This window comes from Arachis hypogaea, chromosome 19 (assembly GCF_003086295.3).
Source record: "Arachis hypogaea cultivar Tifrunner chromosome 19, arahy.Tifrunner.gnm2.J5K5, whole genome shotgun sequence".
NCBI lineage: Eukaryota > Viridiplantae > Streptophyta > Magnoliopsida > Fabales > Fabaceae > Arachis > Arachis hypogaea.
Window position 1 is genome coordinate 39,034,971 of NC_092054.1, and position 72,089 is coordinate 39,107,059.

General features: G+C 33.2%; 4 protein-coding genes, 1 non-coding gene and 1 pseudogene across 8 annotated transcripts; 3 read left to right on the plus strand and 3 right to left on the minus strand.

Annotated features, from left to right (window-relative positions):
* The first annotated feature begins 9,343 nt into the window (after positions 1-9,343).
* On the plus strand, positions 9,344-9,451 carry LOC112781616 (small nucleolar RNA R71). The gene has a single exon (XR_003192382.1). It is a non-coding gene; the product is annotated as a small nucleolar RNA R71 (small nucleolar RNA).
* Positions 9,452-26,631: 17,180 nt separating this feature from the next.
* Positions 26,632-28,858, plus strand: LOC112779705 (translationally-controlled tumor protein homolog). The gene is made up of 5 exons (XM_025824040.2): positions 26,632-26,957; positions 27,746-27,819; positions 27,930-28,058; positions 28,158-28,315; positions 28,559-28,858. The coding sequence occupies exons 1-5, from the start codon at positions 26,930-26,932 to the stop codon at positions 28,674-28,676; spliced, it is 507 nt and encodes a 168-aa protein (XP_025679825.1). The 5' UTR covers positions 26,632-26,929; the 3' UTR covers positions 28,677-28,858.
* A 386-nt stretch (positions 28,859-29,244) lies between these two features.
* Positions 29,245-34,760, minus strand: LOC112779706 (ATP-dependent DNA helicase Q-like SIM; annotated as a pseudogene).
* On the minus strand, positions 34,218-35,807 carry LOC140173102 (ATP-dependent DNA helicase Q-like SIM). Its single transcript, XM_072227412.1, has 4 exons — positions 35,557-35,807; positions 34,714-35,295; positions 34,452-34,628; positions 34,218-34,328 (listed from the first exon to the last, which is right to left on the minus strand). The coding sequence occupies exon 2, from the start codon at positions 35,285-35,287 to the stop codon at positions 34,838-34,840; it is 450 nt and encodes a 149-aa protein (XP_072083513.1). The 5' UTR covers positions 35,288-35,295; positions 35,557-35,807; the 3' UTR covers positions 34,218-34,328; positions 34,452-34,628; positions 34,714-34,837.
* A 26-nt stretch (positions 35,808-35,833) lies between these two features.
* On the plus strand, positions 35,834-39,295 carry LOC112779704 (translationally-controlled tumor protein homolog). The gene is made up of 5 exons (XM_072227411.1): positions 35,834-37,414; positions 38,029-38,102; positions 38,201-38,329; positions 38,446-38,603; positions 38,998-39,295. The coding sequence occupies exons 1-5, from the start codon at positions 37,387-37,389 to the stop codon at positions 39,113-39,115; spliced, it is 507 nt and encodes a 168-aa protein (XP_072083512.1). The 5' UTR covers positions 35,834-37,386; the 3' UTR covers positions 39,116-39,295.
* A 1,095-nt stretch (positions 39,296-40,390) lies between these two features.
* On the minus strand, positions 40,391-44,785 carry LOC112776163 (26S proteasome regulatory subunit 6A homolog). Of its 4 annotated transcripts, none has more exons than XM_025820194.2 (10): positions 44,423-44,785; positions 43,921-44,037; positions 43,565-43,672; positions 43,243-43,434; positions 42,969-43,160; positions 42,508-42,626; positions 42,290-42,377; positions 41,139-41,258; positions 40,919-41,059; positions 40,391-40,667 (listed from the first exon to the last, which is right to left on the minus strand). In XM_025820194.2, exons 1-10 carry the CDS (start codon positions 44,537-44,539, stop codon positions 40,590-40,592), a joined length of 1,272 nt encoding a protein of 423 aa, XP_025675979.1. In that variant the 5' UTR covers positions 44,540-44,785; the 3' UTR covers positions 40,391-40,589. The 4 variants fall into 4 exon arrangements, with proteins under 4 accessions (XP_025675979.1, XP_072083510.1, XP_072083509.1 ...); XM_072227409.1 differs by having other exon boundaries at positions 43,880-44,037; positions 44,423-44,781; XM_072227408.1 differs by having other exon boundaries at positions 43,921-44,265; positions 44,423-44,701.
* Between the last annotated feature and the right edge of the window lie 27,304 nt (positions 44,786-72,089).

Genomic DNA, 72,089 nt, shown 5'->3' on the forward strand with positions numbered 1-72,089 from the left:
AATAAAAAGTAGAAAAAGCCAATAGCTCTTTAAACCAAAAGGCAAGAGAAAAAAGCCAATAACCCTTTAAACTAAAAGGCAAGGGTAAAAGGATCCAAGGCTTTGAGCACCAATGGTTAGGAGGGCCTAAAAGGAGTAAAATCTTGGCCTAAGCACTTCAATGGAAAAGTGTCCCTAACTATATACTTGTGGTGTGAAGGTGTCAAGTAAAAAGCTTGAGACTGAGCAGTTAAAGTCGTGATCCAAAGCAAAAAGACTGTGCTTAAGAACTTTGGACACCTCTATCTGGGGATTCTAGCAAAGCTAAGTCACAATCCGAAAGGGTTCACCCAATTAAATGTCTGTGGCATTTATGTATCCGGTGGTAATACTGGAAAACAAAGTGCTTAGGGCCACGGCCAAGACTCTAAACTCTGTGTTCAAGAATCAAAAAGAACTAAACTAAGAGAGTCAATAATATCATCTGGATTCTAAGTTCCTAAAGAGACCAACACTTCTGAGTTTCAATGGATAGTGAGATGCCAAAACTATTTAGAAGTAAAAAGCTACTAAGTCCCGCTCATCTAATTGAAACTGAGTTTCATTGAGAACTCTGAGATTTATTGTATCATAATCTTCTTTTTATCCTACTTTATTTTTGGTTACTTGGGGACAAGCAACAGTTTAAGTTTGGTGTTCTGATGAGGAGATATTTTATACGCTTTTTGCCATCATTTTCATATAGTTTTTTGTATGTTTTGTTTAAGTTTTATTGAGTTTTCATAGGTTTTAGTGCAAAATTCAAATTTTTGGATTCTACTTTGAGTTTTTGTGTTTTTATGAAATTTTAGGTATTTTCTGGCTAAAATTGAGGAGCTGGAGTAAAAGTCTGATTCAGAGACAGAGAAAGCACTGCAGATGCTGTTCAAATTTGACATTCTTGCATTCGAAAGAGATTTTCTAGAGCTACAGAAGTCCAAATGGAGCGTTATTAATGGCTACGGAAAGCTAACATCCAGATCTTTTCAGAAATGTATAATAGTCTATATTTTGCTTCAGAATTGAAGACCCAAAACTGGCGTTCAACGCCAGCCTCCTGCCCTATTCTGGCGTCCAACGCCCAAAGGAGAAGAGACCAGCATCCAATGACCATAAAGGACCCCTAACCAGCATTCAATTCCCTAGAGGCCTCCTAGCACGTGGATCTCAATCAAGCTCAGCCCAAACACTCACCAAGTGGGCCCCAAAAGTGGATTTTAGCACTAAAAGACTATTTTACCCTTCTTAATGTAATCCTTAGTCATTAGTTTAGTATTTAAAGACTTTTACACCTCTCATCAAGGGAGGACACACACTTTATGTCATATTTTTTTTATCATTGTATTTTCTATCAGTATGAGTTTCTAAACCTCCTAGGTTGAGGGGAGGAGCTCTGCTGAATTTTATGGATTAATAAAGTACTACTATTCTATTTCAATTCGTGTTTGATCCTCTATTCTAAGATGTATCTTCGTTCTTCATCAATATGAATGCGTTGAACTGGCACAAGGTTATCTCATTCTACTTGGGTTCAGAGTGAGTCTTTCATCGGACAATGATGAACCACTAGCTTGATTATACATCTCTTAGACGGCTAATCCATGACTTCGTTGGGGACTTCTTGAAACACCAATTCAGCCGAAGTATGGGGAGATTAGAGTTTTTGTGGTAGAGGCTAGAACCAAAGGTGTAGCATCCTCTGATCCGGAAGATTTGACCTTGTCTGTGGCGTTTTGAGTAGGATCACCAAGGAGAATGAACTGCAGGAGCTTCACCTTCAATCAGACTGGATCCGCACTAACCCTAGGATTCAGATCTAGAGGAGTATTAGCGATCTCTTAAAAAAGACGTTAATCACATATAGTCTGCCATAGAAGAAATCATCCATAGTTGAAGAAGACAGTAATACCGGATTAATCTAGAAGAACAAAGCATCTCCAAGCCTTAACCATCTTCTTATCATTGCAAACACATCAACCTAGTAATGTTTTATTTATTTTTCTTTTATGCGAATTAAACAAACAAACAACTCTTCTATCCTCCTGACTAAGATCTACAAGATAACCATAACTTGCTTCAAATCATAATCCTCGTGAGATCGACCCTGACTCACTCAGGTATTACTTGGACGACCCAATGCACTTGCTGGTTCAGTTGTACGAAGTGTGAGAATTTGTGCACCAGCTAATAGACTACTGAAAATAATTAAATGTCTATTTGTTTTACAATGTGCTTTTTTTTGTCCAATGTGCCTAGGTTCATACTCACAGTTACAATTTGCTTTTTTCTATAAACATGATAATAAATTCAGACATGCTTCGATTTATTTTCTTTATTTGATCTGTTCTGTTTTGATCTCTTTTATCTTTTCCACTTCTATTGCAATTTGAATGCTTGTATATTGAGAACATACTCTTATTTAACTCATAAGTATTGTATGCTGCCTCATTTCAACTCATGCTTCTTTTATTCTCATGCTTCTTTTATTCTTATTATTATGTTTTGCCAAGATTTCATTTTCAAATAATGTAACACATAGAACAATGTTACCTAACTATGCACACCAGTAACATTTACTCACGAGTTTAGTATCACTTTATACCACTCCATATGTCAAAGATATACCTTATTTGGTTTATAGAAATGGTTGCATTCATTTACCAGTTATTTTTTTAGTTTTAAAACAAGTACACCAACTCTGGTCGTCAGTGCTATTTTTTGTTTTTTTTTTTTTTTGTTTCTGCACGCGAAGTGTTCAATGATATGAATTTCTGTATTGGTATTATTATAATTTATTGTTCATTTGTTGTTTTGAATTTCTGTTAATTGGCATGATATTTGCAGACATGACGACTGATATAGGTATTTCAGATCAGGTTCCTGGTCGTGGTCGTAGCTAAACTATCAATCAATTTGGACATTAATGACTTAAGTTCACCCAAGTTCCCAACCTAAGCCAAGAATGTAAAATCTACTCTATAAGTAAATCAAGCATTTTATCAAACACATAGAATGCATAAATATAAAACTTCATAAATTGCAAGAATTAGTAAAATTTACAACGACACAATTCAAGAAGGTAATAATATCATATCCAATAAACAATAATAAAACATAAAACATCAAATTCATTAAAGAAAATTGAAAATTTAACAAGGTTCATAAACTAAAACGATATAAACAAGAAACTAACAAGAGAATCCTAGTAACTAAGATAATAGAATAAGAAAATATAAATAAAACTAAAGTAAAACAAGATTAAAAACTAAAACAAGAGAGAATTAAAGTAGAAATCCTAAGAATTCTAGAGAGAAATTGGAGCTTCTCTCTAGAATTCACTAAAATATCATAAAAACTAAACCTAAAGACTACATGATGTTCTTCCATGTATTTTCCCTTGAAATACTTCAAAAATCTTATGTTTGGGGGACTTTTTGGGGCCCAAATCACGAGCCCGCGTGCTTATTAACCCAGGTACGTGACAGTACTATCGCCTAGGCCGCCTGGGCGACACTTCGCTTGGGCGACAAATCTTGCTAGGGTGAGATTTTGCCTGGGCGATATTTCTTTGCCTAAGCGAAGCTTCGCTTGAGCGGCCCATTCTCGTTTGGTCTAGGCGAAGCATGCTGAACTTCTTGATTTTGTGATTCTTTCCTCTTTTGGTCATGTTCCTTGCTTCCATTTGAACCTAAATTTATCTAAAACACTAACAAATATATTATGGTACCAAGCAGATGATTAAAGATTTAAACATATTAAATTTATAGCTGGTGCACGAAATTGTGATCTCCAGGCTCGAACAAATCCTGGTAATGGCTTCAAAGCTTGGTGCTCTGATCTTAATTCATGATTGTCACAACTTCGATACAACTAACCAGCAAGTGCACTGGGTCGTCCAAGTAATACCTTACGTGAGTAAGGGTCGAATCCCACGGAGATTGTTGGTATGAAGCAAGCTATGGTCACCTTGTAAATCTCAGTCAGGCAGATATAAAGTGATAATGGTGTTTTCGAATATTAATTAATAAAATAGGGATAGAGACACTTATGTAATTCATTGATAGGAATTTCAGATAAGCGAATGGAGATGCTTTCGTTCCTCTGAACCTCTGCTTTCCTGCTATCTTCATCCAGTCAGTCTTACTCCTTTCCATGGCTGGCTTTATGTGATACATCACCACTGTCAATGGCTACTTTCGGTCATCTCTCGGGAAAATGATCCAATGCCCTGTCACGGCACGGCTAATCGTCTGGAGGCATCACCCTTGTCAATGGCTTCATCTTATCCTCTCAGTGAATAATATGCTCACGCACCCTGTCACGGCACGGCTATTCATCTGTCGGTTCTCGATCATGCTGGAATAGGATTTACTATCCTTTTGCGTCTGTCACTAACGCCCTGCAATCGCGAGTTAGGAGCTCGTCACAGTCATTCAATCATTGAATCCTACTCGGAATACCACAGACAAGGTTTAGACTTTCCGGATTCTCTTGAATGCCGCCATCATTCTAGCTTACGCCACGAAGATTCTGGTTAGGAGATCTAAGAGATATTCATTCTAGCTTATTTCATGTAGAACAGAAGTGTTTGTCAGGCACGCGTTCATAAGGGAGAAGGATGATGAGCGTCACACATAATCATCACCTTCATCACGTTCTTGGGTGCGAATGGATATCTTAGAAGCGAAATAAGATGAATTGAATAGAAAACAGAAGTACTTTGCATTAATCTTTGAGGAACAGCAGAGCTCCACACCTTAATCTATGGAGTGTAGAAACTCTACCGTTGAAAATACATAAGTGAAGGTCCAGGCATGGCCGAGATGGCCAGCCCCCCTAAAGCGTGATCAATAGTCTCCTAAGATGAATAATGAATTAAAACTGAGACCAAAGATGGTCAAAAAGACTAGTAAAAGGTCCTATTTATAATAAACTAGTCACTAGGGTTTACATGAGTAAGTAATTGATGCATAAATCCACTTCCGGAGCCCACTTGGTGTGTGCTTGGGCTGGGCTTTAAGTGTTGCACGTGCAGAGGTCCTCCTTGGAGTTGAACGCCAGCTTTTGTGCCAGTTTGGGCGTTCAACTCTGGTTTTGGCTCCTTTTCTGGCGCTGGACGCCAGATTTGGGCAGAAGGCTGGCGTTGAACGCCAGTTTACGTCATCTATTCTTGGCCAAAGTATGGACTATTATATATTTCTGGAAAGCCCTGGATGTCTACTTTCCAACGCAATTGGAAGCGCGCCATTTCGAGTTCTGTAGCTCCAGAAAATCCACTTTGAGTGCAGGGAGGTCAGAATCCAACAGCATCAGCAGTCCTTTTTCAACCTCTGAATCTGATTTCTGCCCAAGTCCCTCAATTTCAGCCAGAAAATACCTGAAATCATAGAAAAACACACAAACTCATAGTAAAGTCCAGAAATGTGAATTTAACATAAAAACTAATGAAAACATCCCTAAAAGTAACTAGATCCTACTAAAAACATACTAAAAACAATGTCAAAAAGCGTATAAATTATCCGCTCATCACAACACCAAACTTAAATTGTTGCTTGTCCCCAAGCAACTGAAAATCAAAATAGGATAAAAAGAATAGAATATACTATAAATTCCAAACTATCAATGAAACAGAGCTTCAATCATATGAGCGGGACTTATAGCTTTTTGCCTCTTGAATAGTTTTGGCATCTCACTTTATCCATTGAGGTTCAGAATGATTGGCATCTATAGGAACTTCAGATTTCGAATAGTGTTATTGACTCTCTTAGTTCAGTATGATGATCTTTGAACACAGCTTCCTTATGAGTCTTGGCCGTGGCCCTAAGCACTTTGTTTTCCAGTATTACCACCGGATACATAAATGCCACAGACACATAATTGGGTGAACCTTTTGAGATTGTGACTCAGCTTTGCTAAAGTCCCCAATTAGAGGTGTCCAGGGTTCTTAAGCACACTCTTTGTTTTTGCTTTGGACCTTGACTTTAACCGCTCAGTCTCAAGTTTTCACTTGACACCTACACGCCACAAGCACATGGTTAGGGACAGCTTGGTTTAGCCGCTTAGACCAGGATTTTATTCCTTTAGGCCCTCCTATCCACTGATGCTCAAAGCCTTGGGATCCTTTTTATTTCCCTTGCCTTTTGGTTTTAAGGGTTATTGGCTTTTTGCTCTTGCCTCTTGGTTTTAAGAGCTTTGGCTTTTTCTGCTTGCTTTTTTTTTTCGCCTATTTTTTTTTCTGCAAGCTTTGTTCTTTGCTGCTTTTTCTTGCTTCAAGAATCATTTTTATGATTTTTCAGATTATCAAATAACATGTCTCCTAGGCATAATTCTTTCAAGAGCCAACATATTTAACATTCTTAAACAACAACTTCAAAAGACATATGCACTGTTCAAGCATACATTCAGAAAACAAGAAGCATTGTCACCACATCAATATAATTAAGCTAAGTTCAAGGATAAATTCGAAACTCATGTACTTCTTGTTCTTTTGAATTAAAACATTTTTTATTTAAGAGAGGTGATGGATTCATAGGACATTCATATCTTTAAGACAAAGTTACTAACTACTAATGATCATGTAATGAAGGCACAAACATAGATAAGCACATAACATAGAAAACGAAAAACAGAGAAAGAAAGAACAAGGAATGAATCCACCTTAGTGATGGTGGCGTTTCCTTCTTGAGGAACTAATGATGTCCTTGAGCTCTTCTATGTCTCTTCCTTGTCTTTGTTGCTCCTCCTTCATTGCTTTTAGATCTTCTCTGATTTCATGAAGGATGATGGAGTGCTCTTGATGTTCCACCCTTAGTTGCTTCCAATAATTGTGTGGAAGAAAATGTATCCCCTGAGGTATCTCAGGAATCTCTTGATTTGCAGTCAAATGTTCTACCACTGAGCTATAGACCCTTGATGGAAGCTTTTGTCTTCCCTTTCCTCTTTCTAGAGGTTTCTCTGGCCTTAGGTGCCATCAATGGTTATGGAGAAAAACAAAAAAGCTATGCTTTTTACCACACCAAACTTAGAATGTTGCTCGCCCTCGAGCAAAAGAAGAAGGAATAGAAGAAGAAGAAGATATGGAGGAGATGGAGGGATGTGTGTATGGATGTGAGTGGTGGATGAAAAACAGAAGGGATGGTCATGAATGGAGAGATAGAGGGTGAGGTGGGTGGGGATCCTGTGGGATTCACAGATCCTGAGATGATCCTGTGGGTCCACAGATCCTGAGATGATCCTGTGGGGTCCACAGATCTTGAGGTGTCAAGGTATTTACATCCTTGCACCACTTTAGGCATGCAAAATGCCCTTGCACACAACTTTGGGCGTTCAACGCCCCTTTGCTGCCATTTCTGGCGTTGAACGCCAGAACCATGCTTGTTCTGGGCGTTCAGCGACAGGATGCTCCCATTCTGGGCGTTCAGCGCCAGACAGATGCTCCTCCAAGGTGTGATTTTTCTTCTGCTATTTTTGATTCCGTTTTTGATTTTTTTTTTTTTTTTGTTTATTTTGTGACTCCACATGATCATGAACCTAAGAAAACATGAAAAACAATAAAAATAAGAATTAGATAAACATTGGGTTGCCTCCCAACAAGCGCTTCTTTAATGTCAATAGCTTGACAGTGGGCTCTCATGGAGCCTCAAAGATGTGCAGAGCTTTGTTGAGACTCTCCAACACCAAACTTAGAGTTTGGATATGGGAGTTCAACACCAAACTTAGAGTTTGGTTGTGGCCTCCCAACACCAAACTTAGAGTTTGACTGTGGGGGCTCTGGTTGACTCTGCTTTGAGAGAAGCTTTTTCTGCTTCCTCTCCATGGTTGCAGAGGGAGATCCTTGAGTTTTAAACACAAGGGAGTCCTCATTCCATTGGAGGACTACTTCACCTCTGTCAACATCAATCACAGCTCTTGCTGTGGCCAGGAAAGGTCTTCCTAGGATGATGGATTCATCCTCTTCCTTTCCAGTATCCAAGACTATGAAATCAGCAGGGATGTAAAGGCCTTCAACCTTTACTAACACGTCCTCTACTTGTCCATAAGCCTGTTTTCTTGAGCTGTCTGCCATCTCTAATGAGATTTTAGCAGCTTGCACCCCATAGATTCCCAGTTTCTCTATTACAGAGAGGGGCATGAGGTTTATTCCTGAACCAAGGTCACACAGAGCCTTAAAGATCATGGTGCCTATGGTACAGGGTATTATGAACTTTCCAGGATCCTGTCTCTTCTGAGGCAATGTCAGTTGATCCAGATCACTTAGTTCATTGATGAACAAGGGAGGTTCAACTTCCCAAGTATCAATGCCAAATAATTTGGCATTTAGCTTCATGATTGCACCAAGAAACTTGGCAGTTTGCTCTTCAGTAACATCCTCATTCTCTTCAGAAGAGGAATACTCATCAGAGCTCATGAAGGGCATAAGGAGGTTCAATGGGATCTCTATGGTCTCTAGATGGACCCCAGAGTCCTTTGGTTCCTCAGAGGGAAGCTCCTTATTGACCACTGGACGTCCCAGGAGGTCTTCCTCCTTGGGATTTGCGTCCTCTCCTTCCTTTGCAGGTTCGGCCATGGCGCTTATGTCAATGGCCTTGCACTCTCCTTTTGGGTTCTCTTCTGTATTGCTTGGGAGAGTACTAGGAGGGATATCAGTGATCCTTTTACTCAGCTGGCCCACTTGTGCTTCCAGATTTCTAATGGAAGACCTTGTTTCATTCATGAAACTTACAGTGGCCTTAGATAGATCAGAGACTAGATTTGCTAAATTAGAAGCATTTTGTTCAGAGTTCTCTGTCTGTTGCTGAGTTGATGATGGAAAAGGCTTGCTGTTGCTAAACCTGTTTCTTCCACCATTATTAAAGCCTTGTTGGGGCTTTTGATCCTTCCATGAGAAATTTGGATGATTTCTCCATGTTGAGTTATAGGTGTTTCCATAAGGTTCACCTAAGTAATTTACCTCTGCTATTGCAGGGTTCTCAGGATCATAAGCTTCTTCTTTAGGAGAAGCCTCTTGAGTACTGTTGGATGCAGCTTGCATTCCATGCAGACTCTGAGAGATCATATTGACTTGCTGAGTCAATATTTTATTCTGAGCCAATATGGCATTCAGAGTATCAACTTCAAGAACTCCCTTCTTCATAGGCGTCCCATTACTCACAGGATTCCTTTCAGAAGTGTACATGAACTGGTTATTTGCAACCATGTCAATGAGTTCTTGAGCTTCTGCAGGCGTTTTCTTTAGGTGAATGGATCCACCTGCAGAAGTGTCCAGTGACATCTTTGATAGCTCAGATAAACCATCATAGAATATATCCAGGATGGTCCATTCTGAAAGCATGTCAGAAGGACACTTTTTGGTCAACTGTCTGTATCTTTCCCAAGCTTCATAGAGGGATTCACCTTCTTTCTGTCTGAAGGTTTGAACATCAGCTCTAAGCTTGCTCAGCTTTTGAGGAGGAAAGTACTTGGCTAAGAAAGCCATGACCAGCTTATCCCAAGAGTTCAGGCTGTCTTTGGGTTGAGAATCCAACCATAATCTAGCTCTGTCTCTTACAGCAAAAGGGAAAAGCATGAGCCTGTAGACTTCAGGATCTACTCCATTAGTCTTAACAGTATCACATATCTGCAAGAATTCAGTTAAGAACTGAAAAGGATCTTCAGATGGAAGTCCATGAAACTTGCAGTTCTGCTGCATCAGAGAAACTAATTGAGGTTTCAGCTCAAAGTTGTTTGCTCCAATGGCAGGAATGGAGATGCTTCTTCCATGTAAATTGGAATTAGGTGCAGTAAAGTCACCAAGCATTCTCCTTGCATTGTTGTTGGGTTCGGCTGCCATTTCCTTTACTTGTTCAAAATTTTTAATCAAGTTGTCTCTGGATTGTTGTAATTTAGCTTCTCTTAATTTTCTCTTCAAAGTCCTTTCAAGTTCTGGATCAGCTTCAACAAGAATGCCTTTTTCTCTGTCCCTGCTCATAAGAAAGAGAAGAGAACAAGAAAAGAAGAGGAATCCTCTATGTCACAGTAAAGAGGTTCCTTATTGTTAGTAGAAGAAAAGAAGAAGAAATTCGAACACAGATAGAAGAGGGGGTTCGAATTTGGTGATGATGTGAGGAAGAGATGTTAGTTAATGAATGAATAAAATAGAATAAGATGAGAGAGAAGGAGGGAATTTTCGAAAATTAATTTTGAAAAGGAGTTAGTGATTTTTGAAAATAGTTTTTGAAAAATGTTAGTGATTTTCGAAAATTAAGATTTAAAAATTAAAATAATTAATAAATTAAAAAGAAATTTTGAAAAAGGGGGAAGATATTTTCGAAAATTAGAGAGAGAGAGTTAGTTAGGTAGTTTTGAAAAAGTTAAGAAACAAACAAAAAGTTAGTTAGTTAGTTGAAACAATTTTTGAAAATTAATTTTGAAAAGATAAGAAGTTAGGAAGTTAGAAAAGATATTTTGAAAATCAAATTTTTGAAAAAGATAAGATGAGAAGATATTTTTGAAAAGATATGATAGAAATTAGTTTTGAAAAAGATTTGATTTTTAAAATCACAATTAATGACTTGATTCACAAGAAATCACAAGATATGATTCTAGAACTTAAAGTTTGAATCTTTCTTAACAAGTAAGTAACAAACATCAAATTTTTGAATCAAAACATTAATTGATTATGTTATTTTCGAAAATTATGATATAAAACAAGAAAAAGATTTTTGAAAATTAATTTTTTTGAATTTTTCGAAAATAACCAAGAATTTTGAAAAAGATTTGATTTTTGAAAAAGATTTTGAAAAAGATAAGATTTTCAAATTGAAAATTTGATTTGACTCATGAGAAACAATTTGATTTTCAAAAATTTTTGAAAAAGTCAATCCAAATTTTCGAATTTGATGAGAGAAAAGAGGAAAGATATTTTTTGATTTATGAAATTTTTATGAAAAACATGAAAATTATGCAATGCATGAAATTTTTAGATCAAAACAATGAATGCATGCAATAATGCTATGAATGTCAAGATGAACACCAAGAACATTATGAAGATCATGATGAACATCAAGAACACATTTTTGAAAAATTTTTAATGCAAAGAAAACATGCAAGACACCAAACTTAGAATTCTTTAATGCTTAGACACTAAGAATTCAAGAATGCATATGATAAACATGAAAAGACACAAAACAAAAAATCGTCAAGATCAAACAAGAAGACTTACCAAGAACAACTTGAAGATCATGAAGAACACTATGAATGCATGATATTTTCGAAAAATGCAAGATGCATATGCAATTGACACCAAACTTATGATGTGACTCAAGACTCAAACAAGAAACAGAAAAAATATTTTTGATTTTTATGATTTTCTAATTTTTTTGTATTTTCTTTTAATTTTTTCGAAAATATTTGGGAAAAAGGAAGCAATGAATTCATAGTCCTCAATCAAAATCCTGGGAATTAGACATGGCTTAATAGCCAGCCAAGCTAAAACATGTTATATGAGACACTAGAATTCATTCTTAAAAATCCTGAAGAAAAATATATTTTTGAAAACATTTTTTTTTTCGAAAACAGATGAGAAATTTTTAGAATTATTTTTGAAAAATTTTTGAAAATAAAATAAAAAGAAAATTACCTAATCTGAGCAACAAGATGAACCGTCAGTTGTCCAAACTCAAACAATCCCCGGCAACGGCGCCAAAAACTTGGTGCACGAAATTGTGATCTCCAGGCTCGAACAAATCCTGGTAATGGCTTCAAAGCTTGGTGCTCTGATCTTAATTCATGATTGTCACAACTTCGATACAACTAACCAGCAAGTGCACTGGGTCGTCCAAGTAATACCTTACGTGAGTAAGGGTCGAATCCCACGGAGATTGTTGGTATGAAGCAAGCTATGGTCACCTTGTAAATCTCAGTCAGGCAGATATAAAGTGATAATGGTGTTTTCGAATATTAATTAATAAAATAGGGATAGAGACACTTATGTAATTCATTGATAGGAATTTCAGATAAGCGAATGGAGATGCTTTCGTTCCTCTGAACCTCTGCTTTCCTGCTATCTTCATCCAGTCAGTCTTACTCCTTTCCATGGCTGGCTTTATGTGATACATCACCACTGTCAATGGCTACTTTCGGTCATCTCTCGGGAAAATGATCCAATGCCCTGTCACGGCACGGCTAATCGTCTGGAGGCATCACCCTTGTCAATGGCTTCATCTTATCCTCTCAGTGAATAATATGCTCACGCACCCTGTCACGGCACGGCTATTCATCTGTCGGTTCTCGATCATGCTGGAATAGGATTTACTATCCTTTTGCGTCTGTCACTAACGCCCTGCAATCGCGAGTTAGGAGCTCGTCACAGTCATTCAATCATTGAATCCTACTCGGAATACCACAGACAAGGTTTAGACTTTCCGGATTCTCTTGAATGCCGCCATCATTCTAGCTTACGCCACGAAGATTCTGGTTAGGAGATCTAAGAGATATTCATTCTAGCTTATTTCATGTAGAACAGAAGTGTTTGTCAGGCACGCGTTCATAAGGGAGAAGGATGATGAGCGTCACACATAATCATCACCTTCATCACGTTCTTGGGTGCAAATGGATATCTTAGAAGCGAAATAAGATGAATTGAATAGAAAACAGAAGTACTTTGCATTAATCTTTGAGGAACAGCAGAGCTCCACACCTTAATCTATGGAGTGTAGAAACTCTACCGTTGAAAATACATAAGTGAAGGTCCAGGCATGGCCGAGATGGCCAGCCCCCCTAAAGCGTGATCAATAGTCTCCTAAGATGAATAATGAATTAAAACTGAGACCAAAGATGGTCAAAAAGACTAGTAAAAGGTCCTATTTATAATAAACTAGTCACTAGGGTTTACATGAGTAAGTAATTGATGCATAAATCCACTTCCGGAGCCCACTTGGTGTGTGCTTGGGCTGGGCTTTAAGTGTTGCACGTGCAGAGGTCCTCCTTGGAGTTGAACGCCAGCTTTTGTGCCAGTTTGGGCGTTCAACTCTGGTTTTGGCTCCTTTTCTGGCGCTGGACGCCAGATTTGGGCAGAAGGCTGGCGTTGAACGCCAGTTTACGTCATCTATTTTTGGCCAAAGTATGGACTATTATATATTGCTGGAAAGCCCTGGATGTCTACTTTCCAACGCAATTGGAAGCGCGCCATTTCGAGTTCTGTAGCTCCAGAAAATCCACTTTGAGTGCAGGGAGGTCAGAATCCAACAGCATCAGCAGTCCTTTTTCAACCTCTGAATCTGATTTCTGCTCAAGTCCCTCAATTTCAGCCAGAAAATACCTGAAATCATAGAAAAACACACAAAATCATAGTAAAGTCCAGAAATGTGAATTTAACATAAAAACTAATGAAAACATCCCTAAAAGTAACTAGATCATACTAAAAACATACTAAAAACAATGTCAAAAAGCGTATAAATTATCCGCTCATCAATAGCCAATAATCATATAAATTTATCGTAATTAGAATTAAGAATCACAAATCTAGTCCATTAAGCACAAAAGTAGAGAAAAATTACATGAAATCCCTAAAAAAAGAAATTGGACTTCATCATGTTAGTTGTTTGGATTATGAGTCCTTTACAGTTGCTGATGACTTGCCGAAGGTGGCTGAATTGTAACATGTATAAGGAACATATGCTAACAATTTCTCTAAGATAGGGTGTTGAATGTAGTTCTACACCTTGGATGTTAAACTTAGATATTTTTGTGCTTTAGTTTTTTTATTTGTTATGGAAATTGCTTAATATCTTGATTTAGTTGATCCTCTAATTTAGATCTGTCAAGTCTAAGTTGAACCATGTGAGAAGTAATTTATGTTATTTGTACTGTCTTTTGCTCTTTGTTTATGGAAATAGTGATTTATGATATCCTTTATTTGATATATTTATAATCTATCTCTTCTATAGGATTATTGGTTGTCATTCTTCTTTTTACTCTTTTGCATCCAGAAGTAGCATGCCGATGTAAAAGGAATTTATTTATGCAAATTTATTGATGCTCTCTGAACTGCTATATGTAAAGTACTAGTAACATGTTGATCTTAGAACATGTGTTTTAGTTCATTAATGTTTCTTCTTTATTACTGTTGGTTTTTACTTCATATGTATAATAAGTATAATTGGCAGTTTAACCAATTGTATTTTCTTCCTTGCTTTTTTGTGATACTTTGCTAGTTCACCCGAATATTTAAGCATTGAGCAGTTAATCCTTACTGTGAGCCTGTGATTATAAATGATATTGATTGCTAGTTCTAGCCGTAAGTGTTACTGTAAAGACTAAATGATGATGGAAAGATATGCGAAAAAAAGTGGGAGAAGAAGCTGAAAAAAGAGAAGACATGAACAAGAAGAATATGAGAGTGAAAAGAGGTTAGAAAAGAATGCAGAGGAGAGCAAAGAAGATAAAGAAGAAAGTATGACCATTGGTCTATTGAATTCTTTTGCTTTCTTGATTTAATAGTTGTAGTATTATTATTTGCATGTAACTTTTGTTTTTTTGTTTAGTCAAGTGTTAACCACACGTTAAGTGAATATGTAACATTACTCTTCTTTATTAGTTATGTAGATATTATGAATGTTATTTGGTATTTGTATGAAAAATATATCCATCTTTGATTATTTATATATTTTGTTGAATTAGAATTATATCTAAAAATCAAGTTTTAATAGTAATATATACAAAATTTAGTTAAAATTTATATTAAGGAGGCACTGATAACGACTAATTTAGCGACTGATTTTGAGATTTTGAAGTAAAATATTAGCGACTGAAAAATTAGGGACCAATTTAGTGATCGAAGTGCTTAATTGGGGTTTACTATGTGCAAGATTAAATTAGGTTAACAAAGGAGATTAACTTAGATTAAATTATTCCAAAAAATAAGCATGATTAAATTGGTCTACTTAAATTTTGCTTCAAATCATTCAGGATAATGAATATCATAAACCATTATTGATCCAAGCAAGCAAAGAAGATGAATTTCTCTGAAGTTTGAACAATAATTTAAAAAAAAAAAGAGAAAATAACCATTACCGAATGAGCAGTGAGCAGAGTATGAATCTCAATAAACTAAGCAAGAAGACAGAGAAAACAGGGATAAGAAAGAAATTTTAAAAAATCAAGAAAATATAGTATACCTTCGATCTAAGAAGTGAGCAGAGTATGAGGGAGAGGGAGCAAGAACGTTGGCGAATGAGCAGAGGCGTTGGAGAATACAACAGAGGGGATGGTGGAGGACAACCAGACGATGGTGGGACAACGGCGGTGAAAAGAGCGGCGGCGGTGAATGCTAGGATTTGTCTCTTATTTTCATTGTTAGAGAAACGGAAGAGCAATGTCCTTAAGAGAGATGAGGAGATGATGGCTCATCAGCTCATGTGACTCTGTGATAAGGCTTCAATTCCTTTTTTTTAATCAATTTTCAACCCCAAAATGAGTTTAAGGTAGGTGACTGAAAAGCGGCCGAGTCTTGGTTCCATCTGACTAACCAGTTTCCGACTAGTTCAGCGATTCCCAAGCGATTTTATCTAGGTTCTGAAAATCAAACTGGTCATCGAACTGTTCTATTTACTGGTTTATATGTTCAACCAGTCCAACTATAGTTTAACCGAAAAAATTGTTTATAATAAAATAATTAAATTATAAATAAATATCCTAAAAAAAGTATAAATATCAAAATATTAACAATCAATCTTTAATGTCCGAAGAAATAATTAAATCACAATAACAATTACACAACAACGACACCAATAATTAAATTACAATAACACAATAATAAGTACAAGAGCAACAAACTTTTTCAAAGATTAACAGGGATTATCAAAATTTCAAATATTAACAAGGATTATCAAAATTTCAAATATTAACAAGGATTATCAAAATTTCAGGCAGCATCACTAGTTCACTACTTTCTTTGATTGATCATGATTAAGGTTATTGTTGTTCTTGAAGCAACTTGGGTTATCTAAGAGTATGCTTTGAACTTGATCCCTTCACCAGTTTCCACCATTAAATTTCTATTCTGAACTTGATCCCTTCACCAGCTTCACCAGCAGCTCTCAAAGGATCTCAATCAAAAATACCATTACCAACACTACAACAGACTGAACAGTAGCCAGGAATCAAGAACAATCAGCAACAAAAATTAAAAAAGTAGCAGCAATTAATCACCTTAAACCAAAAATCAATAAATATATCAATTAAAATATAAAAAACAGCATACTCACTTCCTCAGAAATTAAAACTTAAAAACCAGCATACTTTACTCGGATGCATGTCAATAAAAAATAAAGAACACATAAAACAACAACACAACAACACACAAAACAGCAACACAGTAGAACCAGAGCTCATTCAATAAAAAAATTACAACACACAAAACAGCAACATAACAGAACGAGAGCTCATCACTAATCAAATAATCATTCAATAAAAAATTAAAACACAAAACATTCAAATAATCAGTAATAAAATAATCATTGAACATGGCATAAATAAAAAAACGTAGAAGAAGTTAGTAGTGAACTGAGAACTGACCTTCGAAGTCTAGGGTTTTTTCTTGCTTGAACTTCTGCTCTCTAAACTCGAAGGAAGAAAATTGAAATGGAGAAGGGTTTTCCTTCTTAGAAGTCTGAGTAGAAGGGTAGAACCGAGATGGAGACAGGGGCCAGGCGACGAATACGACTTAGAAGACGGTGGTGGGTTGGAAGAACCTGCGACTGAGCAAACAAAGAGCAGAAAGATGGTGCGGTTTTTATAACCCACAAACTAACCGACAAGTGTACCGGGTCGTACCAAATAATACCTCAGGTGAGTGAGGGTCGATCCCACGAGGATTGAAGGACTAAGCAACAGTGGTTGATTAATTTACTTAGTTAGGCAAACAGAAAATAGTGTTTGAGAGTGCAAATAAACATTAAATAATAAATTCAGAGTTTGAAGACAGGCAGGTGAATAGGTTGGGAATGAAATATGGAGAAACAATTAAAGTTTCAGAGTTATCTATTTTTCCGGATTAATTTTTCTTACTAACTATTTTAATCATGTAGGATTTAATTTATGGCAAACTATATGTGACTAGACCCTAATTCCTTAGACCTTCCTAGTCTCCTCTAATTTTCATCAACTGCCAATTCCTTGGTCAATTAACTCCAATTAGAGGGTGATGATCAAATTCCAGTTTATATACCACAAAAATTCTAATTACCAAAAAATAAAAGAATTATATGTCACGTATCCCGTTAAATCCAGATAATTAAAATTTAGGAGAATATGTTTTCAAGTTGTTGTTCAAGTAAAGAGCTTTTCCAAGTTATACAAGAACTCAAATAGAAAGAGGGTCATACTTCCGTTCCACCCAAATTCATAAGATAAAGAGCGAAAACAATTCTTAAATTATAAATCCATATATGAATTAAAATAGAAAAAGCAATAAAATCAATCCATACAAATAGACAGAGCTCCTAACCTTAACAATGGAGGTTTAGTTGCTCATGGTTCAGAGAAAAATAAGGATTGTAAATTGGAATGGAATAATGTTGAGTTGGAATCCCCTGTTGGAATCCCTTTTTATATCTAATCCTAATTAATTTAAAAATCTATCTTCTAAAACTAAAATAATATCTTTTCCTATTTTGAATTAAAAATAAAGTTCAAATCAAAATTAATTAAAGCAATCAGCATGTCTTCAATTGATGGATGAGGACCACTTGCTTCGTAGGGTCCACACCTAACTTGAAGTGGGCATAATCATTCTTGTGTGAATCCCCCTTGAGTCTCTGCTATCCCCTGGCTCTAATCTGTGTTTCTGGGCCAAAAACTGGGTCGAAACTCGGCCTGAAATCTCCCCCAGCGTTTTCTGCGTTTTCTGAATGTCGCGCATGTCACGCGTATGCGTCAGGTACGCGCACGCGTCGCTGAGCAACTTTGCTTTTCACGCGTACGCGTCAATCACGCGCACGCACGCGTACGCGTCGCCATGAATAGCTCCAAATCATGCGTACGCGTCAGGCACGCGCACGCGTCGCTCCTCGCTGGTCATCTCCTTGGTTTCTTCTCTTTCTCTGTAGAAACTCCATCAAATCCATCCGAATGCTACCTAAAATAAACAAAAAAAGCACAAGACTCAAAGTAGCATCCATAGTGGCTAAAAGATAATTAATTCTTGATAAAACTTAACAAATTACATGCAAATTCACTAGGAAAAGATAGGAAAGATGCTCACGCATCAAAAGACTCCGAGCTCAAGGAAAAAGTTGCAATTGGCAAGTTGGGGACTTTGAGCACGACGACCAGACGAAGACGATAGTGCCTAAGCGCACGACGGATGGCGGCAAGAGGGCGACAGAGCAGATGAAGACTAGGGACTGACGTGCCGAGCTCGAGGAAAAAGTTGCAATTCTTGAAGGAGGAAGAAGCATGGACAACCGGACGACAATGGTAGCGCCTGAGCGCAACGGACGACGGCAGTATTTGCGGCGGTGGTGGAAAAGCTAGGGTTTCCTGTTTCAACTTTTTTTATTTGGGGAGAAGTTGTTAGGTTAGATGTTTGCAATGAAGACTGAAGGGAAGGGGAAGGAAGGTCATGCGTGTGGGAACCAAAACGACATCATTTCATTCAAACTGGCCGGTTCCGGTCCGACCGACCGATTCCTGGCCAATTTAATAGTTTGGTAGTGGTTTTTTAATTTACGATTTTACATGGTTAACTGGACCATTAATATTATCGGTTCACAATTTGATCGGTTCAACTGGCCGGTCCAATTTTCAGAACAATGAATTTTATATCTAGAGGTTGAGCCGAACTGTAAAGGAGTTCGGTTCACGGTCGAAATGAACCGTTTCAATTTTCAAAACCATGTGTCAGGTAAGTTGATCCAAATTCCTTTGGATGCTTTGTGATGGTTTTGGGTCAATAATTTTGGTTTGAACATGCGATAATTACTGGACCCTCTTTGTGGATCATAGCTTTATTCTTTTGGGCCATAGTATGAACATAGTGTATCCAGAATATATTTATATTTATCTTGTATAACCAATTTGAGTTGGTCTATTAGTTAGTTTACTAGTCCGCTTAAGCATGTGTCAGGGGTTCAAATTCTGTTTTATGCATGCAGTAACCCATTGGTCAACAGTAAACTCTTAAATAAAATTCTGATCCGTAACAAATTAGTCTTTGACCTGTCAGGCCTAAGGATATTGTAAAAAAAAATTATCTTGTATCCAATGCATTCAATATATGCTTCAAAAATTTAAATTGATAAATATTTTAAAAATTACATATATTAATAAATAAAAAAATTATTTTGTTTATATATAAAATAATCCCACTTGTGTTTGCCAGCTTGTCCCTTGGGACTTTAGACAACTTTACTTATAGCTCTACTATTGCTATAATATCTTTGATCAGCTATATTGCTATGATATCATTGAAGTATGGTTCAATTTGTAACTTTTAAGATAATTGATTGGTGAATGGTGGTCACAAGGTCAACATTGTAGTTAGTGGACCTGACCTTTATTCCGTATTTCTCTATTCTTATCCCACTAGCCATCATGTGTCATGTCATTTAAATATAAAAATACAGAAAAGGAATATTTTTCTTACATTAGATGGATATTCCATGCCACTTACTTTTCCAATCCTTTAAGTTACATGGTAATCTTCAAGTGGGTTTAGTTAGTAGTTTAGTACTTTATTTAGTTAGATGATGATGATATTGCTATCTCTGTCTCCAAACTTTTCCAGTTCATTTTCTATGATTTATAGGTTGAAATTCACTTGTCAATTGGAAGCAAAGTTCATAGATTAAGAATTACTATAAATTAAATATGGATAATGCATGATAATTATTTTGGGTTTGAAAAGTAGGATTACCGGACACTACTTATGCAACTAGAAAGACACAGAAAGAAATAGAGTCCCAGATAAATATAATACCTGATACTTGAAATTTTGCAAAATCAAATATGTATACATCTATGTATAATATTAATATACATTAAGAGGAGAAAATAACAACTTTTAAAATTGTCTGCATAAATAATTATTAAAAAAATAAATATAATTGAATAATTATATAAAATATATACTGTGCATTGAAATTATATATATATATATTTTAAAAAGATAATTTATTTTGTTGTTGTTGTTACTGTTATTGGTGTTTTTATTCTATTACTGTCGTTGTTACTTTGTTGATATTATTATAAAAATCTGATTATAATAAAAAAATATTAAAAACATAATATTAAAAAAGTCATTTTAATAAATACAGTAAATTAAAAGAGATATAAATACTAAATTATTGTAAAATATTAATAATTTATTTTAATTATGTAAATAATTTAATACGTATAATATCATTTTAGGTTTTAAAATTAGATATTAGAATATAGTACTCCTAAATTAGTCTCGAATATCAAGTCCTCCCCTCTCAAAAGAGATCAATAGGGAGTTGGAGTTCCTTTGAGCCGATTGCATGGCTACTGGCTTAAGCTTTAATTTGGTATGGCAAGTTGGCAACCTATGGAGGTGTGATTAAGGCTTGCTTTAGTAGAATTTTTTGAAAAAGTGTTTGTGTTTTTTAAAAGTATAAGTATTTTATTTTATGTTTGGTAAATTAAAAAATACATATATTTGTGTTTGCAGTTTTTAAAAATATTACTTAAGAAAAAAATTTTTAAATTTGACTTATATTTATTAAAATTAAAATGTTTAATATAATCTCATATATTAATTAATAAGATTTAGCTAACATGTACTCTTAGTGCATATAATAAGCTTACTATTAGTAAAAAAATTTAAATGTTTTTATTTAATAAATATAAAACAAATGCCTTGAAAACTTAAATCTTTTATATTTTCAATAAAAGCTTTTTACTTTTTTGTAATCTTAATATGTATCATGCTAACTAAACCCTTATGATCCAAATTTAATTACATTAATGCCTATTATAGTATTTTTAAATTTTAAAAGTTAGTTTAGCAAATGTATTTGTTGATGCTTGTGCTTATTAAAAGTCATTTTAATTTAATTTACCAAATATAAATACTACAACTTTTAAAAATTATCTTTTAAAAATTAATTTTTATAAGCTACTTTTCACACTACAAGAAAAACGCTAAGAACCGTCGAACTTAGCGTCGAATTTGATGAGGAATTTGTCATATCAAATTATTACTGGCAGATAGTCGTTTTCGACGGTAAATTCGCCAATAACTTTTGGCAAGAAACCACAACAAATAGATGCCAAACTTTACCATCGAAAAAATCCGACGGTAGACACATTTAATGGTGCGTTTTGGTGATCTACATCTCATTACCATTGGAAATATCCGCCAGTAAATCCGATGGTAACCGTACCCTAAATTGGAACCGCGAACCCACCCCTCCTTCATTTCGAATTCACTCTATCTCTCTCCCCCACCCCCTCTTCCCCTTCATGTCGAGCCAGTCCCCAGCACCACCACCACCTACAATCACCATCGTTATCGGGATCGTTATCGGGCTGCCGTTCACCAGTCGCCATTGTCACCCTTTTTTTTTGTCTTCTCCCTCTGAACCAGAATAGAACTGATGCAGAGTGACGCTCCAACCACTGTGTTCCCCTACTAGCGAGCCCTGTCAGTTGCGACGACCAACTATTCGCCACACTAGCTCCGGCGACATCACAGCGCTTGAGCACCCCTTCATTCTTCTCTGTTTTTCCTGTCTCTGCTTTCAGGTTCTTGATTAAAATTTCTTCTAATTTCTGTTAAGTTAATTTTAATTTTATTAGTTGGTTTGATTTTAGTAGTTAATTAGTTAGCTTAATTTACGATTTAGTGGATTTTAGGTGGTTAGGATATGTTAGTTTAGTTTATTGGATTCTGATTTTAGTTGAAAATGTTTGGAATTCTTGAGTTGTTGATTGAATTGCTAAAAATTGCTGCTGAGATTGGTTGAAACTTGCTTGATGGTGTGAAAATTCACTATTTCACTACCGATTTTGATGAATTGTGATGCTGAAATTATCTGGATGATGTTTAACTCTTACCTGTTTGATTGTTGGAACTCTTTTGATTGTTTGGATAATTGTGAACTCCCTGCGTTAAGATTATTTTTGCTGAAAAGTTGATGCTAGACTTGTCTACATTATGCTTGATTGTTTTAAGAATTGATTGTTGGTGTTGTGATTCACTAGTTCATTGTTGATTTTGCCGAAAGATTGTTGTTGGAATTATGTTGAATATGCTAGGATATTATGCCCGTTTCATTTGAGCTTGGAACAATGAATGTTTGTTAGCTAGTTGATGTGCTGTTGATTTTTTGTCATTCTTGGTAACCTAATGTTGAAAGCATGCTTGTTTTGTTGAAAAACTGTTAAGAATTAGATTGAATAACGTTAATCTAAATTTGGTCATCAATTACTTCTTGCTTGCATTGATTGTGCATGTTTGTGTTTGCGCATCCCATGTGTTGTCCATATGCCTCAAAGAGCTTTTTATTGCAAATTTTGATCCATTTCTTAAAATTAATGCTTGTTTTAACATCTTTATTATTCTTATGCTAAACTAACAAAAACACTTATTCATTCTAATGTAATTATTTTGAAGCTAAAATACTATGTAATTTCCTTTTTTTAAATTTACTAAACTAAAATACTTTTAGAATTATTTGTTATTTCTTGAGTTTCTTCTTATGCTATATTTATTGGTGTTTGTTGTGGTATTAATATGTTACTAATATGTTTGCTGTACAGACATGACGACAGGTAATAAAAGTAGGTCGAGTGGGTCATCACATGGTCGTGGTAAAGGGCGGGATTCTACCGAATCCCCCAAGGCTGCCCAGTCATCGCCTTCTACCCCGGCTACCCCGTCGACCCCTGTGACATCACAGGCGAGTCCATCGAACCAGCAATTCATTATGGTCCAAAACCCGAACTGGGTGCCTCTTATTGCTACGCCCCCTCTGCAAATGCGACGACAACAGAGTCGCGGGGGGTGATTCCTTCAATGTCCCCGAGCAGGATGCCACTCCACCACCAACCATCATCCAGCTAAGGATTTGGCCCGATGGTATGCAGTTGTCAGTTTAATTTTTTAATATTAAGTTTGTTTTTGTCAAGTTTGTTTATCTTAAATTTGTTTATCTTATGTGTTTGTTAATGTGAGATTTTTCTCTAACAAGTTTGCACTAAACCCCAATGCCTGCACATAGAAGATTACTGAGGTCATTAAGTCTATGTACGACCACCCATGGCCGACCTACACGTAGATCGCAGTTAATGTGAGAGAGTGGTGGTTTCAGACGTAGGTGGTAAGAACCCAATTTCGTTTGAATTACTTAACTATATAAGAGCTGTATTTCATTCTGACTAACTAATCTTGGTGAATCTCTTTGTGCAGTTGAAATTCATATGGGATACAGAAGACAATGTCATGATAAGGAAGACCTATGACCACTGCGCCACCAAGCGGTTTCAGTAGATGATGAGCGACGTTCATTAGGGGAAGCACAACTTGACGAGGTGGATCCGTCCAAACATCAAGCGTGACTTGAAGGCTTATTTTAGAGATAACGAGGGGTTCAAGCATCGCTGTCTGACGAACGTCGCTAACAGAGCTTCGCCCAGGTCGTCTAGGTATACGGATGGGTCGGCGACCTTCATGAAGACGAAGACTAGACTGGTAAGAATTTTGGCATTATTTACTATTTTAGTAGTTAGTTGAATTAGTTTTTTACTTTCCTTTTTATTATCAATTTAACTAATTAATTAGTAGAGTAAATGTCAGTTTAATATCATTGTTTTAGTAGATTTAGGTGGTTATGATAGGTTAGAATATGTTAGATTAAGCTCTGAGATTGTTAGAAAATATTGGATGGAACCCTTCAAGGGTGGCTAACTCTGAATTTTAAGGGAGACTCTGCCAAAATTTTCATAATATTTTCAGTGAAATAAAAAAAATTATGTTTTCGAAATTACACTTAAGATTTTGGTCCATTCTTATATTTGTCTGTCATTCATTAATTTGTTCGTTTATTTTGTTGGTTGATTGATATATTAATTTGTAGTCTAAGTCACTGGAGTGTGAGATGACACTAGCGAAGACCTTCAAGTATACCCATACTTTGAAGGCAAACAAGGAGAGATTTGCCGACGAGCAGTCTGCAGCCGATTATGTGAGTTTAAATGAATCCTAAGTTTCCACTTTATTTGGTTTAAAGTCAATTATTTAACTATTATCCTAATACTAACATGTGTGACGCAAGAGAAGTACACACAGAGGTTGGAAGTTGTCGACTTGAGGGAGGAGGTGCAGAAGCTAACACAGGAGCTTCACCAGCAGGCAAAGCAGTCTGAGCAGAGGTATCGAGAGATTCTTGCACGCGTTGTCGTCAGCTCCGACTTGACGGAGAAGCTAGAGTAGCTCGATCGGTTGTGACAATAAATAGAGGAGTACAACCAGCAGATGTGCACTGGAGGCAGCAGTATTGCTACCGGTTCCAGTGGCGACACTGCTGGTGGGATACCGACGGCAGCACCTCCTTCGCCGCCTCAGCAGGGAAACCACGATGCCGCCACCGCCGACGAAGATTACAGGGATCTGTAGGATTTAAGGTTTTACGCATTTTTCTTTGTCTTTACTTCATCGTATTATACATTTATGACATTTTACTTCATTCAAACAAATTATTTTTTAATAAAATTATGTCTTGATTTCTGGCGACGTTAAATTTCTGCTAACAATTGTATTAACGAGAGTCTCCTAATTGTGGCTTACCTGTGCCAAAAAAATTAGGGTTATAAATTTAACATTACCATCGGATTTAACGTTGGCGATATCCGATGGTAACTTTGGCACCTAAACACGTGAAATGGCGCTAACGTTACCGTCGGATGGCTCTGACGGTAACCATCAACACAAATTTGACAAACCATTGAAAAAGACCGACGGTAACTCTCCCCGTAATTAGCATTAGACAAGACAAATTTGTCGGTAAGTTGTTTCCGGTCAACCCAAGAATAACGCTAAATTCGACGGTAATCTTTTTGTCGGCGGATTTATTTGGTGAATCTGACGATACTCAACATTTTTTTATAGTATCAAAAGTAAAATTACCAAACTAAGCCTAGCGAACATAAATATCAAGAATAGCTTTTTCTTTTGATAATTGCAAAATTTGTTAAATCATTTAAACAATTCCCTTTTCTTTAAACTAATTTTTAATTTTGAATTATTTTATCAAATCAAACTTTCGTAGCCTTATTTATTGGTATTTAGTTTTTTTTTAATCAATTTGATAAGTTAAATAATTAATTTTCAAAAAACTTTTTTTTTCAAAAATTTTCAAATATTCCTCTAATCATTTTTTATTAAAATTAACTGATTTATAGAAAATTAATGAATAACTCTATATAGATTTTAAAAACACAAGGGAGTCAAAGTAATTTTGAGTAATATAATCTAAACAATATTTATTTTATTATAATCCATTTTGATATAAAAATTGCTAAACATAAATCACATTAACACAAACTTACTTTTTATCAAAATCAAGTTTGCAAAATCAATTTTATGCAAACTCCCATTTACAAACTGTAATCCAAACACACACTAAGTAGTTGAATTTCAACAAAAAACTTTCAACTTATTTTCATTTTTTTGTCACCTTAGAAAAGATTTAACCGCTATATTTAATTTAAATCAAAATTAAATATCATTCGCGTTTTCTTAAAGAAAATAAATCGATGATCATCCAATCTAATAATAATAAGCAATAACAACGGTAGATGAATTTAAATTTACAATTACCAACGCAAGTTGGTATTGATAGATGAGGGTCTGTGTCCTTTAACTATCTCTTTTGAGTTCGATACTCACCGGAGGATGAAAATAGAACTTACTTACTTAGGAAGGTTGCCCACTTTATATGCCTCTACAATATCCAAAAAATTAGTCATTAGACTTTCGACTTGATAGATATCTTAGTGCAAACAAAAAAAAATTTACAATTTTAATATAAGAATAAATAATAATTTTTAATTATAAAAAATTTAAGTATGGACAAATTTACTCATAAAAAAATAAAATCAATACTATACTTAAAAAAGATATATTTTAATTAACAAAATTAATCAAAACCTAAAAAATAATTTAAAATTTTTAAATTACCCTTTCTAACATTTCACCATCAATCTCACACAATTTTACAACCTCTCTTCTTCTCCTTCCACTGTCATCATAACACCCACTCTTGACACCAACACCAAACATCGGGCCACCACCATTATACCATTTTAATTGAGAATTTTTTATTGTACCAACTATTCTAGAGACAAGGCTTGTTGACATTAAAATTTATCTTTTATTTTTTTTTTATTTTTTTTTTTACCAAAAATAGGAGACTCGAACCCGCAACCTCTTAATTGAGTATGGAGAGACTATGCCATTTGAGCTATTACTCGTTGGCAAATTTATCTTTTATTAGTATAATATTAGTTTTATTTTTTTATGAATATATTTATTAATGTTTAAATCTTTTAATAATTAAAAATAATTATTTATTCTATATTTATAAGAGAAGTTCTTTGGTACCTATAATTTTTGTACCTAAATTAGTTAAAATATAGAGATTAAAAAAAAGATAGAACTTACTCTTTTATTTTTAGATTTTATATCTAAAATTTAGGCACAATAAAAAGTACCATATTATGATCTAATACTTTAGTGAGAATAAAAAGGGAAATATTTTCGGAGCCCTAAATATCAGGAAACCCTAACACTCTATAAAAGCTCACCGTCACTCGTTGTTCTTACTCAAGTCTTTGGAATCTCTCGCGGCTCGGCTCTGCTCTTCTCTTCTCGTTTCTTCGATCTTAGAAGTTAGAACAAAGAACTGCAACCATGCTGGTTTACCAGGATCTTCTTACAGGTGAAAAGCTTTCACCTTTTTCTGTTATATTTATTTTCTATTTTTATTTTTATTCCTTTGCTATGTGTGTGGTTTAAGATCTCAGTTGTTGTATGTTTTTATGAAAGAGGATCGAAACTTGTTAAATGAAGTAAATTTCGTGTTATGTTTGGTAGAATATGTAGTTCTTAGGATCCACTTTCGTTGAATCTGCTATTCCTTTAATAAACTCTGTGATAAAGTTTTCCCGGGTTTATGTTCTTGCCCCAATAAACTCTGCTTATGATAAGTCGTTTTAATTAATAATTATTAAGGTTGTTTGCTATTATTATTTTTTTCTATATGAGATTATAATTTTCTGTCTGTATCTCTGGGTTATCCTTTTCTTGCTGTGATTATCTCAGATTCTAAATCTTTTCTGATTTTCTTTAAGGAAAAGTCTAGGGCGCCAGCAATTTTGTTAAATTCTGGCCAGCATGTAGCCAGCAAAACAAAGTGAGCCATTGGATGAAATCTCACACCAATCTCGCACTATTAAAACCATCATTGATGGCTATTTGATGGCTTCAAATCACAAAAATTGCTGGCCCCTAGCATTCCTCTTTTTTTTAATCAGTCTGGTTGTTGATCAGTTAGATCATCATGCAATTAAGTGGTCCTCACTATCAATGTAATTATGCTTTTGCAAATTGATTGATTAATTAATTAATTAATTAATTAATTGTGAAAGTGAGTTAATACGGTTGATCTGATGGTAATAGTTAAGTGCTTGAACTCGTCTAACTTGGATTTCTTGATGAATGTTTTAGGCGATGAACTTCTCTCTGACTCGTTCCCTTACAAGGAAATTGAGAATGGAATCCTCTGGGAAGTTGAAGGAAAGGTTAGGAAATAGGAACTCTTTATATTCTGGAATCTTTGTTTCCTTTTCAGGGTTTGTTTTTTCGTTTGTTAAGTGTTGATGAGTTAATTGTGTAATGTGGGTTTTGGCAGTGGGTTGTTCAAGGAGCAATTGATGTAGATATTGGTGCTAACCCTTCCGCAGAAGGCGGAGAAGAGGATGAGGGTGTCGATGATCAAGCTGTCAAAGTAGTTGATATTGTTGATACTTTTAGGCTTCAGGTCAGGCATATATATATAAGAAAAAACCATCTTTGGATACTTCGCTATGCAAATATTTTTTTTATCTTAATTTACGTGTATTTTGTTCAATTTTTACAGGAGCAACCAGCTTTTGATAAGAAACAATTTGTTACTTTCATGAAGAGATACATTAAGTTGCTGACAGCCAAATTAGAGCCAGAGAAGCAAGAGCACTTCAAGAAGAACATTGAGGGAGCAACTAAGTTCCTCCTCTCAAAGCTCAGTGATCTTCAATTGTAGGTTCTTCCCCAATCTAATTACATTATCCTACTCCTTCAATTTTATAATAAATTACACTCACCTCTCTTGAGCTTTAAGTCATATAACCGTCTACATTAATCTTGTCTTGAGATTTATGTGATACTGTGGTAATACATTTGATACCATTATGTCTTGTGGAATGTGACACTAATGGGACAAATCATGTGGTAGCTTGGGTAAGCTAACTAATGCTAATTGATTGCGTATCAATGTTGCAGTTTTGTTGGGGAGAGCATGCACGATGATGGAAGCCTGGTGTTTGCATATTACAAGGAAGGTGCAACTGATCCAACTTTTCTCTACTTTGCTCATGGATTGAAGGAAGTCAAGTGTTAAGCACCTGGTTCCGAGACTATGTATCGGTTTGCAGGCGCATTAGTTATATGAAGATCTCTTATATTTGAGCTAGATAAAAAAAATCTTCATAATTTAGTCTGTTGTGTTTTTGGGATTTGGTATTCTTTAGTAATTGACATTGAGTGTTCATTGTTATGTTATAAGGAGAGCTTTGTTTCCAAGATTTTGCTTTCAAACATGTTTTCCTATATTTATTTTTAGAGGAGTGTGTTATCGCAAAATAATTTAATTTAATTCTCAACTCAATAAAGATATAAATAAACAAGGATAAAATTGTCATGTCAAAATCAGTTATTTTTAGTTTCTGAAGTTTTTTCCTACAAAATTGGAAAAAACGAAGGACCGTTTTGGTCGACCGTAAAACTATTATGTATATACTCCCCATTCAAGCCAGGGAAAAACATTAAAATTTATCCAACCACGGTTTTGTATGGTCCCATGAGATTTGACAAGAATTATCCACCCTATGTTAGCTGGAAATACCGAAATAGTGCTGGAACTATAAGAGAAAAAACCACATGTATAAAGAATAAATATAGAGCACTTATTCAACTACTATTCATAAATGCATCACTTAAACTACTAACCACTATCTAACAATCTCAACACATTTCAACACCCCCTCATGGAGGACATACATAGAAAAAGATATCCTGATTATTGGATTAACAGCAATCCATTTGTTGTGATCAGTGATTGAAGACAAAGATCTGAACCAGTGGGTTCTCAGTTCCCTAATATGTGGTTTTCTTCCACAGATAAGCAAGAATAGTAACCATTAAATTATATCTCTGATCCAGACTCCATAATTATCCTTGAAGAAATTGCAATGACCATGAATAATTCACTTCTTATGTCAGAGTAAATTGTATGTTAATGTTAGAATAACCGCACACGATAGCCTCATGAATCACTTATATTTTGTGAGTTTTGCTTCAAGTCTTCCGCGAGAAGTCCTCATATCGTGTTTCATTTTATTGGCTTTTCTCTTTTGATGTTTCCTGGGACTTCTCAGCGTCTCTGGCTTTTTATTGACTTGCATTCTTTCCAGACGCTGGCGACGGATTTCAGGATCAGCCCAACCTTTACCCCATTCAGAGAATGAGGAATATGGTTTGTGAGTTTTCGCTGCAAGCAACATATCTGCCTCTGGGTAAACATAGAAAGCTTCTTCACTCATGGACCTGATAAATTCCAATCCCAATTTTGTTGGCTCCGGAAATTTTATCTGAACATGGGTCTGCGACGAGATAAAAACCACAGTTGAATTACTAATTTACAGTCACAGCTAATGACGGCATGCATGTAACAAGACAGCGCATGAATGGTAACATGAGGACACACCATAATGTTTTATTTCCTCCTTGTATTCAATGCTTATGAGTATGGTTTATATTTCTTAACCTTTTTAAGTTTTGAAGCACAAACCAACACTCAATCATGCAATATGATGCAACGCAAATTAGATAAGGACATATTATTAGACCGTAGAAACAAAACAATACCTTGTCATCTCCCTCCCTGATGTATCCTTTAGCTTCCAAAATCCGAGAGAGACCTCTCCACAATAATATATCAGTGTTTAGAAACTTTTGAGACTGCATATATGCATAATATGAAAACAATTCACATCAATTTACAGCAACATAGAACATCAGGCAAAACAGCAAAATGGGGATAAAGATTACAATTATATGTGGGTTCACCTGCTCCCGTATCTTTCCGACAATATTCTTAAGGCGCGACCTCTCTCCATGTCTTCCATATCCATATTCAAAATGTATATCATCATCATATGAAACATCCATGGAATAACTACATGCCTGACAAATCGACAACCATCATGCTTTAGTTCCTTTTCGCTGATGACATCGAATGTAGAAAACATAATTTCTGGACCGTAACAATTTCATATATACCAAGCGTTGGATCCAAAAGTTCACTTTCAAGACCAAAGCTATTAAAAGTAAATACAAAAAGTGCAGAAAACAGAGCATTTATGAAATTTATTTTATCCTATTGAAATTCAACGAGAGATAGAGATACATAGAACATGTGTAAGATGGTGCTAAGGTCCACATATCCGGAAAATACTAACAATACTACAATGTAATTCATTTTTGAGAATTAATTGCAAGTTTACTTGGTGAAATGGAAACTACTTGACATACATGACTAGCAGCAATAGTTTGTAGTAATATACACGCCTCGTCTTTCATATTCTGCCTTTGAGGCGGTCCATCAACACACACATCACATCTACATGAAACAGGGTGCATCAAGACAGTGACAACAGCATTAATCAGCAACTCAAAAGATTCAGCATCCTATCAGTCAACACAGCCGTAGCATAATTAGATCGCAACACCACATAATTACCACAACAAATGAATATACAAAGAGAATAAATAAGATATCAAATTACTAGATATTGGTAGAATTTGAAATACATATGCTACAGGATCCATATGGCACTGAGGCCAGAATTTACATACAAGAGACATTTTCTATGACTGAATTCCTCTCCAAAGTATTCCACAAGTGTCTTTGCTCGACAGCATGACGTGTTCATTCCGTATCTGGACAATATACCACAAGATTATGTACCATAACTACAAGAAAAAAATAATAGAGGTGTATGCATCAAAACAAACCTGAAACAGTCAGACAACATGATATATGCTTGTTTTGTCTGATATTCACTTCTTCAAGTAGGCAAAAGTGATGGAACTCTCGCTAGGTTTGCAAATAGAACTGGAAGTGCAGTAGGAGCAAGAAATGTAAGAGAAAAAAGAGAGTGGGGGCTTGAGAAATGGCTAAGTGGTGAAAAAGAATGAATCAGTAAGCAACCTACTAATTCAGTGCGAGTCAAGGGAATACGAGTAGATTTGAACAGAAAGCTAGGAATGAAACTTGCATCATGAGATAAAAATTGCCTCTATAATGATTAAACTTACTGCAGTCTGCTAATTTCCCATCTCGACCAGCCCGACCAGCTTCTTGGTAGTAGGCTTTCAAACTCTGATCAAATTACATATTCAATAGTTTTAGATATCTCCATAAAAAATGAAATCAAGGGTGCATGGAATGAACACAGATACAGATAAATTTTTGACAAAGAGACCTGTGGCCAACCATAGTGGATGATTCTTCTGACATTTGGCTTGTCAATCCCCATGCCAAATGCTATTGTTGCAACAACAACCTGAAAATGATAAACATAAATGCATTCCTGTCATTTGGAAAACCTTATTATGGTTCCCTATAAACCAATGAAGTAAAGGTGAAAAGGAAGAGTGATTGGTAGCAAACATAGAGAATACGGGTAAAATTAATTCAAATCCATGGCTTCATATCACCAAAATTATAAGAAACTTGATCCTTTAATTATTATTTTGGTATATAATGTAACTTAAGCAATAACAAGATCATTACAAAGAAACAGTCATGCTTTGATGCATAACAGGTTTGGCAGGATTTCAAAGAGCCAAAGTTGCAAAATCTTATAAAAGAAAGGACTAGACATGTATATAAATAGAAGTGTTTATGCATGAAAATAAGTCAAACTCATGAACCATCCAAATCCGACATAACAAGCTAAAAGAAAATACTTGTGTTTTATTGATTGTGTTCCATGCAGTTGTTTCTGGATTTTCATAACAATGGTGCAAATGGCACCACACTATCACTGAGACAAGAAAATTAAAATAATACTGTAACTTAATTTCTGAAGTCTTTGTCACATCATATTTTAAAATTAACAAATGATTACGATAACTGATAACTGGCAACCTGAATTCAAATATAAAACACTATTCATTTGCCTTCATAAAAATTTTGAAGTCAGACATCTATTATTGTTCTGTCAGATTCAAGATCCATACCTCTATGGTATTTTCATGAAATTCTTTGTGAACCCTTCTTAGATGTGATTTGGGCAGCTGGAGATAGAAATTCAGCTCATAAATTAGTTTCACATCCAACAGATAACATAATTCAAATCTTGATAGTTGAACATGCAGCAAAAATTTATAAGAGAATAATGTAAAACTAGCTACCAAGCTCGTTTCAATGAATTCCACAGTAGAGCCTAGAAACCAATTAAGAATAACAGGTAATTAAATTATTCTTCTCCCTATAGTGAATAGGAGACATCCGTTGGAAATTATGCACTGTACTTCATTGTGTTTAAAACATGATCAACATGATAAAGTCCAATTGATTAAAAATTAAATTTTTAAATGACCATCTACTTAAACAAGATTGAGTATAATCCCATACCGCTGCATTATAGGCAGCAGCCTTCACGCCAAACTTGCATAGATACTTTGCAATTTTCAGCGTTTCTTTTCTCGTTGGTACATATATGATTGCCGGTCCTTGCTCCAAAGGACCTTTAAGTAATTTCAGACTTCCTTCTGGTTCCTTGGGTGGATAATCTATCTCAGATAACTCCCAGTCCTTCGAAGGAGATTGTGCACAAAATTCACCACAAGTAACTGCATTAATAAATTAAAAAAAAAAAAAAAAAAAACAAATTGAGAGTCACAAATGTTCAATGAGATTGAAGTTCTTCACCACTGGCACTGAAATTGCTTTCAGTTTTATGCTAAATATGAACAATAACTCCAAAGTAAAAAAATGGCCAGAAAGTGTAATACCATCCCAATCATCCACGCTTTGACAGTCATCGTTGTCATTTTCCAGAAACTCGACAGACAACTCTTTTCCCTTTACAAGATTGTCTGTGTTTCCTGAGCGCATTACATTAACATCTCTGCCACCATAATTATCATGGTTGTCATCCACATCATAAGGAGAAACATCATCATTATTAGAGATTCTACCAGCACCAGAGCTGCTGGAAACATCATCCGAGTCCTTTGAGATGAAAGACTTTTTATTTTTATTGGAATTTAGCTTGCTACCATATACTTTAATCAATTCATGAAAATCTTTCTCGTAAAAGGCTTGTGAAGTTCCACTATGCTTTACCTGTTTGAAGCCACAATGAATCTTAAGTATATATAGACTATAGTAACAAGTTATAAGCGGATGCTCGCATGAAAGTTATAAACATAAAACTCACCATGAAGCGTAAATTAGATTGAAAGAAAGATGTAAGCACAACAATTGTTTCCTTTGACATGCGTAATGATTTTAAAATATCTTCTTGAACTCTGTGTGTAGCTGTAGCTGTCAAGGCCATCAAAGGTATGTCAAATTCCAGGAATTTAAGTTTGCTGGTACCGAAATTTTCCCTCAGCACAGATAATCGGCTGAAACAAGTGAAAGACATTTTATGTATAGGTCATACTTCTGACAGCAGAATAAAGGCATTTAAGAAATCATGAAGGTATGCAGGAAACAAAGAACAAACGTGACGATTAAGATAATCAGTCAAATTAATCTAACAATTGATCATTGATCTTTAATCTTTGTTTCTATCCAATTCATTTCCAGCATAGAGAATCCTAAAATAAAAATAAATAAATAAAAGAAGCAGCAAACAGAGGATACCTATAGTCTGGACGGAAATCATGACCCCATTTGGAAACACAATGCACCTCATCAATTGCAAACAATGCAATACCATGACTTTCTGCAAGCTTCTGCAGCGGTTGTATTAGTCTACATGGGATTGCATTGCAATTAGAACATAATAAAGAATGAAAAGACAAACAAAAATGAAGACTTCAACAGATACTTAATGAGCTTCTCAAAGACCCCAAACATATATTATGCTGTACATGCCTCTCATTGCTTTCTTTTCAACAGTATTGTCAGGTTGCCCAGACCCAAGAAAGCAAGCGCTGACTCCATGTCTTGCTAGCTTTAAGCATTGATCATGCATCAAGCTTATTAATGGCGATATCACAACCACCACTTTCCCAGTTAACAATGCAGGAACCTGAAAGCACAATGATTTCCCTGCAAAAACATCCCCATAAATGCAAGTACAACATAGAAATTTAGCAAGCAACACAGAAGGGACAGTTAGAGCTAAAGAATGAACCAGATCCTGTTGCAGCAAGGACAAGGCAGTCCTTATGAGCTGCCCATGCGTTCAGCGCTTCCTTCTGAAAACTCTTCAAACACAAAATCCCAAAATGCTTCTGTAAGAGACCACCAACTCTCGTCTACCAATCAGACATAACAACCAAATTTTCCATTGGACCAGTTACAATTTGCCCCGGCACCACGGTCACATCATCAGGCATTTCAGAGATAGGCTCATCGTGCTCATTCACCATTTCTAGATCAACAATTGCCACATCATGTATCTTATCATTGGAATGAAAATGGTCTAATATGCTCGACTGCCGAACTTGGCTGGTCGAGGACAAAGCTTTTCTCTTGAGAGCTTTTCCATGAGGAGCACGAAATTTTGAAGGCTGCATGGTGGTAGTGGAAGCTTTGGAGCTAGTTGTAGCTCTACCACTACCACTACCAGCCGTCAAGATATGCTCCACAACATTGGGAATAGACAAACCAACTGTTTTGATGGCTTCTACAATGCTGGAATACTCAAAACCCATTTCAAGCATTTCCACAAGCACTTGGTCGAAGGATAAGTTACTGGCACCCATTTCATACCCTGGGAATAGCAAGCATTAACAAACTTGTGTAGCGAATAAAAAATTGAAAAATAGAAGTAAATGGGAAGTAATTAGAGATGAAAAAGATCCGATCTTCACAAGAATTGACATGAAATGGCATTATGAATTTTCTGCTGCGCTTGGTGATGGCAAACGCAAAAGACGAAAACTTGGGCACAGGGGCCACATTGAATAAAGGAAACAGCAGAACGGAGAAAAGTAATGCATGAAATTGAAGGAATTGAGGTCAGTGAAGTTACCTGAAGAAATTATCTTCTGAATTCTTCGTCAGGAACCGCGCCAAATGGTATTTTGCATTGTTCTGAAAATTGGATCGGACCGGACGGTCGAACCGGGACCCGGTAATAAAAACGGTTCGAACTGCTGTCAATAACAGCTAATTAAAGAATCGTTCGAAAACCGTCAGTCGAAAACCGGCCGGTTGGACTGGGCCGATGACCGGCCGGTTTTAAAAAAACGGCACCGTTTTATGTTTAAAAAAAAAAAAAAAAAACCAAAAGCCAGTTGTGACCCCCTCCCTCTGACTCCCTCTCCCCCGCTTCCCCAATCGTGCAAAGTAAATCCCTCTTTGAAGCAAAGCAAAGCAAAATCAAAACGGCAAAACCCTAGTCTTAGGTTCCTTGTCGCCGCCGTTCCGGGTTCTCGGCGCCTCCGCTTCTGCCTCTTCCCCCTGTCCGGAACCCAGGTAGCTCGGCACGTCGTTCACTGGCTTCTCTGTTCGTGGCTTGGAGCAGCTCGCCGTTTGCCGTCGTCTCACCTCTCGCCGGTCACCGTCCGTGTCTCCGTCGAAGGTGAGTGGCCGTGCTTTGCTTCTTCATTTTAATTTTGCTCTGGTTACTGATGACTCTGTTTAATTTCTGAATGCTCGGTTCTTCTTCTCCCTTTTAATTTCTGAAATTTTTGTTAAATAATGTTGCTAATGTTCTTCTTCTTCCTTGTTAATGCTTTGTTTAATTTAGTGTCATCAATGTTGAGTCTGTTTCAGTGTTTTGAATGTCTGATGCTCTAATTTGTGATTTTTGAATCTGAAATTAATTAAATAATTGATTGTGTTGTTGAAACTTGAAATTATTGGTTAAAATGGATTTGTTATGCTGCTGTTGCTATTTTTTAATTTTTGAGTATGATGTTTCTGAATTTTTGTTGAAATAGTTATTAATTTCAGGGTTTAGAGTGAATTTGTTGGTGATATTTAACTTTTGTTGCTGCTTCTTTTTTATTTTTGGCCCTGTTAAGTTGTTACATTTAAGCTTATGCATTGGCCTATTTATCTTCACTTGCAATTAGACTTTGATGATGATTTCTTGCCCAGAATTAAGTTTCTAGCATTTTGTCTTCCCATCGTTCAAAAGATAAATATGCAAGAATCATGTACTAATAAAAAACTCAATGTCTTTTAAATTAGAAAAATGCTAAATTAAACAAAGCATCCCAATCAATATCAATTTATACCATCTCTTGATTCTTCTACTCAACACGGTGAGCAAATCTGCAACAAATTTTTGTAAATTTTGATGATTGATAAATTCATATGTTGGCAATTTGATATTTAATATTTGATATTTTTTTATATTATTTAATTTGAGTTTGTATTTTGATAAGGTCATATATATTTAAATTTAAAAAATATTTTAATATTTATATTAGATTATAATTATATTTTAAAATATTTATTTATAATTTATTTATTATTTTATTTTAAAATAATTTTTTGAATTAAATTATTAATTAGATTGATTGAACCAATAAATTAATAAACTAATAATTAAAACGGTTTGATAATCGGTCCAATTTTCTGAACCTTGCATCAAAGTGAAATTAGAATTGGATTTTTATTTTTAATTTTTGAGAGTGAGGAGAAAAATCAGGAACTATATTTTCTCGCACCTCTAAATATCAGGAATCTGACCCACACCGTCCCTCAAAACCCTAGTATTCTATATAAACGGCTCACCACCTCTCTTCTCCTCCTCCGAGTCTCTCACCACTCTCTACTTCCCATAATTATAATAAAATTGTTCTGATCGTATTCGATTTCTTTGTTCGTAGATCAATCAACAACTGCAACCATGTTGGTTTACCAGGATCTTCTTACAGGTGAAATTTCACCTTCTTTCTTTTTTAATTTTGTTTCCTCTGCTATGGTTTGTTGTAGTTCTTATGAATCCACTTTCGTCAAAATTGATACGCTAGGTTCCTAGATCAATTTATTTGGACACATTGTTTTCATATAACTTGCAATTTGTATTCAGATTTATTCATGCATCCAACAATATACCAAATTTTGAGGGTGATAGTCAAACCGGAACCGGGATTTAATTGTGTTGTTTTTCATGGATAAGATTTTCCGTGATTCAGATTTTAGCAGCTTTGATTGTGATTTTTTTTCTTAATTAACAAAAATAATGTTATTTGTTCCGTTTCTCTGGGGTTAGGGTTTGCCACTTATCTGCAATTGTTTCAGATGATAAAACTTTTCTGATTCTGTTAGAAAGCGATTTACTTGTAAGGATGTTACCCTTGCACTTGGTAATTAATTAGATCATCATGTGTTTAGAGTGGTCCACACTATCATAGGGTTTTGATCTAAGATGAATTTTGTTATCCCGGTTGCTAAGCGGTGAATTGAATATGTAACTGAGTGCTGCTGATCTGATGTTAATCCCAAATGCTTGAGGTGACTAACTAAAATTTGTTGACTTGACTTTTAGGTGATGAGCTTCTCTCTGACTCATTCCCTTACAAGGAAATTGAGAATGGAATTTTGTGGGAAGTGGAAGGAAAGGTTAGGAACTGGCTCCCCCCCCCCCCCCCCCCCTTTTTTTTTTTTAAATATCTATTATGTCTTCTCCTTGCTCAGATGTGTGATGTGGCTTTTGGCAGTGGGTTATTCAAGGAGCAATCAATGTAGATATTGGTGCTAACCCATCTGCGGAAGGTGGAGAAGAGGATGAGAGTGTCGATGATCAAGCTGTTAAAGTTGTTGATATTGTCGATACTTTTAGGCTTCAGGTGAGGAAAACATTTTTTATCTTATTAAGGAAAAGCAAAATCTTTCGGTTACTGGGATGTAAATAGTTTTGCTTTAGTATCTTTATTTACATATATTTTTGTTCAACTTTTTACAGGAGCAACCAGCTTTTGATAAGAAACAGTTTGTTACTTACATGAAGAGATACATCAAGTTGCTGACAGCCAAATTAGAGCCAGAACAGCAAGAACACTTCAAGAAGAACATTGAGGGAGCAACTAAGTTCCTCCTCTCAAAGCTTAGTGACCTTCAATTGTACGTTCTTCAATTATTTTGGATTATTTTACTCTTTCGGTTTTATAGTAAATTATACTTGCCACTTCTGAAATTAGATTATATAACTCAACACTTTCTTTGATTTGTAAAAGTATGCATTAATATCTTCTGAGATTCGGGTGATACTAACCTCTCGTGGTTAGGTTAAGTTACAGATAACCCTTTAAGTATCATGCAAATAAGTGTCAAATTCTACATATTGTAGAATTGGACACTAATTGCCAAGCTGAATTTACGGGTATTTTGTAATGGCACTTACCCTCGAGAGAGGTTAATAAAAGTTATTCATGCATTTTATCTGGTTTGAACTTACACCTTCTAACATCTCATTGATGCATAAATAATGCTAATTAATTGCGTATGAATGTTGCAGTTTTGTTGGGGAGAGCATGCACGATGATGGAAGCCTGGTGTTTGCATATTACAAAGAAGGTGCAACTGATCCAACTTTTCTCTACTTTGCCCATGGATTGAAGGAAATCAAGTGTTAAAGCACCTGGTTTCAAGGCTTTGTTTGGTTGCGGTCACATTAGTTATATGATGCTATGATATGCTATTTGAGCGGGGAAAACTACTCTTAATTTAGTCCTTTGTGTTTTTGGATTTTGGTATTTTGTTGTAATCGACATTGAGTTTATTGTTATAAGATTTGTTTTGAAGGTTGCTTTTTATATAGCTTTCCTTTTTGCCTTTGAGAGGAACATTTTATCGCATAATAATTAACCAAGCAATATGTTATTCAATTTTAGTTATATCCAGAAGGGTTAAAAGAGAAATCAATGCAAACTAGGGAACATTGAAAGGGTTGCCCATGCTCAAGAATGGCAATGGGGGAGGTCAGACGGGTATTTAAAGGGTTCATTCGTCCTCAACACTTTATGTACTGTCCCACCTTAGAATTAAATTGATTTATAGTTTTGTTTTTCTTTAGAAAAAAATTATAATATGAAGATATATAAATAGAAAGTTATCAGGTGTACCATTGACTTTTATGGAACAGCGCTGTTCCCAGTGTTACTGGATAGAAGTGTGTTTTCTGTGTTTTGCAAAGAATGAAATTACCGGAAAGGTGTGTTTTTTGTGTTTTGCAAAGAATGAAATTACCATTACACTCTAGATTTTTACTAAGGAAATAACGAGCTGGGTCAGCTGTGCCTGTTAGGGGAGAGAGCGTGTGGGTAAAATACCCAAAACTTCGAGAGAGCGTATACCCAAAACTTAGAGAGCGTGTGGGTAAAATATCCAAAACTAATCGTTACAAAATTTAGAGTTCTACTTTAAAATATTCAAAACACTTATTTCAATATACAATATAAGAATTTTAACTGTTACTTCTTAGTCAAAATCTCAATAAAAACTTGTCTCCTTCAGTTTCATCAAATTGTTAAAATAAGAATTTTTTTTAACAAATTTTTTAAATATTTAATATTTTTTGCTATTAACGTCAGGATAACAAATACTACAAGAATAAAAAATATTCTTTTTACAGAAGTTTCATTCTCACTTAATTATTTATTTTAACATAAAAAAGGTTAAAAGTTTCTATATCATTATTGTGCACACAAATAGCTAACACAAAAGAATATCGGCATAAATTCAATAAAATCATTATTACATAAACAATAACTTTTACTTCTAGCAAATTTTTACTACTCGAATTAATGCTCCAAAAATATCCAATCCATCTTGTCTAAAGGGAAATCCAATCAATCTGATGATTTTTTATGTGATTCGTTTGAGTTCACTTTTCTCCAACAATATATATCTGATACCAACCCAAGCACATCTAATATTTTCTCCAAAAATATTCCAAACAAATTCCAAGATAATGTACTTTTAGAAGACGGTGATATTCGTATGCTATTTGGTTAAATATAATTTGAGAGTAAAATTCGCAATAAATTGAAAACAGCAAACAAATGTCAAACATCAAATTTGCTGAACTAGCTTGATCCAAAATCAAGCTTATGCATAATAATTCAAGCTTGCCTTTTTCTTTGCTTGGACTTGGATGATACCTTCATTAAAGTCCTCGTGGTTCACCTACAATCCGGGAAAAAAAAGATCATGATTATTCCGACATCAATTAAGCATAAACATGGAATAAATTATTAGTCGGTCTTTAAAATTCAGCAGCAATTGTAGCAGCAAAACATAAAGAATTGCAATAATGATGACCCCAAAAAAAATAAAATAAAAACTGACTTGACAAAAATGACGACCCCTATTATACAAATAGATTAATCATGATGTTTGAATTATTTAAGTTGTTGCATAGTTTGAAGAAAACAAACCTCAGTAGCATCACGCCTTAGGGCTAACATTCCAGCCTCAACACAGACAGCCTTAAGTTGTGCTCCATTGAAATCATCTGTGGACCGAGCTAGTTCCTCAAAGTTTACATCCGGATGAACATTCATCTTCCTCGAATGGATCTAAATTAACAATGAGAGAATTCAGTAAATGCTGTTACAAAGAAAAGATTGTCCGCAGATAAGTTGGAAGACAACAAACCTGCAGAATTCTAGCTCTTGCTTCTTCAGTTGGGTGTGGAAATTCAATTTTACGATCTAGACGACCAGAACGCATAAGAGCTGGGTCAAGAATATCGGCCCGATTTGTGGCTGCTATCACCTGCAATTTAAAAGAATAAATGAGAATGACACTTAATCTACATCATAAATAAACATAAATCCTATAAGAATGATGGCAACTTCTAATCAAATTAATCACGATTCAAGGTGTTGCAATATAAACTACCGAACTAGGTTGCAAACATAGGTTTTAAGCAAATATAATTTATAAAATTATAGATTGTTACGCTTAACCCAGACACATCAAACAGCCTTCTTTCCCCTTCAAAAGCAACCTATTTAGCACAGATTCGCTAATGGTGCCGGCACGGATACGCCACTGACACGCGATGGATACGGCAAACGAGCGTATAGGTGACACGTCCTCTTGCAGTGCGGAACTTCCATGAAGCGGTCACGAATCTGAAGCGAGTCCGACCCGAGTTGGATGTTTTAACAAATATTTCTGCTGGGCTACGACTGATTTAGTGATTTCATGGCCCGATTTCCCCCCCCATTTTAATTTTGAAATCTTCCAAAAGAAATCGAAACCTAGATTTAAAAATAAAATAAATCAAAACCTAAACATTGTTAGTTGTTACTGTCTTCCTTCGGTGGCTCACTAGCTCAGCTGTTCTGTTGAGAATGATGCACTGCTATTGAAGAAGATACAAGGTTGAAGAAGTGAAGAACTACACACTGCGTGTACAGTGCGTTTCTCGTTTCTCTCTCTTATTCTTTTATTTGTTTTATTATTATTTTAATATATCAATGAAATTGAAAGGTCTCTGAGTAACTTTAATTCAATGTCTCTCTCTTTAATAATTGTAGAATTTTAAGACTTTTTTATGCAACTATATTTACTCTTATATTTAGAATATGATATTTTATTAATTTAATATATTATTTAAATTTTAATTCACAACGTATCGTAAACGTGTTGTATCCAAATTTTTTTAAAAAGAACATGTCAGCGTATCCGTGTCGTGTCATGTCTGTATCGAGTGTCATATCCGTGCTCAGCAACAACAACAACAACAATAATCACATAAATAGAGAAAAGATAAATATAGATAAGAATTCTAGACAAACCTTAATGCGATCGTCACTGCTAAAACCATCAAGCTGGTTGAGCAATTCTAACATTGTTCTTTGTACCTCCCTGTCTCCACTTACTTCACTGCAATTAGCCAAAGAAACATCAAGAGGTTACTAACCCATTATAGTTGAACCATGAACCAAGAAACGCTTATTTAACAATGGAGACAAAAAGAAAACTGCAAATGTATCTAAATCCTTCTTGCTAATACCTATCAAACCGCTTTGTACCAATTGCATCAATTTCATCTATAAATATAATGCATGGGGACTTCTCTTTTGCTAGTTGAAAAGCATCACGGACGAGTTTGGCTCCATCTCCAATAAACATCTGTACAAAAGATAAGGTTAGATAATCATGATAAGAACTAAGAACAGATACCCAAATATAAACTATGAACAGCATTCACAAAATCTAGAAGTAGAACAAGAAGTAAATAATCATCATATAATTAAAGCATTTACTTGTCATATTCAACATAGATCATATGTAAATTTTCAGCCAAAAAAGACTCGAGCATAATAAAAAAATCCAGTCCTAGTGTAGTAAAAAATCAGCTAGGTAAGCTAAAAAGACACTACTCATTCAAACAATGACGAATTTATTATTCATGGAGGAATTGATTTTTTTTTTTTTTTTGGGGGGGGAGGGGGGGGGATTTGATGGTCATACCTGGACCAACTGTGGGCCTGCTAACTTCAGAAAAGTAGCATTTGTCTGTGCTGCACAAGCACGTGCCATTAATGTTTTTCCAGTCCCTGGAGGTCCGTATAAGAGCACTCCCTTTGGTGGACGAACACCTAACTTCTGGAACCGCTCCTTGTGAGTCATTGGTAAAACAATGGCTTCTACTAATTCTTGGATCTGTAGACACCAACCAAGTTTCCTTCACGAAAGTTTTAAAATATGAACTGCCTCAATATATTGTGACAAGACTAAAGCTCACCTGCTTCTCCAGCCCACCAATGTCATTATAATCCTCTGTTGGTTTTTCGTCAACTTCCATGGCTTTAACTCGAGAATCATACTCAGAGGGTAGGGTATCCAAGATCAAGTAACTATCCTTGTTAACACCAACCAGATCACCCGGTTTCAACTTGTCAGGGTCAACGAGCCCAACAACAGGAAGAAAGATGGTCTGCAGTGAAGGGGAGTGTTTAAGTTTATGGTTTCTTTAAATTCCATCAAGGGATTTTCATAGGCTACTAGTGTAACACTGAATACAATGATACAGGAAAACTAAATATTGAAATTAATATCCATTTCACCTGTCGAGTGGATGTCTTTAGCACAACACATTTCCCCTTCCTTTGCGAGTCGAGATCAATATTGGCACCATCTTCCTCAGCTTCATCTTCTGGGTTCATTTCCAATATCTAAATGCAGAATAATATCATGTCAGACAGTCAGAGTTAAATCTAAGAAGAATGTTAAAAATTAGGAATAGTCAGAGAACACCATAATACAGCCTACTCCAATCATTCACTCAGAATGACAATTCCAAATTTAATTCCAAAAATATTTTCCTATGAGATATGTTAGCACCAACATATTGGGAAAAAATAAATTCTTCAATCACTAACCAATATAAAGCAAACTAGGAGCAGCAGTAACAGTTAATGACCTCAACAATGTTTCCAACAAGGTAGGGCAACTGCTTATTGAGCTTAATCTTCTCCTGATTCTCCTTTATCTTCTCCTTGTACGATTCCAACTCCAAATTCGTCCTCTGCAACTCTTCCTAAGTTTCGAAAAAATAAAATAGATTCAGAAAATTCAACAAACCCAATAACCTTCAAAAGCCCCAAACATAACAGTATCAAACTTTCGCATAACGAAAGAGACATTTTTTCTTTCTTTTTCTTGGTTTGAACTTTTAATTACTCAACAAGTGAAGCCAACACATTCATATTATGTTACTAGTATATAACCCTCGATTGACAAAGCACGGTCGAACCAACTTGAAATCCTGGAAATAAAGAACACGGAACTCATGTGGATAACAGAAATTTCCAGTTTTTAGTTGGAAATAGCGAGATGCAATGCAACGAAGAAAACCCTAACGGAACAAAGATGAAAGGATCGATGAAAAACTAGTGAAATCGGAAGCAGAGAAAGAGAGGAACCTTGAGGATGCGAATCTCGTTGTCGAGTAAGCGAGAGGCTCTGACGATGTCCTCGGTGGTCATGTTAGCCAGCTGGTCATCTTCGAAGCTCGTGTCTTCTACCATTGCGCTCGCCATCTTTGTTACTGCAGCTTTTTCCCCTTTTGGGATTGAATTCGCGAATTAATGGAAGTATATATCAGGGAAAGATGAAAGAGCGGTGTGCAAAATCGTTCCAGAGAAATATACTGATTTTCTCAACTGCCCCCCTTTTTTGTTTTCGTAGGGAAGAAGAGAAGTAATTAATCACAGAATTTTCCCCCTATTTTGTGTTTTTCACTTTTTTGTTTTCTTTCTATTTTTTTAAAATTTTTTGGATTGGAGAATTTCGATTGAGTGGATTTTTTATTTAAATAAAAAAAGATATTTATCAATTTAAATAACAATACAAAATTTTTACGAATTTATGCATCTAGCTATATTTTTATTATTTATAGTTGCAAAAATGAAAAAAGAAGATTTTAAAATTTAAGACATTTTTATTTTTGGAGACTACAAAAATGTATTAAGATCCAGTTTGGTAAACAACTTAAATAAGTTCTTTTAGAAAAAGAATTTTAACGTATAAGGACTTTTATTAATAACAGTTTATTTTATTTTGTATTTAAATTTTTAGTTATAAAAATACTTATTTTAAAGTTGCAGCGTTTGAATAAATAACTCAAGAACTTGTAATAACTAACTATAAAAATAATAGCAAGTTATATAAAAATAAAATCACATATGAAAAAAATAAAATTAAAACTGAGATCTCATGTCACACACAATATTAAATATAAATTTAATAATAAAAATAGAGTGGTAAAATAATAAAAAATTATTAAAAGAAATATATGTAGCAGTTAATTTAGATGGAACATTGTTTTAAAATGATGGTGGAAGGTCAATACTTTCAACAGATGAATCATTACGTGAACATGGTGGTAGAGGGTGCATACTTTTAGCAATGGAACATTGCGTGAAAATGATAGTGGAAGGTCAATGTTTCTAACAATGGAACCTTGCGTGAAAATGGTGGTGGAGGAACAGTATTTCTAACAAAAATAGAAAATATTTTTACAAGGTCAAAAATAAAAGTTTTTTTTTTTGTTTTAAATCAATTTTAATAGGAAAATGATAAAATGACTTATTAAAAAGAAGAAGTTATATATTTCTATTTTTTCAAAAAACTAAATTAACTTTTCAAAAAGTAAAATTTTTATTTTAATAATACCAAACACGCGCATATTGTAACTTTTCATAATTTAAAAATAAGAAATAATAACTTCAGATATTCTCATCTATTTTCGTTTGTGTAGACTACGAAAATGAACCAAGTCTCCTCCCTATTTTTGTATTTTTTTTTTCTTTTTGGGCTAAAATGAGTACTCAAAATTTTTTTCATTTTTGCTTGCACCATCAGTGAAAATGTAAATTCAAAATTTTTCACATTTTAGGTTAGCGTGTGTTGATTAAAATTATAATTTTAAATTATTTTGTTAAAATTAATTTAAATTATAATAATTTGATTAATAAAAATATAATATGTTATGTATTATTTGTTTTTTTTTAATCTAGTGTTAAATATATTAACTCTAAAATAGTTATTAATTGGTTTTAGTAATCTACTTTCTTCAATAAATCAAACATATATACTCAATGTGACCATAAATAACTTAATAATACTTAGATCCACCAACAAATTTTTATATGTTGTTTTACTATTAAGTAAGAACATATCAAAATTAGCTCAAAATAAATAATAAATTATTAGAAAATTCTAATGCACAAAATTCTTTAATAAACAATAAATAATTTAAATCAACTAAAAAACAACTCAACACTTTTCTTTGATGCTTGCAAAATATATACCTGAAATAATATTATATCAATGTTAGTATATAATTTTACAATTATCGACCGTATTTACTATACATGACTCCTTCTTAAAAGTTATTCTACACACGTGTGTAGTCGGAAGATAAATTATTGGACTTTATTTTAATTTTCTAAATTATTATAATTATGCATTATTCATTAAATGCTAATTATAATAAAAATACTGTGATACCCAATTATCTTATTTTAATTTCACACTACAATATTAAAATAATGTCATACCCAATTATCTTATTTTAATTTATTCCTTAAATTTATATATCAAAAAAATTAAATCAAATAATTAATATACATAATTTTAAATTGTGTGATACTTAAATATCTATTCAAATCAATGAGTTGATATAATTAATTCATCATAATGAATTATCTTTAATGAGTTAAACAAAATAAAGCAGAAGCATGCTACATTGATTCTATTATTAAAGATAAAAATTCGATTTTTATATAATAGAATAGATAATATAATAGACGGCGAGAAAGAGAAAGATAAACATTTTAGATCCTAAGTTATTTTATTTGGATGTTACATGTGGATATCACATTATTTTACTTATTCTACCATATGGACCCTTTTATAACTTTATTTCAGTATCAATGGAATTTCACTATCTTTGAGTACTAAATTAAAATTCAAAATGAAACTGAAAAAAAAAAAGTAAAGAGTATAAAAGTATTGATTGAAAAACACTCTAAAAGCCAAATTAACTTTAATATTAAATTCATTAATACGATTTTAATTTTATATAATAGTTAGATAATAGATTAGTAAAAGCAAATGGAACAATGGCTTTAATTAGTATTTGATAAAATATTCATTTAGAATAATTAAAAATATAAAATTATGATATTATTTAAAATAATACATTTTTATGTTAAAAAAATTATATTTAAATAAAATATTTATAAAATATAAAATTTAGAGTAACATAGTTTCATGAACATTAATCATTAATCAATTATGAACTAACATAAAATTATAATATAATTTATTTATGAAAAAATAATCAATAATAATTAATATTAATAAATATAAAAATCATCCAAACACTTTGATTAAAAGTATGAGTGGTTAATTATTATTCATTATTAATAATATTTTGTTCATAACAAAAACTGAAAATATAATTATTCAGATTTAGATTTTAAAAAATAAACGTATAAGTAACAAATGATCTATTTTATCATGTATATTATAAATTAATGAATTAAACTAACTGATATAATGAATTATAATTAATTAATTAGTATAAATTATAATAAATTATATGATATTTAAAAATAAAATAAAATAAATAAAAAATAAAAAATAGAAGAATAGAACACTACAATAAAATAAATTGAATGTGAGTGTTTTTTTTTTTTTTTACAAATTTTATATCACATCCGCTTCAATAATAATAAATAAAAATACATTAACTTAATATCTAAGAGAAAATGATGAGATAAAATCATAACACAATTCTAAAATAAAAGTTTAAATTAAACCATAATATCATTGCACAACACAAATTGAAAGTAATTTCACACTACAATATATCACACAAATAGGTAAATGACTTAAGCTTAATTACGGATTTTTTATTTATTTATGCATACATGATAACACCATGGTCTATAAATGCTTAATGGATAACATATCATATATTGCTCTGAATGATGAGCACGGGAGTTGAAGAGTGTAAACTGATTTGTGTCCATGATAGTTGCCTTCTTGTGATGACGCCTCATATGAAGAAAAAGAATTGTTGTAAAAACTACCCAATGAAAGAGTAATTGGTAAATGAATGATATTTTCTTCTAGCATATATGGTCTTTTATAGTGGTAAAATAAAAATAGAAGGAATAAAATTTTGTATTTTTATATTAGAAATAGAATTTGATATTTATCCTAATAAAATTAAATAACTAATTAGTTATATTTAAATAAATAAAATAAATTAAATAAAAATATTTTTAAGAATTAATCAAATCAATTAGTCAATACAAATAATTAATATAATTAATTTTATTTAATTTATTGAATTCAAAAAATAAATTAGAAAATAATTGATTGAATTAATTAGTTGATATAATTAATTTATTATAATTGATTGGCATGAATTAAAAAAAATAAATAGGAAAACATAGGAGGCAATGATTTTTTTAACTAAATTAACATGTATTTATTATATTTAATCAGTATAAGTAACAAATTATCTATGTTATTATGTACCTTATAAATTAATGAATTAAAATAATTGATATAATAAATTACAATTATTTGATTGATATAAATTATAATAAATCGTGTGATATTTAAATACCTAATCAAATCAATTAGTTGATATAATTAATTTACTGTAATAAATTGTATTCAATGAGTTATAAAAAATAAATTAAGAAACACGCTAAGAAGTATGCCACGCCCATCATGAAGTGCAGAAATTCAATTTTCATATAATGAAAATATATATTCTTATATATGTTATAGAAATATGATTTGATTCCATTAACTTGTTTATTTTTTTTTTAACTTGCCACCTATATTCAGCATGGAATTTTAATTTTTCTAAAATAAATTTAGAAGAGAGAATAGTACTTTCATTTTAGAGAGAAAATAAATTCATGAAGAATTGACACCTCGCTTTCATTAGTTGATAATGCATTAAATATTAATTTTATATAATTATAATAAATATATTTTCCTAAATTAGTATAATCATATATTATTCATTAAATATTAATTGTAATATAAATATAATAAAGATATTTTTCTAAAATAAATTTAGAAGAGATAATAGTGCTTTCATTTTAGAAGAAAAATGAATTTATGAAAAATTGACACCTCACTTCAATTAGTTAGGGAAAAATACAATTTTAGTATATTAAGTAGAAGTATATTATTATTATTATTAAAAATATTTTCGATTGATAATTGATAAGTAGTTTAATAATGTATTTAATATGGATTTTATATAATTATAATAAAGATATTTTCCTAAATTAGTATAATTATGCATTATTCATTAAATGCATTCATTTTGGAGGAAAAATGAATTCAGGAGGAATTCACACCTCACTCTCATTAGTTGAGAAAAACTCAATTTTAATATATTAAGTAGATTATATAAATAGAAATACTTGCTAAGTATATATAAAAGAGGAGATATATAATTATATATAATATAAACAATATATATGTAACAGATATAAATTGTTATAATTATAGAGACTTACTAAAATTATATTAAATTTAATTATGAATGTAAATAAATAAAAGTGATAATAATTAATATTATTTTTTTCTTTTTTTACATTTAATATTTACCGTAAATATAAAAAATATTGAGAAAAAAAAAGTAGATACTGACTTTATTTTATTTTATTTTACGTCATGAATTTCTTTACTAAAATTAATGGAGGAAAAAAATCTTTATGATTATATATCAATCTCAATCACAATAAATAAGATAAATCGGTTGAGCAACTAACAAATTTAATGGGTAAATGTTATTTTTCATTTATGGAAAAAAATGAGGTAACATACATGCGTATATTAATATAGGAAGAATATATACTCACAGCTTTAAAATCTTCAAGAATATTTGATTGTATTATTCTTCAAGCCAAAAAATCTATCCTTTATTTTATTAAATATTTATATTAATTCAATTAGATGAGTGTTTTAATAAAAGAAAAAATAATTATTATTATTATTATTATTGAATAATAACGATAATTATCGTTATTAATATTAAATTGGTTATATATATATTGTTGCTTCTACAATCATGTAATAATATTTTCTTTCATTTGTTAATTAATTAAATTTTGTTATTTATATTAAATATATTTAATGATTACTAAAAATTAATCATATAATTATCATTATTAATAACCAATTATTAATAATCAATTTATATTTCTCTAAATTATAATTTTCTATTTTATTATTATTATTATTATTATTATTATTATTATTATTATTATTATTATTATTATTATATAGGTCATCCTTAAGATAATAACTTGTCACTAATAAAATTTTAGGATAATGAATAAAAATAGAATTACATCAATATAATTAAAATTAATATAATTAAAATAGTTAAAAATATTTTTGATTGATAATTAGGTTAATAAGATATTAATTATTGATTTTATATAATTATAATAGAGATATTTTTTAAATTAGTATAATTATGAATTATTCATTAAATGTTAAGTATAATATTGTTATATAATTATAATTAAGATAATTTTCTGAAATAAATTTAAAAGAGATTAGTATAATTATAATAAAGAGATTATCTTAGATTAGTATAATTATGTATCATGCATTCATTAAATACTAATTATAATATAATTATATCAATTAAAGATCATTTTTAAAAATAAATTTAAAAGAGAGAAATAGTGCAATCATTTTGGAGGAAAAATAGATTCACGAGAAAATGACACCTCACCATCATAAGTTGGGAAAAAATACAGTTTTAGTATATTAAGGAGATTGGTATAAATTATAATAAATTATATAACATTTAAAAAGAAAATAAAATGAATAAGAAGAAAATAAAAATAAATAGAATAGATAGAAGACTACAATAAAATAAATTGAATATGAGAGTTTTTTTTTTTTTGTACATTTCATATCACATCCGGTTCAATAATAATAATAATAAATAAAAATACGTCAACTTGATATCTAAGAAAAAATGATGAGATAAAATCATAATACAGTTCTAAAGTAAAAGCTTAAATTAGAACATAATATCATTACACAACACATTAAAAGTAATTTCACACTACAATATACTACAAACAGGTAAATGACTTAAATTTAAATACGAAATATTTTTTATTTATGCATACATAATAACACCATGGTCTATAAATACTTCATAGATAACATATCTTATATAGCTCCGAATGATGAGCACCAAAGTTGGAGAATATGGTAGTTTGTGTCCACGATAGTTGCCTTCTTGCACGACGCCTAATAGGAAAAAAAAGAATTGTTGTAAAAGCTATCAAATGAAAGAGTAATTGGTAAACGAATGATATTTTCTTCTAGCATACATGGTCTTTTATAGTGGTAAAATAAAAATAGAATGAATTAAATTTTATATTTTTATATTAGAAATAGAATTTGATATTTATCCTAATAAAATCATTATTATTATCAATATAAATGGGTTAATAATTTGCCACTAATAAAATTATTGGATAATGAATAAGAATTAGAAGGATATAAATATAATTAAAATGAATATAATTAAAATGTTTAAAATATTTTCGATTGATAATTAGTTTAATAATGTATTAAATATTGATTTTATATAATTATAATAAAGATATTTCCTAAATTAATATAACTATGCATTATTCATTAAAATAATTAAAAATATTTTTGATTAATAATTGATAAATAGTTTAATAATACATTAAATATTAATTTTATATAATTATAATAAAGATATTTTTCTAAATTAGTATAATTATGCATTATTCATTAAATGCATTCATTTTAGAGGGAAAATGGGTTCACGAGAAAGTGACACCTCACTTTCATGAGTTGGGGAAAACCCAGTTTTAATATATTGTGCTTGTTTGGGCATCATTATTTTGATAAAAAAAAGATCTTTTTTCAATGAAAAAAGATCATATTTTGTCATTTTTAAAACTCAATTTTATTTTATTGGTGAGTTAAAATATAATTATATTCGCATCTTAAAGTTCTCAATTCTACTCGCTTTTTACCCCTAGAAAAATCATATTTTTTTAATTAAATATAAAATTCAATCATTTCATATTTCATATATATTAATAAAATAAAAAATTAAGTTTAAATTAAAATTAAAACAATAAAATTTTAAAAAAATTTAACATAAAATTATAAATAACATGATTATCAAGTTCTTAATAAAATTAAAATAACACAAACAAAGATACATATTTTGTCATTCTTTTTCTAACTCCAATTTTTTGCAATATTAGTCTTTAAATAACAAATGTATTAAATTAGTAATTTAAACAATTAGCTTAATGGCTACTAGAGCTGAAAGTGAGTCGAGATGAGTTGAGCTAAACCAAGTTCAAGCTCGTCTCACGAAAATTGAGTTTGGCTCACGACTCAGTTTATTAACAATCGAATCTATTTCTTAAACTCAATCTTCACTCACCGAAAGCTCACGAGCTGACTTAAATAACAGGAACATAATCTATAATTCTATATCAATAAATTATAACTTATATATATATATTAAAAATATTAATTTTATATATTGCGTATCTATTAATTATGAATTTTTTATTTATGTTATATATCAAAATTATATAAAAAATAATTATAAAATTTTAAATAAGAACATTAATATATATAAAATTATATATTACTATTTTATATGTATATATATAATATTAAAAGTATAAACTAAATGTATATTGATGCATCCGCATCTTAAGCACTTTTCTTGGATATTTCTCATAGAAAAATCATGACTTTTGCTTGGTAATTATATGATTTTCAAGACTATTCTATTAGTACTTTGATTTCCTTGTTTTCAAGATTTTTGTAGGAAAGTTTTAGGAAAAGAGAAGCAAAAGCACAAGGAGGAACTAAGAATTGAAGACAAGTACAAAGAGAATTCATAGATGCTGTCAACCCAGACTTTTTCACACTCTAACGAGCATAACTTCAGTTACAGAAGTCTAAATGATGCGGTTTTAGTGGCATTAGAAAGCCAACTTCCAGAGCTTTCTAACGATATATAATGAGTCATACTTTCTCTCTAGCATCATGGCGCTAATCGCCGTGACATTGACGTTTAGCACTAGTCCGCGAAGCAACCTTGGCGCCAAATGCACAATTTCAAGTTTCGTGCCCGTTCTTGCACCCAGGGTGGTCCCCACGTCCTCAACAATGCAGTCTCGTGTATTTAATTTATATTTGAATTTATTTTTAATTAGAAAATATATTATTTAAATTTTAAATTAGGAAGTTATCTTAACAACTCTGGTTAAGATAAGATTAGTTTTAGAATTTGAATTTGAATTTGAATTAGTAGGAATTTTAGTATAAATAAGTGAGATCATTCACCACTCTCTTATTCTCTCTTCTTCTAAAATTTACAATTTTAATTTCTTAAGGATTCTCTGAATACATGCGTTTCTAATTCTCCTCGATTAAGGTTAGGAGCTCTGTTAATTTCATAGTTTAATACATTAGCTTTTCTATCTTTAATTTATGTAATTGATTACTTCGTAAGAAAAGGTTTTCTGTCTTCATCTTAAAGGGTTTTAATATGTTGGAAAATGATTATTTTTCGATTTGAATTCTTTTAACTTCTTAAAAAAGTTGATTAATTGAATTAACCTTAAAAATTGATTTTCATCATTCTTAAGTTTTGAAACTGGATTAATAAATGATATAAAATTAACTAAAAGAGATTCTTATGAATTGTGTCGTTTTATAAATCAGAGGGCGTTCTTCAACTCTTTTCTTAAATAATTGACTAAGGAATTAGCAATTAATTAGGTTAAGAAGAAATTAAATTACCAAGGAATTGGGGTTTAATTACTAATGATTTGCCATAAAACTATCTTTGCATAATTAAGGTGGAAAGTAAGAAATATTAATCCGAAAGTTTTAACATTTCCAAAGTCTTAACTCTTTCAATCATATTATCTTTACGCTACTCATTGCCTTGCCTTTATTATATTGCTATTTATGTTTCAAAGTTTTCAAAACCCAAATTTTGATTGTCTGATTAGAATAATCAATTAAAGTACTGCTTGCTTAATCCGTTAATCCTTGTGGGATCGACACTCACTCATCTGAGTTTATTACTTGATACGACTCGGTGCACTTGCTAATGTTCCATGATTTTTGTAAAAATTTACATCAAGTTTTTGGCACCATTGCCAGAAATTAATTGAGATTGATAACTACCAGTTGTTTAATTATCTAGATTAGATATTTTTTTGTTTAGATTTTTCATTTTATAATTTTTTTATTTTTCTTTACGTCCCCCGTTTTTCTTTTTAATTTTTATTTTATTTTTTATTTCAATTTTATTTGAGTAATTACCCAAATCAGTCTCCGAGGATTTTAGAATTGGACATTTTAGTCCCCAAGAAAAATTAATACACAGATCAATCCCCAAGGTTTTACTCCGGCAGACAAATCAGTCCCCAGTTCATTTTCCGGCAAAGTAATTACCCAGATCAGTCCCCAAAGATTTTAAAAACGGAAATTTTAGTCCCCAAGAAAAACTAATATACAAATCAATCCCCAACGTTTCTCTCTGTTAGACATAATAGTCCTCCGTCCAAAAATAAAATAAAATAAAATAATTATTATTATTAATTGCACAATAATATTGTACTATATTTTTTGGACAAAAATAATGATAAATTTATTCATTAAATTCTTATATATATATATATAGTCACTCAATAATAATAATAATAATAATAATAATAATAATAATAATAATAATAATAATAATAATAATAATAATAATAATAATAATAAATTTATTAGAGATTATTTTACAAGAAATTCAAAGTTAAAACTATTTGATATTTTTGTATTTAATATAATAAAAAAATATCCTATATAAAATATATATATATGTTTGTATTAAAAGAAAATATTTTAATTTGAATTTATATTAAATACATATATTTTTAATACAAACATATTTTTTAAAATAGTACATCTTTTGATTATATTAAATAAAAAAAGATCAAATGATTTTAATCTTAAATTTTTTGTAAAATAATCTCTAATAATTTTATTTATTATTATTATTATTATTATTATTATTATTATTATTATTATTAATTACATAATAATATTATACCATGATTTTTTTTATTTTCTAGATAAAAATAATAATAAATTTATTCATTAGATTCTTTTACACACATATATATATATAGTCACTCAATAATAATAATAATAATAATAATAATAATAATAATAATAATAATAATAATAATAATAATAATAATAATAATAATCAATAAAATTATTAGAGATTATTTTACAAGAAATTCAAGGTTAAAATCATTTGATATTTTTGTATTTAATATAATCAAAAGATATACTATCTTAAAAAATATGTTTGTATTAAAAAAATATGTATTTAATATAAATTCAAATTAAAATATTTTCTTTTAATACATATTTTTTAATATAAACATATATTTTTTTATATAGGACATCTTTTGATTATATTAAATACAAAAATATCAAATAATTTTAACTTTGAATTTCTTGTAAAATAATCTCTAATAATTTTATTATTATTATTATTATTATTATTATTGAATCACTATATATATATATATATATATATATATATATATAAGAATTTAATGAATAAATTTATCATTATTTTTGTTCAAAAAATACAAAAAATATAGTACAATATTATTGTGCAATTAATAATAATTATTTTATTTTATTTTATTTTTAAACGGAGGACTATTATGTCTAACAGAGAGAAACGTTGGGGATTGATTTGTACATTAGTTTTTCTTAGGGACTAAAATGTCCGTTTTTAAAATCTTTAGGGACTAATCTGGGTAATTATTCTGCCGAAAAATGAACCGGGGACTGATTTGTCTACCGGAGTAAAACCTTAGGGATTGATCTGTGTATTAATTTTGGTTGGGGACTAAAATGTCCGATTCTAAAATCCTTAGGGACTTATTTAGGTAATTACTCATTTTATTTAAAAAAAACTTTCGTTTTTTTATTTTTCTTTTAATTTTCATTTTATTATTATTATTATTATTATTATTATTATTATTATTATTATTTGTCTTTTCGTTTCCTTTTTTTTCCTTACGTAAGTTCTTTTTTTATTTTTTTAATTAAAAAAAGGTTTTTCGTTTTTTTTTTTAGTTTTCTTCGGTTAAGTTAAAAATTTAAAATTTTAAGATAAAATTTGAATTTAAATTGATGTCTTAGACCCCGCTTGGGAAAAGCACCAAGCATGGTTCAGGTAATGTATCTACGCGAGCTTGGTTTAGTTTCTGTCCATGACAGGCCGAAGAGCTCTTGTCGGTAAAGTAGATCTATATCGAGAGAGAGAATTGGCTTCTCGAGATTCCGCTGGAGTAAGATCAGTAGGGGAGACTTTCTTAATAGATACCCTGAACAGGGGAAAGGCGATAACTATAGTGAAGTACGTGAATCAACTCAGTCCAGACCTTTTAACAAGCTTACCGTCTCGATAGCGAGCAGTACCTATCGTTCGCAGCTACCTCTGGTCGTACGTTCCGCGCTTCGTCTTGCGCTATATGTACTGAGATCTTTGGCATGCTCTTCATTGCAGCCACCTTTCAACAGTAAATCGATCACTCTTAGGATGACTGCTCTCTCCATTCATCTGTCGTGACATAGATCGTAGCTTTCATTACTGCTGACTTATCTAGTCACACATGAAGTAAAGTAGCACTCTCCTTATTTTATTATATTTATATTCATTTAGGTGCCATCAGCGTCTGTGCTTGTATTCTGTCGAAGAATAATATAGGTTACCTAGTAATTATAGATATCCCCCGAGGGCCAGCTCCCTCTATCTCACCTCCTCTGGTACTGTATGGAACTTGACATTTGTCAAGCCGGGACATACAATATTCACCAGGGTATGGAGCCGACGTCGGTCACAGGCGTGCCGAACAAGGTCACCATTCCTCATTCGGCGGAAAGGCGTAAGCAGCCCAGTATTCTGCCCGCATATTCCAATTGCAGCCTTCTTGTCCTTTCTTAATATGGGCACGGAAAACAGGGGCCTTCGTCAGGTGGGGTTCTAACTCTAGGTTCTTTTTTTAAATTTTAAATTTAAAAGATTTGGATTCAAATCTATTTGATTTAAGTTGGTGAATTTAAATTTAAATTTTAAATTTAAGTTGGTGTGTTTTTTTTTTAATTTTAAATTTAAAAGATTTGGGTTCAAATCTATTTGATTTAAATTTTAAATTTTTAAGTTAGTTAGTTGGTCATTTGAAGTGCATTTATTTGTTTTAAATTCTAAATTTATAAGTAAGTTAGTTAGTTATTTAAATTGCATAATTAATTTAAAAAATTAAGTTTAGTGTTTTAATTTTTAAATTTTAAATTTTTAAATCTCTTTTCTAATATTTTTAAATGTTAGGATTCATATTTAATTCTTTTTGTTTTTTTTATTTCTTTTGAAAAAAATTATTTACTGTTCGTTTTATTTTTTCTGAGAATTTTCTTCACACAGTGAAGAGAGTTCCAATTCTTTATTGTTTTTGTCTATGCAGAATCACAGGGACAGAGAACCTCTTCAGTATGATCCTGAGATTAAAAGAACTCTTCGACAACAAAGAAGACAAGCTAGAAATCAAAGGGTTGAAGAAGTAGTTGAAGAAGAGTTTGATCAAGACATGGCAGATAACAACACTATCAACATCCCTTCACTCAGGAGAACTCTCGGATCTTACACTAATTCAAATCCAGGAAGTTGTGGAAGTAGCATTGTGACACCTACTGTCAATGCCAATAATTTTGAACTTAAGCCGCAGCTTGTAACATTGGTTAAGCAAAATTGTCAGTTCAATGGGAACCCGCAGGAAGATCCAAATCTGTTTATATCTAATTTCCTGCAAATTTGTGACACGGTAAAGACAAATAGCGTCCTAGCTGAAGTTTACTGACTATTGCTCTTTTCTTTTGCTGTGAGAGATCGGGCTAAGCAGTGGCTAGATAATCAGCGCAAGAAGAGCATAGCCATATGGGAGGACTTGATCACCAAGTTCCTAAACAAGTTCTTCCCACCTCAGAGGTTGACTAAACTCAGAACCGACGTTCAAACCTTCAGACAACATGAAGGAGAGTCACTCTATGAAGTTTGGGAGAGGTACAAGGAGATGCTCAGAAAGTGCCCTCCGGATATATTTACTGACTGGGTCTAACTCCAGATATTTTATAATGAGATCATTCCCGCCTCACGGGTTTCACTGGATAACTCGGTTGGAGGATCTTTACATATGAAGAAAATTATTGAGGAAGCACAAGAATTGATTGAGATGGTGGCCAATAATCAATACTTCTACTCTTCTGAAAGATCATCAAGGAAAGGAGTCATGGAGTTAGATGCTTTGGATATCCTTTTGGCTCAGAATAAAGTCCTCTCTCAGCAAATAAATGCAATTACTCAATATCTAGGAGGAATGCAAGTCTCGGCAATAAGCTCCCAAGAGAATCCCTATGGTGCAAATAATAGATTGTCTCAAGGTGAAGGCATGGATTATGGATATGTATCCATAGAGTAAGTCAATTACCTAGATAAGCCTCACAATGATCCCGTCTCTAAAACCTATAACCCCAGATAGAGAAACCACCCAAATTTTGGGTGGAAAAATCAAAATCAGAGGCCTAACAAATTCAGCAACACCCACTAGCCTACTAAATTCGATAACCCCTAGCAGAACACTTTTAATAACCATCACCATAACCAAATAACCCTTCTGTGAACCACTTTCACCAACTACCACCTCCCTCACAACCAACACAACAAGACTCTCAGAGACTTTCTAACCTTGAATTAGCCTTAGAAAAATTCATGGAAAGAATAGAAACCAACTTCAAGAATTAAGGAGCTTCATTGAAAAATCTGGAGGTACAAATAAGCCAACTTGCTCAACAACTAGCCAAACCTACTCAAACACTTCCTAGTGACACAATTCCTAACCCAAAGGAGTGTAAGGCCATTAGTTTGAGAAGTGGAAGAGTAGAGACAAAGGCAGAAAATGAAATTAATGTTGCTGAGAACAGAAAGGAAATCCTAGAGGATGAAAAAGTGCAAGAAGACAGCGTTACCCTTCCTTCTCAGCAACCACAAATTTAAATCTCCAAAATTTCACCAAAATAGAAAATTCAAGTACCTGAATATAAGTCAAGAATTTCATATCCTCAAAGGTTGCACAAAAAAGTTAAAGACCAACAGTTTTTCAAGTTCTTGGAGGTCTTCAAGAAGCTCCAAATAAATATTTCCTTTGCTGAAATCCTTGAACAAATGCCTTTATATGCAAAGTTTTTGAAGGAACTAATTTCCAAGAAGAGAAACTGGAACGAGAATGAAACAGTGATTCTTACAAAAGATTGCAATGCCATAATTCAGAAGAATCTCCTTGAGAAGCTAAAAGACCCAGGCAGCTTTGTTATTTCTTGTACTATTGGTGAAGTAACCGTTGAGAGAGTTTTATGTGATCTTGGGACAAGCATCAATCTCATGCCATTATCCTTGATGCGAAAGCTTCAAATTAAAGAAATAAAACCTACCAGAATTTCCTTACAGCTTGCTGACCGTTCTCTTAAATTTCCTTTAGGTGTTGTTGAGAATTTACTGGTGAAAGTGGGGACATTTATCTTCCCTGCAAATTTTGTCATATTGGATATGGAAGAAGATGTTAATGCCTCTATTATACTGGGGAGGTCGTTCCTTGCTACAGGGAGAGCTTTGATTGATGTGTAGAAGAGTGAATTAACATTGAGAGTGAATGATGAATAAATTGTGCTCAATGTGTTTAAAGCTCTGCAGCACTGATGAGCGGATAATTTATACCCTTTTTGGCATTGTTTTTACATAGTTTTTAGTATATTTTAGTTACTTTTTATTATATTTTTATTAGTTTTTATTCAAAAATCACATTTCTAGAATTTACTATGAGTTTGTGTGTTTTTCTGTGATTTCAGGTATTTTCTGGCTGAAATTGAGGGACCTGAGCAAAAATCTGATTCAGAGGCTGAGAAAGGACTGCAGATGCTGTTGGATTCTGACCTTCCTACACTCGAAGTGGATTTTCTGGAGCTACAGAAGCCCAATTGGCGCTCTCTCAATTGCGTTGGAAATTAGACATCTTGGACTTTCCAGCAATATATAATAGTTTATACTTTGCCCGAGATTTGATGGCCCAAACTGGTGTTCAAACGCCCACCAAAGATCCTTTTCTGGAGTAAAACGCCAGAACTGGCACCAGAACTAGAGTTAAACGCCCAAACTGGCACCCAAGCTGGCGTTTAACTCCAAGAATAGCCTATGCATGTGAAAGCTTCAATGCTCAGTCCAAGCACACACCAAGTGGGCCCCAGAAGTGGATTTCTGCACTATTTGCACTTAGTTACTTATTTTCTGTAATCCCTAGTAACTAGTTTAGTATAAATAGCACTTTTTACTATTGTATTCATATCTTTTACAGACCTATTATCATCTTGGAATCACTTTAGGGAGGCTGGCCACACGGCCATGCCTAGACCTTTCTCTTATGTATTTTCTACGGTGGAGTTTCTACACCTCATAGATTAAGGTGCGGAGCTCTGCTGTTCTTCATGAATTAATGCAAGTACTATTGTTTCTCTTTCAATTTACGCTTACTTCTTCTCCAAGATATACTCTCGTACTTAATTTAGTTAAGTCAGAATGAAGGGGTGACCCGTGACAATCACCCACTATCTTCGTTACTCGCTTAGCCAAGATCCGCGTGCCTGACAACCAAAAGCGGTCTATATGATGTTCAACGTAGTCATTGGACGACAGGCAGAGTATATTCTCTTGGGTCTCTGATTCACGGACTGAGTCCGTGGGATTAGAACCTTCGTGGTATAGGCTAGAACCAATTGGCAGCATTCTTGAGATCCGGAAAGTCTAAACCTTGTCTGTGGTATTCTGAGTAGGATCTGGGACGGGATGACTGTGACGAGCTTCAAACTCGCGAATGTTGGGCACAGTGACAGTGTGCAAAAGGATATAGAGATCCTATTCCGACGCTAGTGAGAACCGACAGATGATTAGCCGTGCGGTAGCTGTACCTGGTATTTTTCATCCGAGACGAGAAATCCGACAGTTGATTAGCCGTGCAGAGATCGTACCTGGTATTTTTCATCCAAGAGGATCATACAGCTTGCCATGGAAGGGAGCACGCATGATTGGAAGAAGATAATAGGAAAGCAGAGGTTCAGAAGCAACAAAGCATCTGCAAACGCTTATCTGAAATTCCCACCAATGAATTACATAAGTAACTTTATTTTATTTTATGTTTTATTTATCTTTTAATTATCAAAACCTCATAACCATTTGAATCCGCCTGACTAAGATTTACAAGATGACCATAGCTTACTTCAAGCTGACAATCTCTGTGGGATCGACCCTTACTCACGTAAGGTATTACTTGGACGACCCAGTGCACTTGCTGATTAGTTGTGCAGAGTTGTGAAAAGTGTGATCACAATTTCATGTACCAAGTACCCAAATGATTGTGTAAATTGCATGAAAGTTGATATTATTGACTCACTGGTGCAAGAGGCATTAGAAGAGGAAGAGCTCAATAAAATACTTGAGGCCTCTGTTCAAACCGAAGCTGAAGAAATTGAAACAACTACACCACCAAATGAATTACTCCCAAAAATACATTCTCCATATTTGAGTAGAAAGGAGGAGACAAAGAAGGTGCAACAAGTTAACCACTCAATTGAAGTCACAAAGATTATGCAACCAAAGTCTCCATTTGCAATCAACAAAAAACCCTCTAATATGAAACCTAAGTTTGGTGTTGGGTGTATATCAAACAAGGAGGAGGCTCTAAAGAAGAAAATGCCTAGAGGGTGGAGGAACAAGAAAATTCCTACTGAATACTTTTCACCCGGGACAAAGTAGTATTATGTCACACCCACTGTTGCCATACACAGTGAGTAGAGTTCTTTCCCTTGAGCATCTTAAGCCAACATATGAAGACACAAGGAGGAAACTCAAGGTGAGAGGGGAGGAAGTGAAGCACTATCAACCTCCACCTTAGCAAGAAACAATCGTCAAGCTAGTGATGTTAAAGAAGCCCTTGTTGGGAGATAACTCAACGTTTGGTATTTTCTTTTCATTCTTGTTTTTTTGCTTTATTTCAAGTTGTATATGTGTATTATAGATTAAGTTTGATATTTTTACACCAATAGGATGCTTGCATTTCTTGTGTACTTGGCCCAAGTTCACATTCATTGCGTCACACTATGTTTGGTGTTCTTACATTAAGTTTGGTGTTGCCACACTTTACTCATGCAAGGTCCAAACCCCATGAAAACACATTAGCAACTCATTTATGTTATATTATTTTAGCTTTACTTTTGTTTAGTTTTTAATTTTGTTTATTTTACTTAGATAAGCTTTCGCATTACTCAATAGCTTTTAATCATGATTTTTCCTTAATCCATCACCATTACTTTTTCTTTTCTTTGATGCTTAAGGACAAGCAATCATTCTAAGTTTGGTATTGGAGGCTATGTAGAGTATAGCCTAAAAGGTGATGAAGAAGAATATGATGAAGAGAAAGGTAGTGAGAACTCAGGTTGTTTCCTTCCTTTTTAATAATATGCATATATTATCTTGTTCTATCCTATACAATGTATTTATGAATCTTGTTAGTCAAGTACATATCATTACTTATTCATCACAACCCAGAATTATAATTGTGCTTGCTCCTAAATATGGGCAAGGATCATGTGCCAAAAAAAAGGGAGTTGATCATAAAGAGTATGACAATGTGAGTCTGGAAGGTTAAACTAACTAAGAATGTTCAACACAAGCTGAGCCAAATTGCTTGAGGCCTTAGTCTAGAGGACTATTATGGGGTCTTTACACTTGACAAAGCCTTGAAGGAGCAATATGTAATGAATAATAATTAATTAAAAGGGTTTGAAAGAGAAGCCAAAGGCTCTGAGTACCACTGACTAAGGATCCAAGTCAAGTGCTTGTAGTGCTTATGTATCAAGTAAAAGCTTGAAAATAAAGCATTTAGAGTCACAGCTAAACTCAAAGGTGTAAAACACCCCCCCCCCCAAAAGAAAGAGAAAGCCAAAGGCTTTGAGCACCAATGATGGGGTATACAAAAAGAAAAATTAGCTCAAAGAGCTTCCCAATGAAGTGCTTGTGGTGTTTATATATCAAATGATAATACTTGAAAATAAAGCATTTAGAGTCACGGCTAGGTTCAAAGTACAAACCACCCAATAAAAATAAATTGTGAAAAGAAAGTAAATAAGCTTGCTTCAAGGTGATGATTCAAGGAAGGATCCCATAATCTAATCCGGATAGAGGTCTCAAAAGATTATAACCATTTATGTTGAATTGTGCATAAGTGAAATGGCTAACCAAAATCATTTGAATTGCTACCATTCACCCTTACATTTTAAGCTTTAAGATTTTGAAGATTATGCCAAGATTCTTTGCTTACTTGAGGACAAGCAAGAGCTTAAGTTTGGTGTTATGATCTATCCGCATCTTAAGCACTTTTCTTGGGCATTTCTCAAAGAAAATTCATGACTTTTTCTTGGTAATTATATGATTTTCAAGACTATTCTATTAGTGCTTTGGTTTTCTTGTTTTCATAATTCTTGTAGGGAAATTTTAGGAAAGGAGAAGCAAAAGCACAAGGAGGAACCAAGAATTGAAGATAAGTACAAAGAGAATTTGTGGATGTTGTCAACCCTGACCTCTTCACACTCTAACAAGCATAACTTGCGCTAAAGTGGTCCAAATGATGCGGTTTAGTGGCATTAGAAAGCCAACTTTTATAGCTTTCCAAATATAACGAGTCATACTTTCTCTCTGACATCATGGTGCTAAACGCCGTGATATTGGCGTTTAACACTAGTCCACGAAGCAACCTTGGCGCCAAACAGCACAACTTCAAGTTTGGCACCAGTTCCTGCACCCAAGGTGGTCTCCACGTCCTCAACAATGCAGTCTCGTGTATTTAATTTATATTTGAATTTATTTTTAATTAAAAAATATATTATTTATGTCTTTTAAATTTAAATTAGGAAGTTATCTTAACCACTCTAGTTAAGATAAGATTAGTTTTAGAATTTGAATTCGAATTTGAATTAGTAGAAATTTTAGTATAAATAAGTGAGATCACTTATAGAGAGTGGCTCTCTCGGCTCTCTGATTCTCTCTTATTCTAAAATTTACAATTTTAATTTCTTAAGGATTCTCTAAAGAACATGAGTTTCTAATTCTCCTTGGTTAAGATTAGGAGCTCTGTTAATTCCATGGTTTAATACAATAGCTTTTCTACCTCTAATTTAGGCAATTGATTACTTCTTAAGAAAAAGTTTTTGTTCTTCATCTTAAAGGGTTTGAATATGTTGGGAAACAATGCTTCTCTGATTTGAATTCTTTTAACTTCTTGAAAAAATTGATTAATTGAATTAAGTTTGAAAACTGATTCTCATAGTTCTTAAGTTTTGAAACTGGATTGATAAGTGACATGAAATCAACTAGAAGAGATTCTTATGAATTGTGTGATTTTATAAATCAGTGGGCATTCTTCTACTCTTTTCTTAAATAATTGACTAAGGGATTAGCGATTAATTATGTTAAAGAGAAATTAAATCATCAATGGATTAGGGTTTAATTACTTATGATTTGTCATAAAAGTATATTTGCATGATTAAGGTGGAAAGTGAAAAATATTAATCTGGAAGTTTTAACATCTCCAAAGTCATAATTCTTTCAATCATATTATCTTTATGTTATTCATTTCCTTGTCTCTATTTTATTGCTGTTTATGTTTCAAAGTTTTCAAAACCTAAATTTTGATTGTCTTACTAGAATAATCAATTAACTATTACTTGCTTAATCCGTTAATCTTCGTGGGATCGACACTCACTCATATGAGTTTATTACTTGATACGACTCGATGCACTTGCCGGTGTTTTGTGGTTTTGTAAAAAGCCACGATCATATATAGGATATGTGTATTAATATATATACATAATCGAGCCAGCTCACGAGCTAATAAGCTAAACTTATCCAAACTCAAGCTCAACTCATTTAATTTATAAGCTCAATTCTAAACTCAAGCTGAACTCATTTGCTTACGAGCTCAGCTTATCAAGCTATTAAGAGCGAAGCTCAAACTGGCTCTTGAGCTTGCTTGACTCACTTTCAGCCCTAATGACTACTTTGCATTTTTATAAGAAAAAGGTCATAGATTTAAAATCCACTTCCTTCACTACTCATATAATTTTTAAATATATATTATATAATATATTAAAGGTTCAGCATGACGAAAGAAAAAATATTCATTTAATTTTTTCAACTTGATAGTCACATGTTGATTGTTCTGGTCATTCATTTAAAGCTCGTAAAGGTACAATACATCAACATACTTTAGATCGAGTTAAACCCCAAAATGATCTCTGAAATTGGCGTCGTACACTAAAATTATTTCTGAGATTTCAATTGCACCAACTCCCTGAAATTAACAAAAGTGCACCATGTTAGTCTCTGACCCATTTTCCAATAACGACGTGATGACATGGCTTGATGATGTGGACTGTTAGTGACATGTGTCACTCCATGGTTTGACCACGTGTAAAAGTATGATGATTTGGTGACTAATGGCACATGACATGCTGATGTGGATGGTTGTGCCACGTGTCACAATACTATTTGGTCACGTGTCCGTTTGTGCCACATGTCGCAACAGTATTTGTGCACGTGTCATCCAATATGTCATAATGCACCAAATTAATCCCTCACTTTGCATTAAGTGACTCATTTTAGTCCCTAAAATTGTATGTCGTGCACCAAACTAGTCTTTTCACTAGTTTTTTCTCATTTTTTTTAAGTTGAAAATTCTCAATATCTTTGAATGCATTAATTTCAATTATATTTTTTCACATGTTATTCAAATACAAGTACTTTTATAAAATTTTTTCTTTTGCGGATACCCCTAACCGTTGTCTTGGAGTTAACGTGAAGGAACTTTAAGTGCCCTCACTACCATCTCTGACCTCTCCAGTCTAAAGAAATCGGAGATGGTAGTGAGAGTGCTTGAAGTACCTTCAGTCTAGTCCATTTACACACAATGAAAACGTGTATTTCATAAGAACAAAAAAATATTATTTTAATTATCGATTTCTTGTTAAAAATACATATTTTTTTACGAAAAAATTGTGTCTAATCAATCATATAATTTTTTTTATAATAACATACTTATATATTATAAAATTTACCAATATTAAATTATTATAGAAAAAAATTATATATTTAAAGCTAAAATTTTAAAATTTTTTATGAAAGTACTTGTATTTAAATGATATATAAAAAATAGAATTAACATTAGTGCATCAAAGATATGAAAAATTTTAAATTAAAAAAATGAGAAAAAATTGGTGAAGGAACTAGTTTGGTGCATGACATTCAATTTTAAGGACTAAATGAGTCACTCAATGAAAAGTGAGGGACTAATTTGGTGCATCTACAATGATGACAGAATGGAAGACACGTGGATGAATACTGTTGCGACACGTGGTACAAATGAACACGTGGACAAATAACATTGTGACATGTGGCACAACATTCACATCAGCATGTCACGTGTCACTGGTCACCACATCATCATACTTTTACACGTGGCCAAACCATGAAGTGACACGTGTCACTAATAGCTGACGTCATCAAGTCATGTCATCACGTCTTTAATGGAAAATGGGTCAAGGACTAACATGCTGCACTTTTGTCAATCTCAAAGATGTAATTGGTGCAACTGAAATCTTAGGGACGATTTTAGTACACAATGCCAATTTCAAGGACCATTTTGGAGTTCAACTCACTTTAAATCTATACAAAGTTAATTTAAATCTTGAAAATACCAAAATAACAAGTATAGTCATACGATATCTATTCTATTATATAAAAATCAGGTTTCTGCATTTAATGATGGCGCTGACGTGGTATGCTCCGAAGAATGTTTTCCGATTTAATTATTTTAACTTATTCAATACAATTTATTACAATGACAGCTAATTGATTTGATTAGATATTTAAATATCAATATAATTTATTATAATTATACTACATTAATTATAATTCATTATATTAGTCAATTAATTTATTCATTTATAAAATTTAAAATAAAATAAATAATTTGTTGCTTATTCTAATTGAATTCATTAAATTTAATTATATATTATATATGAATTAACAATAATTTATAAATCACTTTATAATATAATATTCAATAAAATAATTTGTAAATCACTTTATATTATATATGTATTAACAAAATATTATATATGTGTTAATGTGTTAATTAAATATTATATACGTACGGAAAAATGAATATAAAGGTGGTTTATATAGTATTGATAATATTATATACGCACGGTGTATTTTTTTTATTTTGGTATTATATAGTATTAATAATATGCTAATCCAAATTAAACCTACCCATATCCCATAAACCCATTCCAATCCGCCGACCCAAAGCCCCCTTTTTGAACTTATCTCCTAGTAAGTAGAGACGCTAGCGATGGAGAACAACGTCTTCGGACTGGCAACTTCAGAACGACGACATAAGAATTTTAAGGACGAGAAGACTGGTTGCTCCTATGATGATGGGATGATGACGGGGTTGTGCTGGCGAAGAGGTCGAGGACAGTTGGGGATGTTAATGTGGCTAGAGGAGATAGATAGCAGACCGACAAGAGGAGACTTTCACTGATGTTGTCGTACATTATGAATAAGTAAATTAACAACGATAATATATTCCACTCTAGTCACACAATCCAAGAATGCAAGGTTAAGACGAAGGATAATTTTAGCAAGAAAATGAAAAAGACTTGAGCTATATATTCTTCAAGCCATATCTTGAGCTACTAAGCTCCGATTGACGAGCCGTTTGTGGCCACGCAAAGCTCTCGTTGAGCTCTCCGACTCTAGCTAGGCATTGTTGGTAAGAACTCAAATCTCCATCTCTGGTTTCCTATTCTAGCTCTTGTGCATTTTTTGTTCTTGTTCTTGAGTAGATTTTTGTGTTTTGTTTGTTTAGGGGTGATCTAGCATTGGAATATTGTTAAGTTTTAGCCCTAACCTTGTTGGGTAAGGTAAGGTTTCACTAAACCCTTGTGTTTAGTTGTTTTGTGTATCTTAGGTGTTGATTTTTATATATATATATGATGATAGTTTGAACTTTGGTGCTTGTTGGAGTTACCTTGACTTTTTGGAAGCTTGAGGGATCCAAGTTTTGGTGTTTTGCACATATTGGAGATTGACCAAGGTATGATTTTGGTTTTCTCTATGTAATATGTAATATCTCTATACATTTAGGCTAGTTAACCTTAAGATAGGATTGAATTAAATGTATATGTTGATGGAATGTAAATTGTGAATTAGTGGTTGATATAATGTTGTATGGAGTAGATATGGTTGAGGAGTGATATTATGTGTTGATGGTTGTTGATGTTGAAATTTGATGATGAATGTTGAGATTTATTATGATTGATGAGAGTTGTTGGTATGGTTGATGATTGATGATGATTAATGGAAATGTTATTGATGAATGAGGAGAGCTATGAGTGTTTATGATGATTTTTTTTAATGTTGATGAATAATGATGTGGAATGGTGAAATGGGGATATTATTGATGGTTGAGTTGAGAAATGAGTGGTATGGACTTTTGTATTGTTTTGGTATTGATTGGATTGTGTATAATTGGTTTCGAGTTGACAATTTTGGTAAAAGTGAGTTTTTAAGATTTTTGGAAAAAATGGATTTTAGGCCAACTTTGGCGGATCATATCTTGAGCTACAGTTTTTGAAATTGATTAAATTTTATATCAAATTAAAGATAATTTAAAAAGCTTTAAAACGGTATAGATTTCATCAAAATCGGAATTTTGTAGAAAAAGATATGATCGTTGGAAGTTGGGGACAAGAATCTAAATTCTGTGATGTTGCAGAATTTTATGATTTCTGGTTTGTGTGTGCACGCACACTGCTGTGCGCGCACACTGCTGTACGCATGCTCTGATCAGTGGCTATTTTTGACTTGTGCGTACGCATAGCCTTGTGCGCACGCACACACTGTGAAAATTTGAAAACGTGTATACGCACACTCTTGTGTGCACGCACACGCAGGGAGGTACCTACTGTTGGGAGCGCTAGCACACTCTGGTGCACACACACACCCTGCAAAAATTGCAAGTTATGCGTACGCATAACCTCGTGCGCATGCACACGCTGGGAATGGCAGTCTGTTCAAGGCGATCGCCTGCATCTGTGTGCGCATTTAAAATGAAAACTTTTACCTTATGTGCGTACGCACACTTCTATGCGTACTCACATTTCTTGAAAATCCTACTGTGCATGTGTACGCACAACCCTATGCATACACACACTACCCTGTTTTTCAATAAAAACCTTGTTTTTAACCGTTTTACCATCCCAGCAAGCTTGCAAACTTCTGTAACACTTGTTTAAATCATTTTTACTAGTTTTTAGACTTTGAATCAAGGAAGGACACATTAAGGGAATTAAAAAGGTATATTTTGGTTATGAGGTAGAAGACGGAGACTTAGGTTTCTGAAGTTGTGAGTGAGCAGGAAAAATACTATATTGAGATGACTACGAGGACTTGAGAGGTAAGGATAATTGATAGTGAATTTGAGAAGATGGAAATTTATGATGGTTATGATGAGTTGAGAACTCAGAAAGGAATGATAATCTTGTGGAATATTGAGAGTGTACCAGGCACTATATCCTTGGGTTAAGTATGATAGTGTGAAGGGGATTATATCTCCAGGATTGAATTATGATTAATAACCTTTTCTGCTGCAAGAGTGTGCCAGGCACTATATCCTTGGTTTACGCATGCAAGTGTGCCCGACACTATATTCGTGGGTCAATAGAGTGTGCCCGACACTATATCCGTGGAAGTGGCAGAAAAGCTACATTCGAAAAGATGTGTCGGGTTGGCATTTATAGACCGACAAGTGATATCACGAGCCAATAAGAAAGACATTCATCATATACATCTTCTACTTGCTTGTTTGCTTTGCTTAATTTATGTTATGCCTAAATGAATCACATGTTACTTGCTAATTGTTCTATTTGCTGTACATGTACTTTACTTGTGCTTTACTTGTCTGCATTACTTGTGTTTTCTTCTGGGATTGAGAAGGTTCGGTAGGCGATGGCGATGGGTTCACACAGATTTTTGGTTGGCGAAGGCTGTGGGATACAGTGGTGTGATTAGTACTAGTTAAAAATCTCCTAAGTTTAGATAACCTTGTTTATTATTTATGGTTTACGTTATTTATTTTGCTAAGCTAGATTATCTATTTGGTGTGAAGCTCTACGATTGCCTCTAGCGTCCCGGGGTTTTACATCTTACATTACTGGACACTGTTACCATACTGAAAAGCTCCGGTTCTCATTCCATACTTTGTTGTTATTTTTCAGATGCAGGTCGTAACACACCTCGGTGAGTTAAGTGATGGTGACATAGCGGAGGATCCTTATCATATTTTGGAGTCTTTTGGATATTTCTGCTTAGTTTCTCTCACTTATGTATTTAAGATTGCCTTAAAGGCTTACTTTGTTAGAGAGATAGATTGTATAAGCTGTTTTAAACTTTAAAACTCTGTATATCTGTATATAGACTAGTCGGCCTAAACTCCGCGGGCTGAGGCTAGTTCCTTATGACTATTATACTCTCTTATATACTTATATCTTGTTATCTTGTATCCTTATCTTGTGCTTTAAGTTTGTAGGAAGCGTGAACGCGTTGTGCTTTTTGATTCTCCTTTTTTTAGCATATTTCTTTATCGGGCTTCTAGAATTATTAATTACTTTCTATATATATTTTTATGTATAAGCCTTAGGATTGTCGTAACCTTTGATTAACCTTTTCTTTACGGCATGAGGTAAGGCTTAGGGTAATTAGGGTGTTACATTTAGTGGTATCATAGCGATTCATCCTCGTGAGCCTGAGGGACGGACCGATTGTGTTTCTTTGCACACTCTGTGTTTTTTCTTTCATGCTATTTAGGTTATCTGCTTGATATATGTATAGCATGCTTGTTTGTGAGTGCCTTTTTGGGATAATTAAAGCACTAGGCTTTTGATATTGAGACTAATGACCTTGATATCGATTGTTTGGTGAAGATAGGAACCCTAATGGCTACTCATGGATGAGGTCATACTCGTATCCGAGGAGGAACTGAGAATGACCGACCGATCGATAACCATGCCGAGTTCATGGCGGCGATGGCCAACTTAGCTAATACCATAGAAGCGAACGCTGCTACAACTTTGCAAGCTGTTTAGAGATTGGGTCAATCAGTGGGAAATGGAAACAAAAATGGGGATGGAAATGAAAATGGAGACGAAAACTGTACTAACTTGGGAGGTGCTCCAATGACCTTGGCTTCATTTCTGAAAGTTCACCCACCGACTTTCAAAGGTTCAAACAACCCCACTGAGGCGGATAAATGGTTCCAAGCTATGGAGTGTGTGTTGCAACCTCAACATGTCCCGGCTAACTAATTTATGGAGTTTGCGACGTATCAACTTCTAGGAGATGTTCAATACTGGTGGCAAGGAGAATGCCGCTTACTGCAAGTTCAGAATGCCGACATTCCTTGGGATGTTTTTCAAACGGCTTTCTACAAGAAATACTTTCCTGAATCGGTTAGAGAAGCTAAAGAGTTGGAGCTTATGCAGCTGAAGCAAGGCTCATTGTCAGTAGCAGAGTACACAAGCAAATTTGAAGAGCTCTGTAGGTTCTCAAGGGTATGTCAGAGATCCCCTGAGACCTATGAAAGTTTAAAATGTATCAAGTACCAAGGAGGCCTCAAGAACGACATCATGACTGCTGTAGCTCCTTGGAAATAAGGATGTTCTTGGAACTAGTGAACAAAGTGCGAGTTATGAAGGACTGTACCAAGAAGG

Excerpts from the sequence above, each read along its gene's own strand:
- LOC112779705 (XM_025824040.2), top strand. The coding sequence starts at position 26,930 with ATGCTGGTTTACCAGGATCTTCTTACAG. Across the intron at positions 27,820-27,929 it reads TCTGGGAAGTTGAAGGAAAG|TGGGTTGTTCAAGGAGCAAT; the intron begins GTTAGGAAATAG and ends GGGTTTTGGCAG. Across the intron at positions 28,059-28,157 it reads TTGATACTTTTAGGCTTCAG|GAGCAACCAGCTTTTGATAA; the intron begins GTCAGGCATATA and ends CAATTTTTACAG.
- LOC140173102 (XM_072227412.1), bottom strand. The coding sequence starts at position 35,287 with ATGGGTGCCAGTAACTTATCCTTCGACCAAGTGCTTGTGGAAATGCTT.
- LOC112779704 (XM_072227411.1), top strand. The coding sequence starts at position 37,387 with ATGTTGGTTTACCAGGATCTTCTTACAG. Across the intron at positions 38,103-38,200 it reads TGTGGGAAGTGGAAGGAAAG|TGGGTTATTCAAGGAGCAAT; the intron begins GTTAGGAACTGG and ends GGCTTTTGGCAG. Across the intron at positions 38,604-38,997 it reads AAGCTTAGTGACCTTCAATT|TTTTGTTGGGGAGAGCATGC; the intron begins GTACGTTCTTCA and ends TGAATGTTGCAG.
- LOC112776163 (XM_025820194.2), bottom strand. The coding sequence starts at position 44,539 with ATGGCGAGCGCAATGGTAGAAGACACGAGCTTCGAAGATGACCAGCTG. Across the intron at positions 42,378-42,507 it reads GGTACAAAGCGGTTTGATAG|TGAAGTAAGTGGAGACAGGG; the intron begins GTATTAGCAAGA and ends GGCTAATTGCAG. Across the intron at positions 41,060-41,138 it reads CAAGAGCTAGAATTCTGCAG|ATCCATTCGAGGAAGATGAA; the intron begins GTTTGTTGTCTT and ends TTGTTAATTTAG.